This window comes from Mercurialis annua, linkage group LG6 (assembly GCF_937616625.2).
Source record: "Mercurialis annua linkage group LG6, ddMerAnnu1.2, whole genome shotgun sequence".
Classification (NCBI taxonomy): Eukaryota; Viridiplantae; Streptophyta; class Magnoliopsida; order Malpighiales; family Euphorbiaceae; genus Mercurialis; species Mercurialis annua.
In genome coordinates, this window is record NC_065575.1 from 34903037 (window position 1) to 34975125 (window position 72089).

Genomic DNA, 72089 nt, shown 5'->3' on the forward strand with positions numbered 1-72089 from the left:
AGCAACAAATAAGTTTGGGAATTTGGATCCTCCTCGCTTTCAACACGTTCTTCCATCTTTCGGTACCGGATGTGTCTCATCTGCTTCATGTCGACCAGTCCCATTGATTGCTACTATTTCTTTAACGTTTCTTTGGCGTTTATATTAGATGAATTTATAACCCCAAGACGCAGGTGAGTTGGTAGGAGCTTCCCGACTTAAATGAGATCACGGATTCGAACCGTATTCATGTATGTGGTCGTTTAAAATTTGATAAGTGCTTTACCTTCTATGGACCTATGCGATTCGAATGAGGGTTAGTCTGAATATAAAAGACTTAAAAGTGTTGTTTTATAATAAGAACCCGTTAAGCAAACCTCATATTCAAATAAAAAAATAGAAGAATTTATAAAGATCACATGACTAAAAAAAGACTAAACTTTATTCAAAAAAAAGGCTAAACTTTTAAAGAAAATTTCACAACAATTTTATTCGCATCGTCCTGAAATGCAGATTTTCGTTTTAATAATGTCCATTACACAATTTTTCTGATGTGGCGCCTACGTGGCAACATAAGCAAAATCACGTAATTGGACATAATTGAAACGAAACCCTGCGTTTCATGATAAATTAATAAAATTGACAAATTTAAATTTTTATTAAATTTTCATAAAAAATTTGGGTTTTTAGTCATTTGACCATTTATAAAAGACTTTAAAAGAAAAGACAACCCACCTTTTCAACTTTTCTATTTAGAGTTTATTATTGGTATTTAATTTAAATTTTAACAATTTTTTTTTAAATTGTAGTGAAATAAAATTTAAATATGTATTTTACATTTAGAATTTTAAATAATAAAAAACAAAATAATAAGATGAAAAAGTATAAAAATATATATTTCAATTTTTTTACAATTGAAATTAAAATTTTAAAAAATAAACTAAATTTAACTATTTTAAAATGCTATACATAAAAAGGCTATTTACGACGATTTTAAAAAAACTAAAATAATATTCCCTCTTTTTTTTTTATCTTATATGGATTTTTTTATTATCTGAAATATATTATATAGATTAAAAATCATAATAAAAAACATTTCCATCTTTTATTTAGAAAAAAATACATAAAATATCTCACTTTTAAAAGCATTTGCATTTGGTGTTCTTTTTTTTGTTTTATTCTTTCCTTCTTTATAACAAGACAAATGTACCGACCTTAAAATGAGGCATTATACAAAGAGATAGACATAACCGAATCAGGCATAACATCTGAACATACAAACTAGAATAAAACATACTCAGATAACCGAGCAAGACCTGGTAAACCAAACCCACAAACATACTCGGACTAACCGAGCATAATGACAAAGCACAATACAAACCGATAAAGGACATGCTCAGTCTGCCGAGCAGAACCTCCCCTGATTACAAAGCTACAAACTGACAGAAGGTACACTGACAAACACATGTTATCCCTGCACAGACAAAGAGAACAAACAGATTAATGCCGGGGATACACAAACATGTCACCATCAAAACATAAGAAGACTAAGAGATAGTATAAAAGGCTTAAGAAAAGTAGGTAAGAAGGTTAATATTCTTTTTCTCTCAGCTCTAAACTCTTTTTCACTTCTTATTTCTTCCCCGCTTAAACAGTTATTGACTTAACCGTTAGAGAGACTTGTCGGAATCACCTTCTGGCGCCCTTCTAACGGTCACGTCGTGGTTTTCAGTACCATCCTGAAGATATTCCGGATTCAAAAAGCCTCCGTGATCCACAAGTTATCATTTGGCGCCGTCTGTGGAAAAAGTAGTAAGAAAGTTTCTCCCTTTTTATATCACCGGTGATCAATAAAAAGTAATTAGAATGAAAGACGATGATCCCATTATACGAGAAACAAGCACCCAAGGTAATACGACAAGAGATGGGCTAGGATTCTCACTTAACACTCTTTGACTATTTTTGTATATCTAAAACTCTAATTAAGAGAATTTAAAATCAACTTAACCTTTAGTTAATCGTAGGTCACCCCTAAAGACTATAAATAGAACCCCTAATCAGCTTAACCGGAGGTGGCACAAAAACTCTAGAAAATATTAAGAAAATTTGATCCCCTCCCCTAATGAAACCCTAGCACAACACACACAAATCACTCAATTATAGTCCTAAAAACACCTAAGTAACGTTTTGATTCTCTAAGAACACAGCCCTGCACAGACTCGAAGCTGAATTCTGCATCCACTTCGCCAGCAAACGAGTCAAGGACTCAAAACGGTAATTCTGAGGACCCTCTATTCGTCTCTTTGATTTTATATGTCATTGGATTGCATGTTTAGCTTGTTTTGTTGTTTTGCCATCAAAATTGCCATATTAGCTAAATTCGATGTTTTCAATAAATTGCTATGAATTTGATGTAGTGACTGTTAATTAGCTGTTTTTATGTTCAAACCCAGAAAATCATCGATTAGATGCCTCAGAATGCATGTTTCTAAGTGTTTTTTGTGTTTTTTTGCCATGAAAATTGCCTTAAAATAGATGTTGTAAATCCATGTTTTTGATGCCCAACTCACGTTTAAATGCTTTATAAATGCTGTATTTGGATGTCTTGTTTGATTTTATGCATTTTTGACTACTTTTGCATGAAAAACGGAGCTGGAACGAGTGAGAACGGACCAAAAAACAAAACCTCAGACCTACTACCCGCATCGCTACCACCGCCTATGCAACCGGCGGCGCCGCCAGAACAAGGTGGCGGTGTTGCCACTCTAACCTACCAGAGCCGGCAGCCACACCGGCGCCGTGTTCATCGCACCCAGATCCCCATAATTGCTTCTCAAATCTTCCAGACTTTGATCCAGACTTCCAGATGCGTTTTCGGGCTTGTTCGGGATCAGAATCAGGCTCGGTTTGAACTTAGATGTAGATAATTCAATGTAGTTTTATATTCTATAATGTAATGGATCAAACCCAATGAAAAACGGATCTCTAAATCCACTGATGTACCATGAAGTATAAATCGGGCCCACGAGCTGTTGGGTTTTATAGGTTCATAACGCAGCGGAATTTCAAAAATTTATCTTAAAACCCAAACCAAGATCCATATAATTCGAGTTAAACAGAACAATTACTTACTTGTATGTCGAATTCAACAGCAAGGAAGGAGGTGGTTCACTTTGGTGATACCTGGTCTCGGATCAGAAACGCCTCCAAAAGAATGCGTCCTCTACGAGTATCCACACGAACAGACCTTAGCCAAAACTAGTGCTTGTGTGCTAGCACTATTGCTTCACAAGCAATTTCGAATTTTAGTGATTTAGTGAATAATGAATTTCGTGATTCTCAAACCAACTGCTTAATGAGTATTTATAGTGATAAATAACACTAGGGTTTGAGACAAATTCGAATTTCAATCTCATTGCAATTCTACAAGTTTATGTTTATCAAAAACTCCTTTTTGATAATTATCCATATATATTAATTACTATATTTATTATCTTTCAAAAATAATAAATTAAGGAAAACACTTATCCTTAAATTTCGAATTAATATATATATTAATATATATATATATATATATTACGAATTATATATATATATATATATATATATATATATATATATATATATAATTAATCACTTAATCACATTGGGCTTGTACAACCCATAACTGTTTTGGGTCTGTTCTTAGTGTGCGACCCTGTAGGTTCATATAACGTTGGCAGTAGGCTTGAAATCCCTATTTCAGCCCACAAGTCATAAGTGGCCTCTAGCAAGACATTATGACTACCCAAGTTATATGAATATCGATAATCCGATTTAACCATTTACAATAATATTTTAATCCCTTTGTCTCTCGATATCCAGATTGAATATAAGGCATAGTTATGTCATCCTTATAACATTCAATCATTAGTTTCTTGACTCTAAGTAGACTGAAAATGATAACTTCTTATCAATTAGCATGGCCATGCATTTACTTCAGTCTATCTTCTTCAAGGGGCCCATAGATATCTTACTCAAATAAATGAGGGACAAATTCCTTCTCAGTCACTCACATTTCTCACATAGTTACTTTCATATCCAATGACAATTTATTCCATTATCCTGTTAAAGATAATGTAAGACTGTATCAAAATATGAAATAGCTATGTAGAAATCCATGATGATTTCAAGGTCAAAGGATTATACTAATAGAACTGTAATGAGAATTACTTATGACAGTGATCTATGTAGTATTCTCACAGTGGGTCATCCAGTGCCTTATTTCTCAAATAGCACCTATGATTTGACTTAATATCTCATATACATGATTAGTAAAACATAATCATCAGTCAACATCATACTAGTCTCAATGTTCTATTAAGACTAGGGATAGATGGTATATAATTCTTTTATTAAACTTAAGGGTTCTACTATCAAGTCACATACTCGATGATCTTAGAAAGAATTAACCATTCAAGTATTTTAATCATTAATATAAAATGATAAAAACTGCCAATCAATAAATAATAAAATGATAAAGTCAAAACATGGTCAAACATGATTGACCTAGTGCATATCACTAACAAGAGCTTGAGACCCGCAAACCCAGCAACTTCCAGAGCAGATTCCAGGTTCACCAGAACTCATAATCAATCGCGGTTCAAACCAACGGAACCGTATCGACGAGACGGACAAATTCCGTGTTTTGGCCGAGAGCCAATTCTGACTACACCGACGATCAAACCCGTGGGAGTGCCAAATACTTAAAAAATCAACGAGGTTAAAAAGTATCTCTAAATTTGTTTGTATACCAAACTGCACCTGAGCATGCCTATACTGTTTACCTCTTTCCAAAAGTATGTCAATTAACTTGTTAAAGGACCAATCACATAAAATTAGCCAAATAATGCAATTTTATCCAGTCACTTAGACATCTTAGGACTACCATGAAAACGTAGTAATGGTTGTATAGGTTTTTCAAGACTCACTAATAAAATCAACCAATCAAACGTTTACATCCAGTTTAGGTTTTGTGCATGTAAAATATCCAGACCAGTCAGACTTATGCTATTTGCTAGAAACCTCTAAGGTAAGATGTATGTTTAGGAGTACGTGCAGCTTGCCTCAAATGTCAGTCCAAATCGAGTCATATGCGTGTCTAACGTGTTTACCGCTTTCATACTTATTTATTTACAGTTTTCATATCCTATGAACTGCTTATACTGTTGAGATGAGATTAAAACAAATATGTCCAGTAAATAAAGCCGGTAACAGATAAGCCAAGCACAAGAGTCTCGGGAAGGTCCACGAACCCTAGTCTTTTGTCCAATGCATGGTAATCTTACCCATAAGCGAGTAAGGTTAGCTAGTTGGTTAAATCCTAGTTGAACTATGTGGCGATTCCGTTTTTCAAACTATTTTCAGATCGAAAAGTCAGCCATAAGCATTGGTTGAACGGCCCCCGAAACCCGCTACGCTCACAATAGCAATGATTTTTTTAATATTATAATATTGAAATAAAATTTATTATTATTTGAATTTATGGGGAAGATGATTTTTTGGTTTTTTATAATATTAAGTACTTTTAAAAAATTATAATAAAAATAAAGGATCAAATTGACATTTTTTTAAGTGAAAAAGAGTCAATTTAGTGTTTTAGGATGGAATTGAAAACCAAAGGTGCAAATTTGGGTGAACTTAACAAAATTGCAACATCAGGGTAAAATTGAAAATGAGCTAAAAGGTGGAGGATTTTTTTGGTGATTAAACTTAACCTAATTTTACTTTTATTTTATTTTCTATTCTTTATCTACACTAATTTTTTTATCAAAGATATATTCATTGATGAAGATTAAAGTAGAAAGAGTGAAAGTCATATAATAAAAAGCAACAATATGATTTTTTAAGTTTTAAATTAGCAAATAAAAGACAACAACTCAAAATGCAAGCAAAAAACTAAATCGAAAGTATGAGAAATCTAGATATGAATCCTGTAAATTTGATACATCAATTAACAAAATTTGGTGGGCGGGGTACTTCAATACCGGTATGATTTTCAGAAATAAAATGTTAAAGGGAGGAAGAAACCTGCTGTTTCATTTATGTTCTAATTTTTAGTGACGGATCTATTTCCGTCGCTAATTCCGTCGCTAAAAATTAGAACATAAATGAAACGGTTCGTATCAGTTCCTTGATTAGCGATGGATGATATAGTGTGTCGCTAAATTAGCGACGGATGATATAGTGTGTCGCTAAATTAGCGACGGATGATATAGTGTGTCGCTAAATTAGCGACGGACTATGACTTTCCGTCGCTAATCAAGGAACTGAAGCGAACCGTTTCAATTCTTTATGACTTGGCAACGGACTTTTGAATTCCGTTGCTAACTTTTCATCAAAAAAAAGGGCGTTCATTTTTCCTCCAAAATCCCGCCATTTTAGCGACGGATTGGCGACGGAAAATCCGTCGCTAAAATGGCGGGCACTCTCCCGCCAAACTTTTTGACGATTTAGCGACGGGCAGGTTATCTGTCGCTAAATCTGTCGCTAATATGTGGATGTAGCGACGGATTTTCTGTCCGTCGCTAAATTACGTCGCGAATCGCCTGTATTCTAGTAGTGACCCTTCTTCCGATTTGGCGGACAATCTGCTCGATCAGTTGAAATCTAGTATTTTCCAATCATTATCTTTAATGAGATCTAAAAAGTTGCAACTGAAGACCTTCCAATTTGTTTTAGATCTACTAGGACTTAAATCTTAAGTTCGAACAAATATTAAAGAGGTTTCATATAGAAAAGAAAAAGAAATCAGGATAAAAAGAATATTTTTTATTCTTTTTTCTGACTCAAAGTTCTCACTTAGATTCTTATCACTTTTAGCGTCCATCTCTATTCGTGGTTCAGAATCTGCAAATAGGTGTTAAAAAAAGCTAAAAATTACAAGGCTGAAATATTAAAGATAGTTATTTAACTCGCACAATGTCTAAAGATGAAGGATGTCCAATTACGCACACCACTATGTTAGAATTGTTTATAGCGGAAGTCCTCTCGACATTAGACCTCGGTCGGCTAAATTTTTGTAGAGTGACCGAAGGAGCAGTAAAAAGAGCATTACGTTTCTTTGGCCGATTTTGTTCTTTTGAACTAGAGGCTTTCTTTATCAGAGCCTGTATAAACTGAGTCAAAATCGGAGATAGAGTTTTAAGGGCCGTAGTTAATTTTTTAGATTTCTCCTAATTCGGTGTTAGAGAAGAACATTCGGCCAAATAAAAATGTTATAAAATTCCATATAAGATAACTTCAAATCTCAAATGATGGAAATAGAAAAATATACCTACTATAAAGCTCAACATCGGTACAAGAGCGAGTTAACTTGTCGTAACTACTATACCGCCATGAATTGTACTCAAACTCATGTGTTAGAGAAACAAATGTCAATCTTACACCTCAAATGCCGATAGTATACACTATATTTTTTCACATCAGGCACGATAAGTTTACCAGAGTGCATATCTACTCCCTTTGTAATGCCTATTTAAGCCTGCATGGAAAGAATGACCTATTACAACCCCAACGCTTACCCTACAAATAAGGAAGATAGGTCTCAAAATACAATGAAGAAGTGATGTGCACCAGAAAAAAGGCCTTATCACCGCCTATTACCAACATCCGTAGAGTTGTATAAGCCATACATAGTCTATATTGGATATCCATCTCGAAGTCAACCACAAAAGGTAAAATAACAGAGAGTTTGTTTCATATCTTGAAAGATATTCAAGTCCCTATAAAACATGGAATTAAATCGTTATAGAGTTTAAATATTAGAATTGTTTTGTCAATATTTCTTTAAATTAAAGTAAATGTTTTTTATATATTATTAAAGTAAATATCGCTTTATTCCATTATCACCGCTTTATTCCCATTATCACCGTTAGATTATTATTATGACTCTAATTTAATGCGAAATTGATCAAATAAATAAAATAATAAAATCTAATCTAATTTCTTTTATTATTACTACAAACTCGTGTAGTTACTTTATCATTTAATACTTCTATTTTGCATTTATCATTTCCTACTTTACTTTCTAAATTGAAATTTCAAAAAATAGAGAAAAGAATCCAAATGCCCAAAAAATGGCCTCTAACTCAAACATTAAACCAATATGTCCATCTCTAAACACAAAAATCCAGAATCCACAATTCTCGTAACCAAACACATCTCTATCTCTCTCCCTCAGTTTTGTATCCTAAAAAAAACCTAATAAAACCATTGATCATCACCATCCCTATTCTTCTCTGCACCATTTCAATGTTATTCTTATTTCCTATTATTTCTTGATGCGCCGACACCTCACCAACGCAATATTCAATTAGGGTTTCATTTCCCCATGTTCTGATTTCTAGGTTTTCCTTTTCATTCATTCACAAATCTATTCGACCGGATACTTTGATAGTTTTTGCAAATTGAAGTGCCTGAAGATAATTTCATTTCTTTTACTTGCTATATTTGTTTGACCAAACCCCAATTTCTTTTTTTAATTTGAAAAAAATTGCTTCTTTAGAAATAGATTTGTTAAGCTAGAAGTTAATCTTCGTACGATGCTGTTGTATTGTAGTGTGCATATATTGTTGTAAGTGAAGTTCATTGTTGTTCTGCTTTTTGTAATTTTCTGTAAACGGGTAAATAGCGAAAAGGGGGCTTATAGAGATTGTATGGGCGAGCATGAGAAAGTATTGCCGAATGGCTTATTGCCCCATGAAGCTGCCTCTGTGATCAGAGGGCTTGATTTGGAGCGATGGGCGAAGGCTGAAGAGAGAACTGCTGAGCTTATTGCTTGCATTCAGCCTAATGAGCTCTCCGAGGAGCGCAGAAATGCTGTTGCCGATTATGTGCAACGGCTTATCACTAAGTGCTTTCCATGCCAGGTACATTTTTTTTTATGTTTGTTTAGTTTATTTAGTGTTCTTGAGCATGATTCTTTAGCTGCTACCTGCCATTAGTTAAACTTTTTAGGGGTAGTATGATCTTATATAGTGGTTGTGAGTCTCATTTGAATCTAGAAAAGAAATGCACTTTATTCTAAAGCATGGTTTTGGAAGTAGGTTATTGTGCGGTCATGTGCAAGTTAAGTTGGTAAATGTGCCTTATGGAAGCGACATTGTAAATGATGATTGATCGTAATGTACTGAGTAATAACATTATGCATTTGCACCATTCAATTGGCTATAAGGAATGTGTATGTGCAAATTAAAGGTGCTGATGAGTTAGCAGTATTACCTTTGTCTTGAAAGGATTATGCAATGTTTTAATCAGGTAAAAAGAGGAAATCAACTTTAGATTGGGAAAAAAAAAAGAGTAAAACTTGGAGTTGTGCTTATTTCATAGTACTAATGTTCTTTCATTTTTTTCATTGTTGTAGATATGTTTGTGTAAACCTATTATAGATTCCTAGTTGTTATTCTTCTGCAGGTGTTTACTTTTGGGTCTGTACCGCTCAAAACTTATTTGCCTGATGGAGACATTGACTTAACTGCTTTTAGTAAGAATCAAACTTTGAAAGACACATGGGCTCATCAGGTTCGTGACATGCTGGAGAAAGAGGAGAAGAATGAAAATGCTGAATTCCGTGTGAAAGAGGTTCAGTACATTCAGGCAGAAGTAGGTCCCTTTTTTTTACACATTGTAGTTTGTCTTCTTTACAACTGTCTAATCATTTTTGCCTCACCTCCACTTTTTTTCCCTTCAAAAAACTTCCAATTTTACTCAATTTGTTAAAGGCAAGCTAACCATTTAGTTTAGCAAGGTAGATATCCATTAAAGCACCTCATCTACAACCATTTTTCTCAAGATTGTCAAGGGGCTGGCTGAGTATAGGTTTGGGATGCATGTTCCATTCTTTTGATTCTTGTTTTTTGACATCTTCTGTCTTTCAATTAAGTCACATCTATCATGAGATTGGGAGGCAAATATGGTGGAGCATGATGTATTTATGAAATGCAAATGGCAGGAGCTATCCCTTTCTAGGGTCTTCAGTTGGGTAGCATCTAGCTTTTTCAAATAAATAACATGTAGGAAGATACTGGCTGTGGATTGGAACGAAGGCTATGCCTTCAGCATTTTTGTTTTGCTATAAAAAGTACAATTCTTTTGAACTAGTGCATCTTTATTAGGGGAGCTCTTGTGCTATTTAAGAGTAATTTCCACATTTCATAATTCTGGTTAATTTTGAAACATGCCAGCCATTAGAGAACTTCATAAGCATTCTGGGATGACTTCTGATGCCATACAGTCCAATTACAGATTTACCATTTTACTAATTTGGTACAAAATTATCCTATTTTGTTTTCAATGGGATATTTGTTTGAATTCCAAGCAGTGACTTGGTCATTCAATGTGTTCACAAAAATTTATTTGAAATTACTCCTTGTGGTACTTGTTTATTGACCGATGCTTCCACTGAAATTTTGTCTATAATAGCTGATTATTTGTTGACCGCTGGTGAAATCATTTTAAGTATTTAGTGTAATTTTTATGATGGGTTTAAATTTTGTTCTGATCTGCAGGTGAAGTTAATAAAGTGTCTTGTGGAAAATATTGTGGTAGACATATCTTTTAATCAACTTGGTGGACTATGCACACTTTGCTTCCTTGAGGAGGTTTGTTGTCTTGTGGAAATGTTAAATGATATCTTTGTCTAGGAAATTGCAAGGCGTGTTAGAATTTAGGTTTGTGTATGATTATGGTTTTTCCTTTTGTAGGTTGATCATTTGATAAATCAAAATCATTTATTCAAGAAGAGTATTATATTGATAAAAGCGTGGTGTTATTACGAGAGCCGAATCTTGGGTGCTCACCATGGACTGATTTCCACTTATGCCCTCGAAACCTTGGTTCTTTATATATTTCATGTTTTCAACAATTCTTTTGCTGGACCTCTTGAGGTGATTTTCCATTAAGTACTATCTTTATATCACTTGATTTCTTTTTTTATTTATCTTGCCTTATTGTTTATATTCTATTGCTATCTAGGTCCTATATCGTTTTCTTGAGTTCTTCAGCAAGTTTGATTGGGACAACTTTTGTGTTAGCCTTTGGGGTCCTGTACTTATTAGTTCACTCCCAGATGTAACAGGTTTATTTAATTTCTTTGGGATCATTTTATGTTTAAACTAGTTGTTCAAGTGTTTCCTGTTTATAAGTGTCAGCTTTCTGATGAAATGCCTTGCAGCTGAACCTCCTCGGAAGGATGGTGGAGAGTTACTGCTTAGCAAATTATTTCTTGAAGCATGTGGTGCAGTATATGCTGTTTTCCCTGTCGGTCCAGAAAATCAAGGGCAACCTTTCATGTCTAAACACTTCAATGTCATCGATCCTCTGCGTGTAAACAACAACCTTGGTCGTAGTGTGAGTAAAGGTATTTGATATCATTAGGCGGTGTTATTATTATGCATCTTGGATGGTGGATTGTTGTTGGTCTTTTAGTTTTGTCATCATTAAGCGAATGGCTTGAAGTTGTTGGTTCTGTTATTACCTTGTTAATTGTTCTTTTGTTTTTACCATTTTTCATACTGTGCCTTTTAGTAATTTATTTGATCTTCTAATAATAAGTCTAGGAGAAGGGATGTTGGCTGAATGATAAATTTCACATTAATAACAATTTTATTTCTTGCGCCAGGTTTTGTTTATATACATAAATTCTCCATTTTTTGGCAGAGTATCTGAAAATCTGTTTTACATTGTGTAACTATACATGTAAATGATTCTCCAAAAAAAAACAAAACAAAACTATTCATGTGAATAGGCCAAGTGGTTGTAGTTCGTGAATATTGCTCATGTGAAGACCTAATAGTACATGTATGGTGGACACACATTGAAGTTACTATATAAATTTGAATGCAATGAGGATTTTTGTAGTAGTTGCATCCTTTAAAATAATGCTGGAAGGTATAGGATTAAAAAGGCTTGTTGAACTGAAGAAAATAGACGAGTCAGCGTGTTTTATTTTTATTTTTGAACAATTGCACTTGATTAGTCAAGTCTTAAGGCTTAGGTGTATATTGATGTAATTGAAATTTTAAAGTGAATTAAATTCTCTCATGAACATTGAATGCTTTTAGAATGCTTGTACCCTCTTCTTTTTTAGATGGAACTCATACTTATCATTTTTCTGTATTAGTTTCTTTTTAATTTGGTATGTAATGCATACTTTTGCAGGTAATTTCTTTAGGATACGTAATGCATTTGCATTTGGGGCTAAAAGGTTGGCAAGGTTACTTGATTGCCCAAAAGAAGACATACATTTTGAAGTAAATCAATTCTTTATGAACACCTGGGATAGACATGGTAGCGGTCAGCGTCCAGATGCACCAAAGAATGATTTATGGCGTTTGAGAGTGTCACCTCCTGAACTCTCGCATGGTTTTAATAATCTTCAGATCAGTTCAAACAGCAATAATTCTGCTCATGAATCTATAAATGATGCAGCATCTAGTGCACTAACTGTTCCCACTCAATCTGGTAATTCTCTCTTGGAAAGCTCGTCTAGAGGTAGTGAAGTTGCTGTAGTTTCTCGTAGTCAAAGCCAAAAGACTTATGTTAACCATCAGTTTAAAAAAGAAAGTTGCTCTAATCAGGGTTCACATGCTGAGAAAAATGTAAAAAGTTTTAAAGTTAAACCCGATAACCTGGCCAGTGACCTTCAGGGAAGGTATCTCTTTGCAAGGACACGCTCTAGTCCTGAGCTGACAGAGACATATGGTGAAATTTCTTTTCAAGGCAGGCGCAACAGGGGCCAAGAAGTTGGAAAGGGCCAGACCTCATCGGCCAGGTTAGATAACAACAGGAGGAAGAATGTGGAGTCTGATACTTTGGGAAGCCAAGGTATTAGACCGTCAACTGAAGATCCATCATCCATTAGGCATGCCTCATCTCGTCAAAACCTTTATTATATAACTGCTGCTGATTCAAACAGTGTAAAAAACAGTTACCATGATGCTTCTGGAGTGAGTGCTACTGGTGAGGAATTTGCTTCTGTCCATGGGGCACAGGGCATGTATCAGGAAGAGCAAGATTTTGTGAACATAATGGCATCTTCTGCAGGCCTTGGTTTTAATGGACAGGTACACCTTCCACTGAATTTAGGTTCAAGTCACATGCCTCTTCCGATATCACCTACTGTTCTAGCTTCAATGGGCTATGCTCATAGAAATTTGGGTGCAATTCTACCTGGAAATATTCCCTTGATGGATAACCCTTGGGGCTCAAACATGCAATTTCCTCAAGGTTTGGTTTCGTCGCCGTCGCCCCATTATTATCGTGGCATAGGGTTGACCTCAAGTGCTGAAGATTCTGCTGAAGGTGGAAATGAAAATTTTGTTTCGATGGACTTGAATGCCACCGAAGCTGATAGAGATTTCTGGCATGAGCAAGAGAGGGGTTCTACTACTAGTGGGATTGATCTCGAAAATGGAAGCTTTGAAATGCATCAATCAGATGATAAGCAGCAATCCACTTCAGTTAGTTATAATGTCATTCCTTCAACGCGAATTAGCGCCTCTGCTAGTTCTTCGAGAGGTCACCAGAAATTTTCCAAAGAAGCCCGAGGGTCAATGAGGGAAGATCATGTAGATGCTTTCCCGTTTCAAGAAAATAGAGGCGGTGAAGTCTGCTTTGATGACCGAGTTGCAGGAACGATGTCCTCTACATCTGTGAATACTAGCTCTCAGAGAAGTAAAACCTCTTCAGAGAGTTCGTGGGAGGGTTCACCTGCAAAGACATCAAAGTCAACAAGGGAGAAGAGAAACAGAAAAACAGCTTCTTCTGCTTTCTATGGAAAAGGTAAGAATGTCTCGGAGCATTCGTCCAATCAGGGAGACGATGACAACAAAGATTGGAATCCACCATCCACGGTTGGCCCTGACATGATTGAAAGAAGCATAGGACCTCAATCTGCTGCCGCTGTGCATGTGCCTAGGCATGAGATATCTGGATTTGAGACAGCACATACTAGTGGATCAGAGTCATTGATATCCATGGCTCCAATGCTCTTGGGACACGGTTCAAGACAAAGAACTGCAGATGGTTCAGGTGTTGTTCCATTTGCATTTTATCCCACAGGGCCACCAGTGCCATTTGTTACAATGCTTCCATTTTACAATTTTCCTTCTGAGACAGGAACACCTGATGCATCAACAAGTCAATATAGTGCTGAGGAGGCTGTGGATAATGGAGATTCAGGTCAGAGTTTTGATTTATTGGAGGGAATTGATCAATCTGAGGTCTTAAGTACGTCTACTTCTATGACAAGGGATGCTTCTGTTGAGCCATTGGAGCATAAATCTGACATTCTCAATAGTGATTTTGCTAGCCATTGGCAAAATTTGCAATATGGACGTTTTTGTCAAAACTCGAGATTCAACTCTCCGCTGGCTGGTCATTCACCTCTTATGGTCCCACCTGTATATCTTCAAGGTCGTGTCCCATGGGATGGTCCTGGAAGACCTCTTTCAACCAACATGAATGTTTTCACTCAGCTTGTGAATTATGGACCTCGCATTGTTCCTGTTGCTCCTCTACAGTCTATGTCTAATCGTTCTACTGGTGTTTACCAGCATTATGTTGATGAAATACCAAGATACCGTAGTGGGACAGGGACCTACCTGCCAAATCCTGTAAGATCTCTTCTCTATACCGACATTTGTGTTGTTTTCTTGGTTTTGATTTTTAAAGTTGGCACTTGGCTGCTTGAAATAATATTTTTTTCAACTTTTTATCTTGTTCATATAATGGAAAAGCTTTCTAATATGAGGGCCAATGTTTTATTAAACTGTTTTGATTGATTTTATAATATATTTGTTATACACATATCTTATCAGTTATCACACTTTTGACCTCTGCACTTCACGGTTCATAAAGTCTTCTCCCTGCACATATTTTAACAGTCTCACATGCTGTGGTATTATATTTAATGTTATGTTTAAGAGATGAATAATATAAGGGCAGAAGGTGCAAAAAAAATCCTTCAAGTTTTTTAGAAAGAACACGAGCTCTTTTTTGTTATTTCCTTGCCATTTAGACCCTCGATGTGTTAAATATTGCCAATTAACCTCACGCTTGAAAATACCCACAGAAATAATGAAAAACATTGAGGGGCTAAGCGTTAAAGATATAATCTAAAAAGCTTTTGTGCTCTTTTTGAAAAATAAAATATTGAGGGCCCAAGTGGCAAAGAAATAACTAAGGGCTTATGTGCTTTTTTTTGAAAAACTTGACTGTTTTTTTGTATTTTTGGCTAACATAACTCTATTCTCCCCTTCTTTTAAAAAAATGTAAACTATTCCCATTAGATTTCAAACAGAGTAAAAAAAGATGCCTACTGTTGACATCACATGATCGAGACTAACATAAAGAGGGTTTTGGCTGATAAGCTTTTTGCTTCTGTCCTTAATGCCCGCATGCCCTTAGGGTAAAAAGACATTGGGCTTTTAGCAACAGGAGACTGGAGATATTAATCTCTTCAGCAATTTTATAGGAACTCGTTTCTTTTGTTTATGCAGCTAAAAATATTTACAGTTATCATCTGTAAATGTGCATTGCATCTTTTCTTATTGAACATTTAGTCATTGACATTGCTATAATATTAATCTGTCTTCACATTGTAATTTCTTCATGAAATTTTATTTTATAAGGTATCTGTTCGGGACCGACATTCTACAAATACAAGGAAGGGAAACTACAGCTATGAGAGAAATGACCACCATGGTGACAGGGAAGGCAACTGGAATGTGAATCCAAAGCCTCGAGCAACTGGGCGCAACACTCGCAGTCAAGGCGAGAAGACAAATTCAAGGCTGGACCGCTTGGCAGCAAACGATAGCCGAAGTGATAGGACATGGGGCTCTCATAGACACGAGTCATTCTCTTCATTTCAGTCTCAGAATGGTCCAATCCGTCCAAACTCCTCACAGGGTGGTTCTACCAACATGGCATATGGCATGTATCCACTACCATCTATGAATCCTGGTGGAGTTTCTTCAAATGGGCCCAACTTTCCTCCTGTTGTCATGCTGTATCCTTATGATCATAGTGGTGGTTTTGGCAGTCCTACCGAACAGCTCGAGTTTGGATCTCTTGGTGCTGTGGGATTTGCAGGTGTAAATGAGGCATCACACATAAACGAGGGAAGTCGACCAAGTGGGGGATTTGATGACCAAAGATTCCATGGCAACTCTACCCAACGGTCTTCACCAGATCAACCTTCTTCCCCTCATTTTCAGAGGTAGTTATCATTCTGTTGATAAGGTGCAAGGTTTCAGTGGGCTCGACAGCCAGGTTGTGGATAAGTGGCAGTGTTTAGACTATAGTACTTAAAGAGATATAACTACATCTTTCTTATTATTCAATTTTATTTCTACCTTGTCAATAGTAATTTCATTTGATTTGATATTTGGAGATGCAGTCACATTGGATTTGACTGCAACTTTCTGTTCTTTTTATTAATTTTGGTCACTGGAATTTGATTAACTATTTTTGTTATGTTTTCTTTACAGGGGCATTTGATTAATACTGCCATAATGGTGGCTCAAAAGGAATTAAAAATTGAAGGTTGAGGATTTTCCACTTCGTTGTGTATCCGAATGAAGCAGAAAATGACGGTGAGAATAATCTGAAACAAAGATACAAGGGCTTGGTTGTTGATTGTTGCTGGCTGGGGCTGGGGCTGGGGCATGTGTCTGTACACTAAAATCTTCTGCAGACCTTCCTGTTTCCATGGATTATTAAGCACCAAATGGATGGGGGGGATCTAGGACTCGGAGATTAGTTTTAAATATACACATTGTAACTCCACTGATTTAGAAGCTCTCTAGGATTTACAGTGTTATACTTGTTTTTTCTCAGAATTTTGTTCCACACTAAAGTGTATTAGGGATTTTCATTCAGAAGCTCAATATAAGAGCTCATTTTACAGACTCTTGCTTGAACCATTATTTTTTGTAGCAGTGTTTTAAGATCCACACTCCACCAGTTTGATCCTAGAGAGCACTCTGGTCAGGTTCCTCTTAGAAATCAAAAATATGGTTTGGCCATTTTGATTCAGAAAAATTGTACATACTAGCAAACTATTGAACCGGTTGGGATATAAAATTGGCTTATTTTTACAAATTTAATAATAATTGATATGTATATATATATAAAAATTAGATGAGGTCAATTGTAACTTAACTTTTTTAAAACACAAATTTTAGCTAGTTCTTAATAATTTTATTTCAGTTGTTTCTTTTTTAAAAGTACCAAATAATAGGATATTTCCAATTCTAACTAAATATCACATTTTTCCTTTTAAAAAATACTCATAAAAATTATTTGAAATAGTTATAACTGAAGAAAATTGAAAAATAGTGACATTTTTTAAACGAAACAAATAATTAGCTAAAATTGAAGTGTACTTATTAAAAATTGGCCAAAATTAATATTTTAAAAAAATTGACTAGAATTGACATAGCAAGTTTCCTTAAACTTTTGACATCACAAAGGTCATATGAAATGAATTTTTAGCAATAAATATCCAATTTTATGAGAAAAATAGTTGAATGACTTTTTTTTTTTAGAATAATAGTTGAATGACTTAGTTGATATGAACATACTCGATCAAATTTATTTTTAGTCCAAACCAATCCAAATTTAAATATAAATTTATGAATAAATTATAATATATTTAATCATTTAATAAATAAAAATAATTTTAAATTAATTACTCTCTTCGTTCATAAAATATAGACTTATTTTGACTTAGACATTGTATTAAGAAATTCTGTTTATTTAGTTAAAATTATGTTGGACCTTTGTCCTTTCATACTTGTTTATTTTGATTTTAACAATCAACTATTAGTGATCTAATCTTATTTATAAATGTATATAAACTCATAGGAACCATTGAGAGTCAATTCGGAGCCTCCTATCAAAAATTGAGTTGTCGGATTTTCAAACTGTCCAGTAGGTTTTCGTACCCGCAAAATCTGGAGGTCATGGGCGCTTGTGCTGGTCACGAACGCGACCCTAGCACTGAGGAAAACCATATTTTCTGAAGGCTTGTCACGGGCATGAAGAAGCTTGTCACGGGTGCGACATTGATGATCGTTGGATGCCTAACAAATATATTTGAATACCTTAGTGAGAAGTTAACATGTGGCACTAGCCGTTGAGAATTTGTTGACATGGCTTAAGTTGCGGGCGCGACTCCTCTTGATAGCAGGCGCGACATTCATGCAGACAACAAAAGTTGTTTTGTTTGTTTATGCTTTTGTTGTAGATTGTTTTACGTATAAATATAAATCCATTTTTAATGTTTTAAGGTTAATGATTTAGTGGCTTAAAACAACAAACCTCTCAATTTTAAATTACTGAAGTAAACTTGTAAACTCCAAATTATTGTAAGTTAGATTTTAGTTTTGAGACAATTCAACCATTGTAAGCAACAGATTAATTTTGAAAAATCTCATAGTTGGTGTTTAGTTATAAAACACTAAGTTTTCTTGTGAATCTCATTTATTGGATTCTAATTCTCACACTTTTTTTGAGTAGTGGAGTAGGATCGATGTGTGATCCGAACCACTCTAAATTTCTTGTGTGGTCTTCTTTCCCTTAAACTCTTCTCTAATCTTTTATTCCGCAATCCAAAGAGTTTAAACTTTTGATTTACAATCCAAAGACCCGATTTTCCATACCCTGTAGGGTCTACTTACCTACCTATAATACACTTATTCAATAATAAAAGCATTTATCTTTTTAATATAACCAAGAATTTAAAATTAAATTATTAAAAATATATAAATTATTTTTAATATTAATAGTATTAAAATTATTGATTATTGTTGTTACCAAAGTCAAATAAAGTTAGTTTATTTGACTAAAACGAATTTATTTAATGATATTTTAGATATTTTTTCTAGTTAACTAATTTTTAAAAATGGAAACAAATAAGAATAAATATATCTTCTATGGACAGTTGGAGTATAATTTTATTCATCATCTTTTTTATATTTATATTCAAACTTATTGAACTAGAATTAATCGATTAAAATAAACTTTATTTATATCAATTAAGTTGATTTTATAATAGGATGTATCATTTATTGTAGATTTTGAATTTTTTATTAGAATTTGTTTATGATGAGTGTGTCTTCTCAACGAGTTTAACCTGCAAAACAGCGGTTTGACGCTGATCAGATGTAAAGTCAGTCTAAACTTTACAAATAGCTTAAGAGATTGTTAATTGTAATGTAGTTGTGTATTTAGGAATATCTCAAACTCTTTATATAGTAGTGAAGAAATGCCTTGTAAAATACAAATAGGAAAGGATTCCTACTTAACTTATGAATCCAAATAGGAAAATGATTCCTATTTAGCATGTAGTCTATTTAGAAATGAGTCTGCTAAATAGGATTATACTTCTTGATTTGGAATATGATCCTGAATAGAAATATATTCCTTGTTTTTCTAGAAGGTCTGGATCTTCTAAAATCTCCTTTATTATCGATTATTGTAGTTTGACTTATATTCGGATTGTATCTTTGGATATTCATATTCGGATATGATTACCGAATCTCATGAGATCCGGTCTTTTGCTTGTTTGGGAGAATTTTCATGGATGAGCATCGTAAAACGCGTTCTTCCTTAACTTGAACATTGTTCTTTGACTTATCATTTTTTGGCGAGTTCCAAAGTCCGCCTTGGTTGGCGAATCCCACAAGACTCGATTCGTAATGTTTATGTGGAATTGAGTTTCAATTATTAGCTCCCTCGCAAGTAAGCTAATATATGGGTATTATGTCTTATTTAATTTTTAGTTTTATTTCAGCGAGTTCTTTAGGATTTTCAATGAGTCTCTTTGAATTCTTTCTTATTTTATCGTTCGACTCATGGTCATGAAGAATCACGAATCTTTTTATGGTTGAATTTTTTCTTCTTTTTCTTTTTTATTCTTCTTTATTACTGCATTGCTCCTTAGTTTTCATTTCATCTGCTACGTTTTATCTTCGAGTACTTGATCTTTGTTAATTGTGATTTTAACTTTCTTGTTTATTTATCATTCCCTTTTGTCCGTAATGTTCTTCATTTTTCTTTTCGTATTCCTTGATTTTAAAATTTCTTGTTTCGTGTTCTTTGTGTTGTTTTTATCTCATTTAGCAAAACCTTTTATTCCAGCTCCTTTTTATTTAGGCGATGTCATTATATTTGGCGAAACTATCATCTTTGATGTTTTATTTTGAACGAACTCCACATTTTCGGGTGAAACTCTTATTTTGGGAGAATTCTCATTGTGGGGTCGAACCCTAATATTAGGCGAACCTTCATCTTTGGATGAGTCCACTTCAGCGGGCGAATTCTATTAGTGAGTTCTCATGTTTGGGCAACATTATTTGTTTTGAAGCATTGTGAGCTTTCTTCGCATACTGAGCTTCTTCTTTTTTTCACGTGTCATAATTTTAACATGTTTCTCTTCAATGTTGGGCGTGTCGTTTTGCCACTTCTTTTATGTTGCTTTTATTTTATTTTCAGGTTTGTAACTCATTATTTTGATGGTATCTTTAAATTCTAATCATGTTTATTTTTTGGCTTAATTCCTTAAAAAACCCTCACCTTGCACTTTTTTTTCGTTTATACTCTGACCTTGTAAAAACACCATTTGTACCCAATTTTGGGTTTTTATGTTTCATCCCTACCCAAAAGCATTAAATTGTACTCTTTTCATTTGGAAAAGAGTTTAAAATATACTTTTTTCTATTTTAAAATATACAAATAAATCCTTAAACTTAAAAAAATAATCAAATACATCCAAATAATTAATTAATTTTTTTAATTTCATAAAATAATAAAAAATTAAAAAAAATTATTATTATTTTAAATCTTTTTATCGGAAATATTTTTAAAAAAAATTTAAAAAAAATAAAAAAAAGTAAAAAAAAAAATCGGAAATATTTTTTAAAAAATAAAAAAAAATTATTACTCCCTCCGTCCCATTCTAATTGACAAAATATGAAGTTTTTGGTGTCCCATTCTAATTGACAAAACTAACATAACTATAATTTTATTGTTTAATTTTCCATCTTTACCCTCATTTAAAACCATGTCTTTTATAGAAAATGGTGAGTATTTAATGAAAATTTGACTAATATATACTAATAGCATTAATTAGCTCTATTATCAATAGAAGGGTATATAAATAATTTTCTATGTCATTTATTAACTTGTCTTGGTTATTGAAATATAGTTATTTTGTCAATTAGAGTGGGACGGAGGGAGTATTATTTTTAATTTTTTTGAAGAAGATGGTATTTTTGTACTATTAATAATATTAATATCTAATTAGTATATAAGTTAAAAATGAAGGATTGTTTTAAACTCTTTTTCAAATGAAAAAAGTACAATTTAATGCTTTTGGGTAGAGATGAAACATAAAAACTCAAAATTGGGTACAAATAGTGTTTTTACAAGGTCAGGGTATAAACGAAAATAAAATGCAAGGTGGGGGTTTTTTAAGGAATTAAACCTTATTTTTTTCATGAATAATTGTTTTGTCAAGGTGAGTCTTTTTATTTTCCTTTGTACATAATTCTTTCTTCATTTTGAGAGTCTTATTTTTTTGAAATTTCTTTGGATATATATGAGTCATTCGAGCTCCCTGATCTTATAGGGTATTTGTGCCTGTTTTTATTAGATCTGGTCGTTTGTGGTTTATTATTTATTTTTTGCTATTTTGTCGTGATTCTTCTTTTTGAGGTGAACCTCGTATTTTCTTTTTAGTCCTTTTTTGTGAAAATTTGTTTTTCATTTTATCATAATTGGACATAATTGCAACGAAATTCAGCGTTTAAGGACAAATTGGATAGAATTGAAAGGTTTGAAGTTTTGTAAAACTTTCAAGAAAGGTTTGACCTTTTTTAGTCATCTGACCAATAATTTATATCTACTTGGATACATATATATTGTATCTTTTCAACAATCAGTTAAACTATTTATGTCATACTCTTTCTTCTAACATATGATTTAAGCAATTCAACTTCTCTGGAAACTTAATTTAAAAACCTAAACTTTTTAAAAAGACGACGAGTTCAGATTCATCCTTTGCTTAAGTCATGAAATCGCTCTTGAAGTAACTGTTTAAGTATAGTCGAAGTAACTCTTCCTTACACCACACATTTTGTGATGAAAGAGAAGAACATCATAATGTTTTTAGATTTATTTTAAAGTCATGTAGTTTGATCCTATGTTTTATATCTCTCATGTGTCGTATTCATATAGTTGTATATCTACCGAGTTCATTATGTTCTTTGTTGTATATTTATATTTATTTACATTCACCTTGACCAATTTTATTATCCACTGTATCTCTTTCATATCCATTTAATATATACCCATATCAGTAAACATCTATCTCTTTTCAACATTCAGTTAGACTATTAATGTCATAAATTTTTTTGATGACATTTGATTCGAGCAATTTATAAGGCATCAAAGAGCTAATTAAGAGAAAAACAGCTTTTACGGAGACGACAAGTTTGGATTTGTCCTCCAAAAATGACAAATTCACCCTTGAAGTAGCTGCTTAAATAGAGGCATTGTAATTTTTTCCCGAGTTACACATTAAACGTTTACAACTCTTTGTCTGTTTTTAATAAAAAAAATACAGTAAGCGTGATATTTTTTTTAAAATAAAAGAGGAACATCGCTATGTTTTTAAATTTATTTACATTCACCTTGTCCAACCCTATTATCCATTGTATCTCTTTCATATCCACTTAATATATGCATGTATTAGTAAATATTCATCTTTTACGACATTCAGTTTGACTGTTTATGGCATAATATCTTCCTATAACATTTGATTCGAGCGATTTAAAAAGCATTAGAGAACTAAGTTAGAGAACTATAGAAAACGAGTTTGGATTTGTCCTCCAAAAAATGACAAATTATCCCTTAAAGTAGCTACTTAAGTAGAGGCACTGTGACTTCGCCAAATCACACATTTTGTGATCGATTATGAACTTCACCGTTTATATTGCTTGAGCAGATTCCATGCACTTGTGGATTTTAGCCAACGGTATATACATTTTAAGCGAGATAATGCTAAGTGGATATGGAGTGGGTATGAGTTTATACCACTGGTAATCTCCAAATACCTCTCGTATTCATTCAAAAGAAACTAGATGATGAGTACCTTGCAGTCTAAACTGTAAAATTATTAATCAGCTCCTTGAATGGTTGATTATAATTATGAATTATTTCCTTGAATGGTTGATTAAAATTATTAATTAGTTTTTAGATTCTTTTGTTGTTAACTTTTTCAGAGCATAAAAATATAGCTCAAAAGCGAAAATGTATCAGTCTTAAGTTTGTGAAAGAGCACGATTACGTTAGTTCTTGGATCGGGTTCGAAATAAAGAAAATAAAAGTTGAAGAAGAAGAAGAAGAAGGAGAAGGAGAAGGAGAAGGAGAAGAAGAAGGAAGGAGAAGAAGAAGAGATATATTTCAGTTTATGAAATCTTTTTCTAGTTATTTGTTGTATACATATTTTAGCATTATATAGTTTCTCAGTGTACCTGAATTCAAGTATAGTATTGTGAGCAGAGCATGGTTCAGGGGCCGCTCGCTTAGACTTATGGCTAACTTCGGAACTAGTTAGGTTCTAAAATTAATGGAGTCGCTACCTAGCTAAGCAAGGAAAAGTCGTTTCTACCGACTGGGTAGATCTCTCATGCTTATGGGTGACACCACCTTGGGTCGAACCAAAAGATTGGATTCATGGACATTACCAAAACTCTTGTACATGACTTATCGAACGCTTCTAATATTTACTTGACATATCCGGTTTTCTTATCTTAACACTCATGCAGGCGATAAGATATAATAATGGAAATGTACACATGTCTAAAAGCGATAAACAAATAAGACAAGCATATGACTCGATCCGGACTCGCATGTAAGACATGTAGCATGTACTCCTAAACAATCATCTAATCCTGGTGGTTTCTATCATGTAACAGATAGTGGTGTGTCTTTACCGTTTTGCATGCATAATGCCTAAACTAGATGTCTAGTGAGGTTGATTTTATTAAGTCGGCTTTAAAGCCTCTACAACTGCTAATTATATTTTCATGGTTATCCTATGATTTCTAAATGATTTACTGGATTTACTAAGTTAACGTGATTAAGGTCATTAGCCTATTAATATTGGATTTGGATATACTTTAGAAAGCGTATAAACAATGTCAACGTACCCCCACATAGCTGATATACATATAAGGTTAGAGACACGTTTAAACCTTGTAGACCCGTAGTGCCTAGCACTCGTCTGTCATCTGGCAGTTGATGTGGTCAGAACTTAGCATCGGTTAGAACACAAATTTTTTTCATCTTGTCGATACAGTTCTAATGGTTTGAACCCGGATTTCCAAGTTCAAGCAAACTCATAATCGCGTTTGGAAGTTGCTGGTTTTTTCGAGCTTGAGATTCGAGGTCCGGTTGGTTTTGAAGATTACAAGTTTGGGATTATAGACTCAATACAAATTGGGATTGACCCATTACATATTACAAATATCTCCTACAGCTAATTATAAGTATGTTGCTCAAACGAGGCCCAATTTTGAGTTCAAACGAATCCGGAAACATTAAAACGAGGTTTATAAGCATTTTGAAAGATCTGGATGCGTCTGTGAATGAAAAACAAGGAGGCACCATGGCAGGGCGACAGCGTGACATGCAGAGGAACAGTTTGTTGTTTGGTTCGATGTTCATGCAAATTCACTCGTAAAATGATTATAAAGCATAAAAACACCCTGGAATTGAATAATAAACGTTCTAGACATCCTAAAAACGTTTCAGAATATGTTTCTAGTCAGATTTAAAGGCAGTTATTTCAAGAACATCAAAGAACATAAAAGCATGAAAATAATGGAAGTTTAACTATAAACATAAGTTTTAGGCGTCTGATTTAAACAGTATCAACATAAGGTTGTTAAAACACATACAAACACCTTTTACATGTTTCTAATGAGAATTTCATGGAAACCGTGTTAAGAATTTAAAGATATGGAAATCATGGCAAAGATAGTTTATCAATAACATAGTTTTAGGCATTTCACAACAAAACAACCTAACATGCATTATAACATATCAAATTAACAATTATAAGTTATATGTGATAAAAATATGATTTGGATCCTCAGAAGTGTCGTTCTGATTTCTTGGCTCATTTTCTGGCAATCCGGACGTGAAATCCAGCTTCAGATCGATGTGCATCAGTGCGTTTTTGAGTGATTGAAGTGTCTTAGCTTTGTTTGATCAAATGGTGTGTGTGTGTGTATGTGTGTGCTAGGGGGTTTGGCCAACGCTAGGAATTTTCTTAGGGTTTGTATGCTTTTCTGGTTGTGAATTTTTCGACCTTTAGCTAGGGTGACTAAGCGTTTTATTTATAGAGATTAGGGATGACCGAGGGCTTACTAGGAGTCTGTGTTGTATCAGGAATGTGAAATTATGTGGAATGATAACTTTAGAAGTCTGATTAGGACTAGCACTAAGTCTAGCTTATTACCTTTAGGATTTTTAATTAAAAATTCATAATAATACTTGCTAGCTAAGTAAAAAGGGTGCTAAAAGTTAATTTTAGTGCTCAGAAGTATAAAAAATGACTTCTAGGACTCCAAGGGTTTGAGTATTGTCTATTTCAGCCCGTCAAACTTGTAAATTGACCCATAAACTTTTAAGATGTTGCAATTAGCCCATATTCTTCTAAAATGTTGCAATTAGCCCAATTTTTTAGATTTAGATCACAATTTTTTTAAATTTTTATAGGCTATTTGCAACTAATTTTTCAATCATTCAAGTTTATAATCACGCACGAATCTAGCTAGTTTGAATCCAAATGAGCGGACCACAAACTTGTCACCCAGATAAATTTCTCTAAAAATAATCATTTGACGCTTCAGTTCCTTTATCACTTTTTACCTGTCTGGAACAAATGTGTTTACAAATATTTTTTTACGGCATTTTTCCGCTTCCCTCCTTTTCAATCTACTATTTACATATCCATTTAATATATACGTATGTAGGTACATTATACATCCACTGAATATACTGAATATCTAATAACAACCTACAAACACATGTTTCTAGAAATAATTTTTTTTTCTATTCTGAACCGATAGCTGGACTATAGAGTAAGCCGCATTTGATTTGTTTAACTGTACTTTGATTTATCTTAAAAATAATCTTACTTGTGACAAACAAAAAAATTGCTGGCTGGATGTGTTTATGCAAGAAGCTTGTGAACATAAATTTTAAGGATACTTGAAAAGTCCTCCATTACGATGCGATGGCATTTTACAAATAACACTTCTGAGCTTCAAACATATTAAATCAAATTATAAAAGAATTGCAAATGACAAAATTGATATTCATTGCCATAATTACAAAATCAATAATTATCCAAATCAGCATGTAATGTTTCCGTACAAAGACCCGACTGCATCTTTTGTGTGATCTGAAAATAGGTTCTTACTGTTTAGGCTCCAAAACTGTTTTTCTTTTCTTGGGAATGACGGAAATTAGTTTACTTAGAGCGCAAGCCTGGGATATTCTTGAGCCCCATCTTGCCAAGAACCATCTTAGGAATGGCAGGAGGGTTATCGAGTCCCATGCTTCGGCTGAACTCGTTAGCCAGTTCCACAAGCCTGTATTTGTCCTTACCAACCTTACTGGAATTGTAATAACCGAGCCAGGCTTGATATGCTGCCTCTTTATTCTTCATCTCAACACGGGACAGGGCACGCTCCACCTGTTCAGTAACGTTTTAACTGTCAATACATCAACATTGGTCGTAGGGAAAACCAATCCAGCAACTTTTATTGCCATACCTGTTTCTTTGTGTCTGGTTCCACCAAAGTCTCTGAAGCTTTTGTTATTGGCAAGTCCTTTATTGAAGATAAGAAGAGTTCCTCCCAAGGTGCTAGAATTAATATGCCTAGCCCTTCTTTACCTTTACGGCCAGTTCTACCAAGTCGATGTATGTATTGCTGTCTATCAGCCGGCAAACCAATCTGCACTTGGAACAGATGTAGTTTTAACGTAAACAAATGAGCCAGAGATCCCAAACATTTGTGGAATGAATGACATGAAATGCTTAAATCCAGTTCAAATACTTTGAGTTGTCAAGATTTGTGCATAAAATATAAAATGTTTGCCTTTTGTAAAAGTTTATTGTATGAATAGTAGTTTTAAAAAATGCAACCAATACCTGTATGACAAGTGTTACATCAGGATAGTCAACTCCTCGTGCCGATACATCAGAAGTCACAAGTATAAGGCCCTTCGACTTTCGGAACTCATCAGAAACCCTAGTCCTATAACTCTGTGGCTTTCTTGAATGGATCTCTCTAACATTCATTTTCAGTTCAGCAAATAGGTTAGCCATCATTCTTGTGACCATAGCAGTTGTGCAAAATACAAGAACCTGTGCAAGCAAAAGGCAAGATTACATCAATTCAAGATTGGTGTAAGATGGCTTAAAGAAGTATTATAATCTCAATCAAACTCTAAAAAACAATACACCATAAGAACTTCTACAAGCATAGAAGTCATATGGCACAAGTAAATGCAATGGAAAGATTTAAATCTAAATAGGCATTCATTACTGGCTTCAAAGCATACCTTATAGTCAGGGTTATCTGCAATATGATCCTTAAGAAGAACATATAATAGAGAAAAATGCCTGTCTAATGGAGCAATCATATGCGTCTGTCTCACCTAAAATACTCATAAAGTTAGACTCAGATATAATAAAGAGAATAAGATAATTAAACCACAAAGAAGCCTACCTTTGCATGTGTCTCATCTGATCCCTCTTCAACTGTATTGATGAATTCATGATCTCTTCGCAAAGCAATGTGACAAATTTGACGAACCTTCAGATCAAACAGGCACATCAGAAATATTATTCAGCATGCAGACATGTTAAAATACAACATAAGCAAAATAATACCTCTTCAGGAACTGTTGCAGAAAAAAGAAGAGTCTGTCGTTGCTTGGGAACAGCACTAATTATTCTCTCGATGTCTTTACGAAATCCCATGTCTAGCAAATGATCAGCTTCATCAAGTACAAGGACCTTGACACCCATCAGCCTTGTTGCAAATCCAGCAGTATTCTCAATATGGTCTTTGAGCCGTCCAGGTGTAGCAACAAGAATCTGTAAATTTCATGTGTGAGTGGTGTAACAATGTCTAGCAACAAATAATGCCTGGTATTTGTTCCAGCCCATATTCAGGGTCATAAGTAACAATCAAATTGGATTATGTCTTGGACTGGAAGTACCATATTGAACAAACGAATTGGAGTTCAAATTATAGCCTCAAATCTAAAGAGACCAGCCTACGCAATTTGACAATATATCAAACAGTTCACGGCATCGTACTTTTTTCATATATAATCTGGGAAAGCGTTGGTAAAGTCTGTACATGATAGTTTATGCTTAATTAACTTTATTTTATCAATGAAAATCTCACCTGGCATGGGTTAGCTTGCATTTGTTTCTGTTCAAGAGCAAGTCTGGTACCTCCAATCACAACTTGAGCACCGATAGAAGGATGATACTTCAGTAGAGTCTTTGCTTCTGTTGCAGCCTGACTTGCAAGTTCCCGAGTTGGGCAAATAACAAGCACCAAAATTGGAGGTCGCTTTTGGTCGCGACCAGGAGGAGGAGATTTTACAATAATTTCGATTGATGGAAGCTGATGAGAGAGAGATAGAGAGAGCATCAAATAAAGCTCAAATAATTTTTTGTATCTTACAATATCTCAAATGACTCTATGATCCCCAAGTCCAGTTTGAATGATGGCTGATATTTACAATTTACAAAGCTCCCTAATAGATTACCAAGGAAGAAATTAATGGCCATAGTTACAAGGTCCCCATTATTGTAGACACATAAACAGTGGTAAAAAATTCATAATTCTCACTTTTAACTTATCAAAAGAGCCACGCCTTCATAAAGAAAATGAAAAAAAAAAATAGTACCCATACGCGTGCGTTTCAGTTATCTTGTGCTGCTATCTTTACTATCTAAATCTTAACAATTTTTACTGGCTTACTGGCTGTCTATCAGAAGATAAGATCTAATGATATTAACTAATAAGTTCTTGGATCAGAAGTCTCCCAGAAGGTAGTGTGCCATCGTGTTATAATGCATACTCAAAAGAATGTATCTTACCAAAAATGCTACAGTTTTTCCAGTGCCTGTTCTAGCCTTAGCAAGAACATCCTTACCTGGAAAAAGAAACCAACATGTAAGTATATTGTTCAGGACAAGTAAGCAACACAATGGAAAAGAGTAGAAACAGAAATGAGGACAAGTATAAGATGAGAGTCAGCTGCAAAGAAAGATGGCAAGTTCATCATCACTGCACTGATAGAAAAGATATTGCATTTTTACCCTAAAGAGTATCCAAACAAAATGAAGAAGATTTAAATGCTGCTTATCCCAATTAGTCTTTATTGAGATGGGCACACTACTCTAAAAATGCGATGTGATATACAGGGGGAAAGCAAGATCAAACAATTATCCAACTGAAGTTCTCATATACTTTCATGAAGAATAATCCAATTTACAAGTGATAAAAAACAATACATAAACTAAGATCTTCTCGCACTACACAGTTCAGCAACAGTCAACAGAACACAAGCATGCAGATTATATCAGTTGCAGCCTAACTAGAAAAAAAAAATTCCTGTAGCATTTGTTATCTTAAGAAACAAAATACACAAACAAATAAAAACCAGACAAAATAGGAAAGGTGTGAACCTTTTAGTATAAGGGGAAGAGTGGCCTCCTGAACAACAGTCAATTTCTCATATCCTGCATCCTTAATTCCTTTCAATGACAAAGGAGAAACCGAGCACTGATCAAATCTGCAGGCAAATTAATAGAAAACAAAATGTTAATAAGGCAAAATTCAACTAATCAAGCATAAGCAAATACACAGAGACAAACAAAAGAATGGTACCTAGATTCGCTTAAATAAGTTTCCGAATTCCCAGTCGAAGTGGGCCTATCTTTCGTTAACCCTACTGCAGAAGATGCATTTAAAGTAACCTCACCATCCGAATCATCAGTCTGCTCGTCGTCATCCACCAAACCCCTAATTAACTCCTTCCTATCATCCTCATCCTTGTGAAGAAACACCCTTTTCTCCCTCAATGGTTCATTCTTCGCATCTCTTCTTCTAATTCCACTCCTAAAATTACCATTCCCGTCCTCCTTCCGCCGCGAATTAAACTTCTCCTCCCTATCAAAACCACTACCATTCCTCGAATTCTTCGGAAACGAATCACCTTTACTACCCCTAACTTTCCTAACCCTATCATTACCATTACTACCAAACTCATCAGATGTATTTTCCCTTCTTCTCTTCATATCACCTCTACTAGATTCCGACTCGTCTTCACTGCTACTAACTTTACTAAGAAACGAACTCTTATTCAACTCGCTAACCCAGTTACTCAGTTCCTCCTCGTCTTCAATTAAACTCTTTGACGGCCTATTCTCCGAGCTTGCCCGACTAGGCCGAAGCGGCCGAGTTGAGAATCGGCGGGCGGTTTGTTGGGAGTCGAAATGAGAGGCGAACCGGATATGTTTGAGTCTGAAATGAAAGAACCGAGAGAAAATGGAAACGGGTCGACCGGAGTTGTTACTGATGGGTGGGCATGATTTGAGGAGAGGGAAACGGGTTACCGGAAGAGACGAGTTTATGCAGCGGAGCTGGGAAAGAAGCATAGCGAAGGGAAAAAATGGAGACGAAGATATGAGGGTTTATAAAGGGTTTCTTGTTGGTTTTGGTTTTGAGATAGGGTTTAAGCGGACATACAAGGGTACGTTTGTAAATAGATGGGAAATCTGTGAGTGTTCTAAAACGCGCCGTTTTTGTGGGCTTTTGGACTATGTGTGCATGGTTGTTTCCTCACGTATGAAATGTTCATGAGTCGGGCTTGGACATGGTTAGCTTTTCTAAATACAAATCTAAGCTGGGCTCGAGCCCCATTTAAATTCTAAATTGGATCTTTTATAAAAATATTTATTTTCAACTAACTGTTTGTAAAAAGGGCTTATTACCCAATATACCTAAATTTGGCCCAAGTTTACTTTTATACCGGTCCAATCTAAAGTTTACTTTTCATACCGTTCAAAATCAGAATTCTAACCTAATTGCTTTAAATTATTACTTTGTTACCGTTTTTTGCTTTTCCTCTTTGATTTTGGTGGTTTCTTCTTCTTCTCCGCGAATCCAGCTCTGTTCCTCCACGATCTTCGCGATTCGAAGCACTGGTGCTCCACGTTCTTACTCATTTGCTTCCATTATTTCATCTGTGTAAGTTTTCTTTTCCATTATCTTCATGATTTTGTTTTTTCACTTATAACAAGTTTTCTTCTTCAGTTTCTCCACGATCTTATTCCTTCGCTTCCGCCGTTCCGCTTCCGTCGTTCCATCTCTGTCGTTTCGCCTCCGTCGTTCCACCTTTGTCTCGCCGCGCCGTCTTTCTTTTATCTTTTTGATTTTAGATCTGAATTTTTTTTTTCATTTTCAGATCTGTAATTTGTTTATCTTTTAATGTTTATTCACCATTAAACGTGTATAAAAAGTATCTTTAAAGAATCTAATACTTATTTCATATTATGTAAAATAAGTTTGTGATTTTATGTAATAAAATTCTGTTATTTCTGTATTTTTTGGTGTTTTGTTGTATTTCTGTGTTTTTTTTAATTCTGCAGAACGATTTGTTGATGATGATTGATTGCTGAATTATTGTAATGTTACAGTGTTGTTGATTTTATGTTGACTTTATGTTGATATTATATTGATATCAACTGATTTTTTTTATTTTAACATTGACAAATAAGATAATGTTGTCTGTGAAATAAATACCTCTTGTAAGTTTGCGGAATAGATGTTTATTTGAAAAGCAGCAGGATGGAATGTGTAGTGCACATGTTTGTTTGAATGATTGCGGAATAGATGTTTATTTAAATTTATTATTTATCATATATTTAATTTTTTATATATATATCAATATAAAATCAACATTTAATCCACATTAAATCAACAGTAAATTAACCACTATTGCATCATTTTTCTATCTAAAATACCAACACAAAATCAACATAATATCAACATAAATTCAAATTTATAATATTATAATAAATCAAAATCATTATTTATATTTTTCACCAATACCAAAATCAACACCATGTCAACACTATATCAACGTAAGATCAACAATGTAACATTATAATAATTTAACATCATTATTGTCTTCTTCACCGATGTTAAAATCAACAATATATCAACCGAAAATCAACACCATATCAACACTGTAACATTACAATAATTCAACATCATTATATGTCTTCTTCTCCGATGCTAGCATATCATTATCTAGTCTCAATTTAATTTATTTTAATTTTTTAGTTTATTTCACAGACAATATTATCTTATTTGTCAATGTAAAAATAAAAAATATCAGTTGATATCAACATAAAGTCAACATAAAATCAACAATACTGTAACATTATAATAATTCAGCAATCAATCATCATCAATAAATCGTTCTGCAGAATAAAAAAAACGCAGAAACACAAGAAAAATGCAGACATAACAGAATTTTATTCCATAAAATCAAAAAATTATTCTACATTACATGAAATGAGTATTAGATTCTTTAAAGATAATCTTTATACATGTTTAATGGTGAAAACAACAGTAAAAAATAAATAAATTACAGATTTGAAAATAAAAAAAGAACTAGAAATTTCAGATCTGAAATCAAAACGATAAAAGAAAGATGGCAGCAAGACGAAGGCGGAACGGCGGAGGCAGAACAACGGAGGCGGAACGACGAAGGCGGAAGGACGAAGGCGGAATGGCGGAGGCAGATTGGTGCGAAGAACAAATCTGAGATTTGTGTGAAAGATGAATTGAAAGAAAAAGGAGAGAGAAATCTAAGGAGAGAGAAAATGATTGTAATTATGAGGATTTGTGTTATTAGAATTCTATTTATATGCATGGTATAAAAGTAATAATTTCTCCCTTGTATGGTAGTTTTAAAATGTCAAACATGTGTTGGTATAAAAGTAAATCAAATATGAATGTTGGTTATCTGAGTAAAAAGCCCTTGTAAAAATGAGCTTTAATTTTTTCTGTAGTAAAAATACGCTCTTTTTTAAAAGGTAAGTTTTTAATAGATTATTGTTAGATCATTGGTAGAATAAAAAAATAGTGTATTTTTGTAAAAATAATAATTACAAAAAGCGTACTTTTGCAACAGCATAGAACATATTTTTTTGAAAATTTCAAAAAAAAAACTTATATGGCGTAATTTCATCTTTAAAGTTTACTATTCAAATGTGGATTGGATATACTATTTATACACATTCTGATCAAATATGAACAGGCCTACATTAAATTTTAAATAATATTATAAGTGAAAATGTTTCTATAAAATAGCATATACTTTTTGGGTGGGCCGAATTTAGGCGGGTCTACATTAATTTTTTTAAGAGAAAAATTGACAAATGCCCTACATGAATTAAAATATTATAAATTTTACTAGAGGAAAAAAGAAAGTTGACAAATACAGTTTCTAATTTTGATTTTGCGCAAATAACATTTCAATTATAAGAAATACGGTAAACATAAAATAAAGAAAGGAGTTGTTACTAATAATCTCCTACAAAATCTCAAACTACCATAATCCGAAAATATTTGGAAGAATCTTTAAGAATCATTGATTATAATATAACAGTGTATTTAATATTTGATTTCCATGTATAACGGCAATTACCTCATTCTTTAAAACATAACATCGATTTGAAAAAAAATCAACAAATTGAGAAAAAAATATAAACTCAGCAAAGAAGATAACCATCAACGCATCATTTGAAAAAGGTTAGTCTTTTATGGAAAATTTAAAAAGCTTTTTGTCTACGATCAGCTTATATTATGTGTTGTAATTGGTGAATTTCATGTGAACAAATGATTTGAAACATGGGTTATTCGAAAAATTTGTTGAAACATGGATTATTCAAAAAATTTGTGATTCGAAACAACATAAATAACCACTGATAGATTGGAAATTTATTTTGTAATTGGTGAGTTGCATGCTTATATGATCAACATTAAAAAAAACATTGTTCAAGCAATTTCGTGCATAATTTTTTTTAAATGATGCAATAGAAATCAGGAAGAGGGTATTAGTTGTGGATTTTTTCATATCCGATATATTTGTGGAAGACCTAGTTTTCGCCATTTCAATTTTGTCAACCTAAAATCAAAGTGAAATGAGAAAGATTTGGTAAGAGGGATTGAGGAGTTATTTCCGGCCAGATTCTTTGAAGAATCTATTTAAAATGGCAACATGCAAATTGAAAGAGGGAGCTTTCTATTTCTGTTGACAGTGTTTTTCTAATTTGAAAAGTATCCCTAAATCATGATGTTGGATAGAGAAACCCTAGCCGTCTCTCTCTTTTGAAAAACCTCTCAAACCCTAGTAAGTTTTTTCTTCTTGTTCATTTGGGGGGTGGTTTTTGGCCATTTTTGGCCAAAAATCACCTCACCAATCTCTCAAATTTAGTTTTTTCATAGTTTTTATCTTTAGTTTTTGATTAAAGTTTCTTTCTTGGCCAATTTTGGTCTAGATCTAGAAATTATTTTCTATCATTGTACTTTAATTGAGATTAGATCTAATCTAATCGAAATTAAGAGTAGTTTTTTTTCATCTTTGGAGATGAAATTGTTTTTTGCGGTGCAAACGACTTAAATCTCTGAAACAATTATAGGCAGCATCTTACGACGGATTTCATCAAGTACAGGTATGTTTTGCGTCAATATCGATGTTGTTTTTAATCTTCAAGAGAACAAATGTATCACAGAAGATGTGATCAGTCGTGCATTCGAAGTTAGACTTCCTTAAAACGTTCAATAAATCTAGATTTTATTATTAGATCTAGTTTTAGTCTACAAATTTGGATGACCCTTGGTGGTTAGTTTAGCCCTAGTCGATGACTGTATTTTTACAGCTCTCATCATCTTTTCTAGAATAGTTGACTCAGTATGTTGAAAAATCGTTCATGTAATTTTCGTTATTATTAATGAAAATTTTAGTCTTTGTTAAAAAAAGCATCCTTTTACAAATCAAAAATACAAAATTCAAATTATAAAGATGGAAACTGTAAGTCAATTTGGACTATTACTCCCGTAATATTCACATTAAAATGGCCAAAGCCCGTACCTGGGCTAATTTTCTCTTTTTTAAAATAATATTAAAAGTTTAAATATGCCCATAAAAAGGCTTTTTTTATGAATTCGAGCTCAGGTCGGGTTTGAGACAAAAATTATTATTCAAGCCTGACCCGAAATTGACGGGCATGGGTGGTCCGAACAAATATCCAAGCTCATGAGCTAGTAACTATGATGCACAGAATTCTTAATTAGAGTGCATTTTCCCGTTTTGAAAATATTTTTGTTTCGAAAACTCTCAAAAATTCTTCAGTAGCACTTTGGGCCGATTTTCGTAAATACTAAAAGTTGGAAACTTGATTCCTAAAGAAAAGCAGTTTCCAATATAAAAAAATTACTATTAAATAGTTAACAAATCCTAAAATAAAGTTACCTCTGAATAAAAAGACCTAATGAATTATCCATATTTATTATTTATCAAAAATAAATTATCCATACTTATTTACATTGTGAGAAACAAATACAACTTTTCGTCTTCCTTGACCAACGGCTCGACATACAAGATTTTTTTCAGGCTAATTTTTTTTTTACTTTATTTTCTTATACATCTCTTGTGACCTTGCATGTCTAATGAGTTTCGTTTTTATTTTTTAAAATACAGCTGGTTATAATTTTCTCTGAGTTTTTGTTTTGTAATAGGCACCATTTGTTAAAGAAAATTAAACTGATTCTTTTGATTAATTGAATAAATAAATTACAGCAACTTAAGACTCTTTATAAATGCAAGTCCAACCGCTATTAATGGTATAAAAATTAAAATAGAAATAATGATTCATAAGCTGAAAGTACCAACAACTTTTTTTATGTTTGAATTTTGCAAATTGAAATTCGAACAGTTTCGAATTTTATAAATTGAGTTTCTAATATATAGCTATATGAATATAGTTTTATATTTTAAAATGTAATTATTTTATTTTAAATTTCAGTTTGACCATGATCCTAATAGAAGTTCTAAATTGAGTCAAAGCATTAGTAGCAAGTCAGAAAGTACGAGGGATGAAGAGAGTAGTCATTTATAAAAATATGTTAAATGACTTTAAAAAAAAGATACCTGGAAGAAAATTGTAAGTGGAACTGTAATTTTTGTGGTGAAAAAAATCAAGAAACTTACACTAGAATAAGGACTCATTTATTAAAAATAAGTGCAAAATGAATTAGTGCTAATAAGAAAGTCAGAGTCGATGATATCTTATAAATAAAATGGTTAGAAGAAAAAGCTGCAAATAGGATTTTAACAAAAACGAGTCTAATGTTTCTAGTTTTGATTCAATAATTTTTCATTGTCTTGTGATCAAAATGTTTCACATGCTTTAAAAAGAAATAGAATTATGATTCTCCTCTTGCGAGAGCTTTTGACATATAAATTAGAAGTCAATTAGATGCTGAAATTACTAGGATGTTTTATCCTTGGGGTCTACCATTTAATTTTCTAAATATCCTTATTATGTGAATTCTTATGCATTTGCTGTTAATCATACATTGGATGGAATATGTATCTGCAGGGTATTAATAAATTAAGAACCATACTACTTCAACAAGAAAAGAAAAATATAAAAATATTATTAGAATCTATTGGAAGTATTTGGCGTTAGAAAGTGTTAGCATTATGAGTGATGGATGGAGTGATTTGCAAAGAATGCCTTTGATTAATGTAATAGTTGTTACTAAATCTAGTATTATGTTTGTGAAATGTGTTGATTGGTCAGGTCAAGTGAAGGGATTTTATTGCTAATATATTGAGAGAAGTGAATGATGAGGTTGGTCATGAAAAAAAATAGTCTAAGTCATTACTGATAATGCTAAAAATTGCAAAAGTGCAGGGAAAATAATTGAAGGTATGTTTTCATATATTTATTGGACACGTTGTATCATACATACACTTAATCTTTTTTTGAAAAATATATGTGCTGCTAACAATGTGGAAAATAATTTAGAAAACTATTAAGAATGTCGTTGAATTACTGAATTCATAAAGATGCTTTATAAATTAAAGATTTTATTATGAATCATTCAATGAGATTGGGTATATTCAATCGGTTTAGTTCTTTGCAATTGCTTTATATTGTCGATACTCGCTTTACTTCTATAATTATCATGCTTAAAAGCTTTAAGCTTATTAAGAATGTTTTAGAAGCAATGGTTTTAATTGAGCAATGAATATAAGGATGATGATAGAGGAAAAATCACTTTTATTAATGATATGTTGTTGGATGAATATTGAATAAAGTAACTTATATATTTGCTTTTACCGAACTCATTTATATTATGACACAAGCAAGTCATGCTTTCATTTGATGTATGAGATGTGGGATTCCATGATTGAAAATGTAAAGATGGTTATTTTTGAACATGAAAAAAAGCAACTACATGAGTTATCCTCTATTTATTTTTTTGTCCATTGCATTTGTTGGGCAAAAAACAATACTCCACTTTATTGTCTAGCTAACTCATTGATTCCAAGTGAATATATTAAATTGACACTCAAATTTACTTTCATTATATTTTTTATTTTAAATTTATTTTTTTATATTATTTTTTTTAATATTGAAAGTTTTACAGTGACAAGTGGCTTGAAAGAGGAAAAGATAGAATGCCTCCTCATATGGATGAAAAGGTTTTTTAGAAGAATTGTTTTTGGTGAAGAAGAGAGAGTTCGAGCTAATGATGAGTATGATACTTTCTCTCTTAAAATTGGACCTTTCAAATAGCTTCTATCAGCGGTAGGCATGACTCAGAACCTCAAAAGTGGTGGGCATATTTTGGTTCAAGTACACCATTACTTTAAAAGTTGGCTTTTAAAATTTTTGGACACCCAAGTTTCTCCTTATGTTGTGAAAAAAATTGAAGTATGTATTCTTTTATTCATTTGATTAGAAGGAATAGACTAACTCCAAAGCGTGCAGAAGATTTGTTTTTTAATCATAACAATCTTCGTCTTTTATCAAGAAGTGAGTGTCAACTCCTAATATTTATGATGAGAGGACCAAAATGTGGAGGCATGCTTATATAAACCTAATTTGTCACGTAGAATTGTGAAACATCCACTTAGCATATGACACATGGCAATAATAAGTATATTAAGTAATAAATAAATATCACATTAATTAGCAAAAGTGGTAATTAATTATCCAGCCCAAATGTCCAACCTAACCCGAGTGAAAAAATTCAACCCATTTCTGTCCAATCAAATTTTTGGTAACTTTTTGCCCAGTCCATTTTTACCCAAATAATTTTGTGTGATAAAAAATTTAGAAAGTGACCCATCGGGCAAACTTAATAGAGAAGAAAATATTATGCGATCGTCTCTCAAATGCAACGACCGTTTTCCATTGTCATTCTCCTTCGTCTTAATCTCTAGCAATAATTTCATTGCCGCTTTAGCTGCGTTGCTCCTCTCTTCTCCTCTGCAATAATTTCTGTAAGAGCTTAATTTATTGTCAATTTACTGATTTTTTTTAATTTGTATTTTGAATTTCATATGATGTCCGGTTTAATTCATTGATTTCTTCAATTTTTATACTTTTCATAATTGAAATTTATTTGAATTTGATTGTACAATAAGTTTGATGGAAATGAAATTGTTGGATATTTTAATCTTCTGTATAAATTATCTATCTTTATTTTTATATCAATTTGGTTAATCTCGCTTATGGTCTTTTAGTTGGTTAATTTTTGGCTAAAATTGTCTTATCTAAAGCATAAAGATTTGAACTTATTTCTGCTGTCAGGTTGTTTTAATTTAAAAATTTAAGTATTTTATTGCTGGTGTGATTGGTTCTTAACTGTGAAGTAGCTAATGTTAGTTTTTGAGCTAAATTTGGTAAATGGTGAGGCTTGTTGATGGAATTTTTTATTGTTTTACTAGTTTAATCTTTTGTTAACCAAAAATTTAGTTTAATATTTGACTAGTACATTATAATGTACACCACTTGTAATAGTGCATGATAAAATTTAAGTTATTACTTGTTATTTGTCTTCAATTTCTTACTTTTGTTAGAATACATTTGGCAGTGTAGTACAAGTCAATATGTATCCAGCATTTCACAATTCTAATATTTGCATATGTATTACCATTTATCCGTTAAAAGCTGTTCTTTTGATATTTTAGGCTCTAATCCGATGGATTCAAGTTCAATTCTTACGAGGAACATTGAACGTGATGATGAGGATACTGACTCTTCTATTGACTCGAAGAAGCAGAAAATGAATTCGAATGCTGGGAAAGAATTTAAACTTATCGAATGGAAGAATTTTCCGGATAATAAGGATAGAGCAACGTGTGTGCATTATGAGGGGAATTATATGCGAAGTCAACTCATGACACTACAAATATCAATCGGTATTTGAAGGTTTGTAAGATTTGTATGTTAAGTGTCGCTAATACTGAACAAAGAGTTGTCAGAATATTTAATCAAGAAAGTTATGAAGAACATTTAGCTCTAGCTGTCATTAGACATGGATATACATTTTTTCGCCGAACATGAGAAAAATAGGAAACTTCACATCTACTTGAATGAAGATTTAAAACCTATTTGTAGAAACGCGGTGAAAAAGGATTGTCTTACAATATACAAAAAAGAGATGGCTAGAGTTAAGGAAAGTTCGAAAGAAATGGGTGGAATTTGCCTAACTTCTGACATGTGGACTTCATGTGTGACTCAAGGCCATTTATGTCTTACCATTCATTATGTTGATCAAGATTGGAAATTATGTAGTAAGATAGTCATTTTTTGTCACCTCCCTCCTTCATATAGTGCTGTTGTTTTGTTTGAAAAAGTTAATGAATTAATTCAATTTGGGGGGAATTGAAAAGAAAATTTGTACAATCACATTAGACAATGCTAGGGCAAATGACAATATGCAAGCTTTATTGTGTGATCAACGTAGTTCGAGTGGTAATTTAATTTATGATGAAAAGTTGTTTCATGTTCGATGTGGTGCTCACATTTTAAACCTTATTATGCAAGAAGGGTTAAAAGTGATTGATAGTTCAGTTTATAAGCTTAGAGAAGGGGTTAAATATGCGAATGGGTTAGAGGAAAAAGAATTGAAATTCTATGATTGTGCTAAAAGGAAAGCTTGTGATTGCTCTAGGAGTCTATGGTTAGATTGTCCTACTAGGTGGAACTCTACTTTTCTTTTACTTGAGAGGGCTCTCGGATATAGACGTGCTTTTGATACATTGAGTGTAACTGATTACAATTTTGTTTGGGGGTTGACAAATAATGAATGCGCTAGAGTTACAAAAATTTATAATTTGTTGAAACCATTTAATAATATCTTAACTTTTTTTTTGGGATTAGTTATCCAACATCAAATTTGTACTTTATTAATGTTTGGAAAGTTCAATTGTTCCTTGGAAGAGCAAAAAAAATGGAGATTCATGTATTAGTGAGATGTCTGAAAGGATATTGACGAAGTTCAAAAAATACGGATTGTTATTGTGTGGTTCTTTCCTTTGCTATTGTCCTAGATCCACGGTATAAATTGACGTTTATGATGTTCTGTTTTACAAAGTTAGACACAGCCACTGCATTGGAGAAGTGGACTGCCATCAAAACCAAGCTTTTATGATCTTTTTGCTGTGTATGCAAGCAAATATTCCTCAATTGTGAGAGAATCGGAAGAAGATGCAATGCATGATCAAATTGGGATGGATATAGACATCGACAAGGTAAGTTTTCTTTTAACATTTTGAAATTATTCTGCTAATTTACTTTGGCTTTATTGAATAGACTAGCACCATAGTATCATATACTATGAAACTTTTGTCTAGAAGTTAAGCTAAGTGTCCATTCTTATTATCCCTATGATCCTGTCCATGTTGTGAATGGTTGATTAAATAAAGAAAATAATTAAAGTTGAAAAGTTTTGAAAAAAGAGGGTATTGAAGCTGTAATAATCGAATATAGTTAATGATGTGGATGGAATGTTGCATAAGATTATCTTAACCGAGTCTACTATTATGCTGAGGTCATTTTAATCTTTTTCTTTTTAATATCGTCAAGCAAATTGTGCTCCTATTTTTAAGTTATTCATTTCAGTTTTCTTGATCTTGGATGAAACAAAGTTTTTATGGATTTTGCTTTTCATGTTTATATAATTGTATACAGTTTTATTTAGTGGATAATGATGATGATGTTGAAATTAGAAGAAAACCTTGTGCATTATAGGTTAGATAGTGCAGATGATGCTTATAGCGAGGAAAAGATTTAATAATTGTGTATTTTGTTCTAATTCTATAGGAATTTGATGATTATGCGGATGCCTATTTATAAGACAAATCAGAGTTAGATTTGTATTTAGATGAGAAAAAACTAAGTGCTAGCATATCATTGGATATCCTTTCTTGGTGGAAAGAAAATACATTTAGGTTTCCGGTGTTATCTATTATGGCCAAAGATATTTTAAATATACGGATAACTATGGTTTCTTCAAAATCTACCTTTAGCATGGGAGGAAGAATTCTAAACAAATGGAGAGTTTCTCTTTTACCGGACAATGCAAAAGCATTGATTACTACTCGCAATTGGCTATATGGATTTGAAGGTATTTAAATGAACTTTATATATGTATGTACATTTTTTTAGGGTTAATATCATAAAAATTTCACCAACTTTACACGTTTTCTCATTTTAATCACGTAGTTTAAATTTTCTCATTTTCATGCACGAACTGCCACTTTTTCTCAAATTCATGCACTGTGCCGAGGTGTCACAGCTCCATTGGTGTAATTCACTGAGGTGGAGGTCATTTTACACCAATAAATGAGTGTCACCTCAGCACCGTGCATAAATTTGAGAAAAAGTAGTAGTTTGTGCATGAAAATGAGAAAATTTAAACTGCGTGATTAAAATGAGAAAACGTTTAAAATTCGTGATTTTTTTGACATAACTCTTTTTTTATATGTCTAATGTGAATTATATTTATGCAGATCATGGTAACAATTAAGAGAATATGGAAATAGAGTTGCCACTCAATTCACATCTAAATTTGGATTAAATATCGATAGGTTCTTTGAATATTTCGGAAGATCGAATAAGAGAAGAAAATTACAATGAAGTAATCGGTATCGATTTTAGCAGGTCTGATATATTTAGAGATTGAGATTTATTTGTAACTAATAGTTTTCCTTTACTTAAATATAAATATTGAGATTGAATTTTAATAATTAAAATTTTAAATATTTTTATTATTTATGTAGACCATTATTTGAATGTTAGATGTTGTTAGAATCATAGTGTGGATACAATTATTATAGCAAAATCAGAGGGATTATATTAGCTTGATTATAGAATTTAATAGTTATTTATTTTTCTTTCTTTAGCATATGCTATATAAATAATTAAATACTAGTTGTTAATCTAATACAAGTCATTGAGAATTCATCAACCTTAGTGTTTTCTCAATATAGATGTATTTTTTATTTTTTTTTAAATGTGATTTAGATTTTTTTTATAATCCAGGTTCAAAATTTTAAATATAAATGTGTGGTACAATTTTCATAAAATAACTGGTATTAATAAATTATTTTAATTTCTTTTATCAAAATTTTTTATTTCTATTTTTTATTTTTTTTATTTTAAAAATTTAAAGAGAGAAAAACTATCAAAAAGAACAAATAAGTAAATTCAAATTAAAAATATGACCTATTAAATGTATATTAATATAATCCCATCCAAGTAAAATCATCCAAAATATTTATGACTCAAAATTACCCAACCCAAAACTACCCAAGTCCAAATAGTTACACCCAAACCCGCCCTATACTACCCATTTGCCACCTCTATTAATTGGTAGTAATTTAATTAAAATTAATGTGATATTCATTAATTGGTTGATACATTTATTATTGAAATGTGTCATACGATAAGTGGGTGGTTGACAATCTTACGTGGCTAACTAGGTTCACACAAGAATTTCTCCAAAATGTGGGATATTGGTGGAGATGAATTGGAATGCATGGAACAAATGGGCGTTCTTGAATTTACCAACCTTACTTTAAATTAACCAGAATTGGAATATGTATTTGTTGTTGACAATGAAAATTAATAAATTAGAGATAATAATGCTGGTTTAAGAAAAGGTTTAAATGCATCAAAATTTACCAACTTTTGCGTTTTTTTGGTATTTAATATGAATTTAATTTTGGCATAATATTTAACATGAACTTTTCAATTTTGCAATTATGTATCACGTTTGCGTTTTTTAATTCAAAATGGTGCCGTTTTATATCTAAAATGGTGTCGATGTCATTACTGCAAAATTTTGAAAGTTCATATATTTGTATGCCAAAATTAAAAGTTCATTTTAAATACCAAAAACACGCGAAAGTTGGTCATTTTTGTGTGAATTTAGGCCTTTAAAAAATGCAATAAATTTATCTGTCTAGTTTTGTTGAATTTTATTGAATTTTTATTATAATTCTGAAACTTTTAAATTATTAATTCAATTATATATGAACTTTATAGTTGTGGAATTTATAAATATGTTATTATTTATTATATATTCATATAATTTATGTTTACTATTTATATATTTTTCCCACGTTTCTATTTTCTATATTTTGAAAAAAATATGTTATGCCGCTTCCATTTCTGTTTTTGTTTCCATGCAACATAGACTAGTAACATCTGATAAAACCCGTTTATACTTCATGATACAAGATCAAGCAAATTCAAATTCAATTTATATGAGTTTAGATTATAAGTAAGTAACTCGTTTATAAATGAAAAAACAATAAGTTAAATTAACTTTTTAATAACAACTCTTACAAAGAAAAACCTTTTCTTTTTTCTTAAAACAAACCCTAGCCGTTTAGAGTTTTTTCTCTTATTTCTTCTCCGGTAGCTGTCAATGATTTGATTTTTCTGTTGACGGTAGCCATCCTTTTGTACATGTTGTTTTAATTTCATAGAATGTAATAAATAGCCAATTCATTTTTATTTTTTCTTGATGGATTAAAATTTATCAACGAAGCGCAATTCAACTACAAGAAAGCGAAGATAAATTGAAGATCATCATCAACAAAATGGAATCGTTTAGGAGCTTTATTAGATTTATTTGTTTTTCATTGTTTGTCATTTTAAAAAAAATGTTTTATTTTGTACTTTATTTGTGAAATGTTTGTTGTCCTTTGTTTATGAAAGGCTTGTTGTCTCTTTTTATGAAGGAGTTATCAAGTGGTGATTGAATCAGATGATGTGAGTTTGTGGGTGATGGGTGAAGTTTGATCGAAGATTGATTGAAGACTGCACTTAATTAGTCAAACAGCTAATAATTTATTTTTGTTTTCGTAAGTAAGATCTGCGAATCAGACAACATGTTGTTTGTTACATGTCAGGTCGCCGGGTTTAGTTTTTGAATTATCTTGAATTTCTTACAAATGTAACTGTTTCATATTCGATTTATTGAGATTTGATGAATAAAAAAATAACTTTTAAATCTATTTTAACTTTTACATCTCACTTTCAGTCATTCATTAATAAATTTATGATTGTTTGTTAGGCTTTTTTGTATGTTACTAATATATACGTAATGTTTTTTATTTTATTTTATGTTTTTGTATATATGATATTTATTTTATTAAAATATGAGTTAAAAAGTTATTAATAAAAATATTAAATAGACTTTAAATATATATATATATATATATATATATATATATATATATATATATATATATATATAAAGTAAATAGATTAAATTGGTTTTCTATATGTGCCACGATCTATTACAACATACTTCTAATAATCTGATTAAAAAAATTGACATGTGTTAATTTTATTAAATAAACGTGCCGTGTTTAAATTTGACATTTTAATACGATTAGTTAAACATGTAGGATTCAGACTAGCTAAGTATATATAAATTTAAGAGAATACATGACATGTTTAACACAATTTGATACGGGTTTACACTTGGAGGAGGTGCAATTTCTTAGAGATCATCTAAGCGAACAATAATTGCCAAGTTTACTATGAAGTCAAAGTTTATAACTCTGAAATCAACCGGAAATGAGGCTGGATGGTTGAAAAATTTCTTAGTTAGTAATCCTTTGAAAATAAAACCAACTTCTTCAATGTTTATGCATTGTGATTGTCAAGCAGTAATAGCCATTCTAAAGAATAATACTTATAATATCAAAAATAGACATATTCGTATAAAACATGATGTGGTAAAGAAACTGCAAAAGGATGGAGTTATGTACATAGACTATGTAAAGTCAGAAGTGAATTTGGCCGATCCTCTTACTAATCCTTTGAGAAGAAAAATAATTCTTGAAACATCTAGGGAAATGGAACTTGTGTCAGTTTGAGTATTAACCATGATGGTAAGCCGACAACAGTGATTGAAGATCCCATGAATTTGGTTCAAACGGGTAATAACAAGTCATGTGTTAATCCTGCTAGTACTAAATATCAATTTAGTTCATTCTTATAATGTGAGTTGTGCTGAAAGCAACTAATGTGAGGGTGAGTTTATTTTTCTATATAAACTTGATGAAATCACCTATATGAGTGTGGAGTGGGGGCCGCTCTTATATGATTTGTGGCTAAGTCATTAGAGTAATCATGAATATTCAAGCACGCACACGACCTATTTGCGTACAACCGCGTTGAGCAACAAATGAAGGTATAATATGATTGTTGAGGAATATAACTTATAAATGGAATTCTAGGTTCTTAGCAGTTTAGTACTTCATCAGGCTTACCGTGAGTTATGACTCTTCTTTTTAGGTTTTGGTTCATAGTCTATAAGACACCAAAACTAATGCATTTTATCGAATTAGAGAAATTAATCCAGCTAGCTTCTTTTAAAATAAGTGGGGGATTGCTGTGTTTTAACTTGTTTCCAAAGGTTTTCTCGAAAGACAAAAATTCACATGGAAAGTTTACATTACGACTTTTGTGTTTATTAATAAAATTCAATTATGGGCTTATAAAATGTTGAAAGGGAATTAATGGGCTTTCCCCCTCCTCTCTGAAGTGGGTTTGCGTGTAGGGCTAGAGGATGAATTTGAGTGAGCTTGGCCCGAGACTCGATTAATTTTTTTACAACCAGTAATTATTTTTTATGATATTATTATTATTATAAAGCTTATCCGAGAACCCCATGTTTTACCTAGTATAATTAAATCTCTTAAATTTAGCAAAGGGTTTTGACTCAGTTTAATTAACATGTTTATTTCAAGGGTTAATGTCATAAAAATTTACCAACTTCATACGTTTTTCATTATAATCACGTCGTCTAAAAATCGTCATTTTCATACACCAATTATCAACTAAAACTGGAACTTCCACAGAATAATGAAGAAAGTCACATCCACCATGTTTGGACACTTGATATTGTAATGGCTACGACAAATTCATATATAAAAGTTTTTTAACTTGGGATAAGAAATTGACGAGCGAAGGTGATAGAAAGTGGTCCTTTCCAATAATTTCCATAATAAGTTTAAGTAGTAATTGGCCCATCCAATATTGACACTTAAAATTGGCTCTACAAATAAGTGTGTTAAGTTGTTGCATACTAAGGAGAAAGACATAGACATGAATTATTATTAATAGATAGCAAAGTTTCCATGCATGAAGGCAAACAAAGATCATTAGATTCTAATATTCATTTCTTTTACGAGGAAAAGCTATTTTCAAAATGCAAATGAATTGATAAAACACTTTTTTATTTCTAGTGAGGTCAGTTCAAACCCGACTCATGTATATATGCAGTCGTTTAAAATTTGAGGTTAGAATTTTATCTTCCGTAAGCGATCTATCCGACTAGTGGGGATTGATTTAAATGTGGCAGATCAAAATATGTTGTCTCACAATTGAAACTTATTCAGAATATTTCATGTATTATTTACCCAAAAGAATAAATAAAAAAGCTAAAAGAGTATAAAAAAGTAAATGTATATTTTTAATAATTTTTTGTTAAAGACGTGAAGAGATTATAAGTCTATAGCTTATTTGTTGAGCGACTTTAGAGTGAAAAAATATGAAGGAAGTTTATGAATAAAAGTTAGGTAGCTTTTTTTTGAAGTGAGAGTTGATTTGTTTGAGCTAGAAAATTGGTCGTCCAATTTTAAAAGGCTTAATTATTTAAAAACCACCCACCTTATAATTTTTTTTCATTTATACCACAACCTAGGAAAATTTTCAATTGTACCCTATTTTTGATTTTTATGTTTCATCTCTACCCTAATGAGTTGAATTGATCTATTTTCTTTTGAAAAAAAGTTTAAATTAGTCCTTCATTTTTAACCTATATTCTAATAAAATGTTGACGATAATCATTAATGTATCTTGTTTTTAATATTTTCATCTTTAAATTAATTAAATTATCAAAAAAATTACTCTTGGGGTACAAACGAAACATAAAAATCAAAAATAGGGTACAAATGAAAATTTTCCTAGGTCGTGGTATAAATGAGAAAAAGTTACAAGGTGGGTGGTTTTTAAGTAATTAAGCCATTTTAAAATGGTTTAAACTTTCCGAGAGCATGATTAGTATTTCGAGAAAGACAAGGGAAAAGGTGGCAATTAAAAGAAGAACTTTTTGAGAGCATGAACCCGCACCAATACATGACTTTTTAATTATTAAAAGTGGTATGGTTATTTGGAAATGATTTTAATATATGGTTCATTGGCATTTGGCTTTTTTTCAATTGGAAAGATGATTGTAATTATGTCAGAAAAAAAGTGATTGTCCAAATATATTAAATGAATATCCTTTTGAAAGAAATAAATAATATTTAATATAATATTAGATTCAAAAATAGGAATAGAAAATGAGAATTGGTTCATTTTTTTAGTTTTAATATATAATATTAAATAAATCATTTTAAAATAAAAAAATATTACATAATTATATAAATTTTTAAAATATTACTGGAAAAAAATTAATTCCAATAACATGACAATAAAAGATAACTTGTATAATTAGAGATTTAAATTATTAGTCAAATTCAAACATATGCTTTTTTTATCGATTATGACTAAATTTTTGAATTTTTACAATTATGTCTAAGTTGAAAAGTTTCTTTATTATTATATTTAAAATTTTATTTTTTTAATTAAAACTTTACATATGTATAAACTACAACCAAATTTTTATAGTAATTTTTTGTAGAAGATAGACAGTATTTTTATTGGTCGTAATTGCTAAAAATATAAAGATTTAAATTTAAATTTTAGACATAATTTAAAAGAATTCTAAACTAAATATAATTATAAATATTAAAAAATTTGTTTGTAATCTATACTATATATAAAAGCACGGATGGGGGGGGGACAGGCAAATTTACTGAATAATCCTTTTCAGTTTACTATTAAATAAAGGTTTTATAGTCATTAACTAATTAGTTATTTAATTAATCACTATTGTAATTAAAGTCCTAATTAGAATAGGTAGCTAAATTATCTCCAATTTAGTTTTTAGTACGTAAAAAATAAATAAATTGTCTCCAAATTAGTAGGAATACTTATCTTTTAGTTTGATTGAACTACAAAATTAAAATATTGTATTTGATCAATATATTATTATTTAAATTTCTATCTTATTATTTTTAAAGATAGAAATTAATAAAATTAAATTAATTAAATTAATTATTTAATTATGGTTAAACCAAAACAAGAATAAATTCAGTATGGAAAATAAATTTATAACCGAATATATTATATTTACTTTTACAAAAATTCTTAAATAATTTAATATTAATTATAAATAAAAAATTGATACAATAATGATAAATTTACTAATATGTTCATTGACGAGTTACGTTACGAGCCACGTGCATAGCACGTAATGCGAAACTAGTAGATAAAAAATTATGAAAAAATTTAGAGAGCTAATTGTGCTCTCTTCTCTCTTTTTTCTCTAAAAAAACCCTAACCGTCTATAGCTCTTTTCTCAATTCTCTTCGGCTGCCGTTAATGGTTTAGTTATGTCGTTGACGATAGTCATCTTTTTTCTTATGCTATTTTAATTTCATATAGTATAATAAATAGCCAAATTTTTTTCATTTTTTTCTTGATGGATTAACATTTATCGACGAAGCGTAAATCCAATTCAAATTTTCATAAATCAAGAATCAAAGATAGATTGAAGATTTTTCAACAATAAAGATGAAATCGTTCATGGGCTATAGTAGTTTTTTTTTTGTTTTTTTAATTTTTTTTATTTGTTTGTTTTGAGAATTTTATTTTGTCATTTCTATATGAAAGGTTTTTTGTCTTTTCTATGTGAAAGGTTATTGTCATTTTTTATGAAAGGTTTTCATGTGTTGGTTGTATCTAATGTCACGACTGTAGTTTTTGATTTCATAAATTAGTTTGCAGGTGATGGTGAAAATTGAGCGAAGACGACACTTTATTGGCGAAACAATTAGATAATTTATTTTTTATTTTCGTAAGTGGATCAGCGAATCAGGCAGCATGTTGCCTATTCCATGTCAGATCATCGGATTTATTTTTCAATTTTCTCTAAATTTTTACAAGTATAACTGTTATATATTCAATTTATGAAGTTTGATGAATTCTAAAAAAAAAAATTACATTTATAAAATAATTATGTCTAATTATAATAGTTTAATTAAGGTTAGGTTTGCAAGAATGAGTTTAGTCGAACGTTTAAGTTAGCTTTTCCAAAACTGAGTTGGACCCTTCAATAAAAGATGTGCACTAGTAATTAATCAATACTGTAATGATTGTTCTTTATTCTTAACCCTTTTTCCACGAGACTGTGACTTGTAATACGACTTTTGCATTTCATTCAATCACAATTCACAAGTATAAATAATTTCGGTAGTTTCATTTTCATATGAAAAAATAAATATCAAATTATCTCAATTGTTATTTAGAATATTCAATTATTAGATAATTTCACTCACTATATATGATTATCCATATCCACCAAAATATGTAGATTACTACAGTTAACTAGCTAATTTAGTGATGCTTTTGTCTCATTTTATTCGTCACTTTTCATTCAAATTTATTAAATAAAATTGGCTAATATTTATACTCCTTCATTTTATATTACAAATACTATATTATCAAATGCATACATTAATCTGATTAACAAATTCATTAACATTAAAAATAAAAATAAAAATAAATGTTAATAATACAATAGTAACACTGTTTTTAGATATCAATAAATAAAAGGCGACAAGTAAAATGGGATAGATAAAGTATTAAGTAAGAATAATTTTTTAAATTTAATTTAATAAATAATAAACTATTTTGGTGAAACAACTTATAGTAATAATAAACAACTTAAGATATTGTTCATATACGATTTTAATTAATTATGTGTTGAATCTTTATTAATCCACTTTCAATTGTTCATGCAATGTTTGGCCCATAAGTTTTGAAAGGCACTAAGATTAGACCATTACTCTTATTTTTTTTAGATTTCATCCATAATTCCTTTAGACTTTTATAAATTATCTGCGATAAATATGTTTCGATTTTTCAAATACACCACGTCAATCTGCTTCTCTTAAATTTTATTAAGTGGATAACCAACTCGTAATCTGAATAAGTGTTTCTGAAAATTATTATTTAACACTCCAATTTATTATTGTTTTTCTACTGTCCAAAAACAGGTGTCCACTGTGATCAATTGAAAAGGACTACTTAATATATTTATGAATAAATTCTCACTCCCCACATATATTATAATTCACATTTCATACTTCTTGTTTGAAAATCAAATAAAACAGTGCACCACTTTTATTTCGTTAACATTTTTCTCATTTCGTTCAGTTTGATGACAGTCAACTAAGCCAAAGATTTTAATTTAGTCCTTAAATTTATATGTTTAATATGGAGGAATAAAAAGTATATTACTATGAAATTTAAGGTTTCATAGTTTCAATTTAATTTTTAAATAATTCAATTTTTTTTTAAAAAATAATTTATTATTTAGTTTTTAGATTTTAGATTTTAGTTTTAGAATGTAAATAAAGTAAGAAAATTAAAAAAACATAAAATTAAAAAAATTATATAAAAAAGGTAAAACAAATTAAATCGAATTAGTAAGCCACTGAATTTTTTAAAAAACAATTTTTATTTATATTTGTGATAAAATAAATAAATTTACAGATTAAATTGAAATTAAAATTTTTTCAGTTAAGTTTTTTTATATAATCGACCAACACCAAAAACTAAAAGGATTAAAATATTGATATAAATAATAAATGAATGAAGATTTCGTTTGATTCAAATAAATGGAACGAAATAGTGTATCATGATATGTGTAGTTCCGAGAATAATTTGATATAAACTTATATACCCATCTATTCAATATTTTTGTATGTAATGTATATAGAGGTGGCCATGGGCCGGGTCAGCCCGGAACCGGCCCGGTCAAATCCGGTCCGGAACCGGTCAAACCCGGAATCGGACTAAAACCGGCCCGGAACCGTATGAAGGGCGGTTCCGGGACGGTTCCATATTTGTTGAACCGTAAACCGGCGGTTTCGGGTCAGAACCGGCGGTTTAAGGGTCGAACCCGTTAATAAAAAATATATATATTATATATTTAAAATATATATTATATCTTTATCATATAATATATTACAATAGTATATATATGTTATATTTGTTTTAGTTAAAGTTTTTGTTAATATTTTAATTTTTTTTTAATTCTTTATTTTCTTATAATATTATCTCTGTGAGTTATTTTATTGTTAAATTATATTTTTTAGTAATTAAATTTTAAATTTATTTTTTATTTTTTTCTAAACTGTCTTAAACCGAAACCGGAACTGGAACCGTCCGGTTCTGAACTGTCATAGAACCGTCTCTTAGGCGGTTTCGGGCCGGTTCCACTTTTTCTTGAACCGTGACCCGGCAGTTCTGAACCGGAACCGCCGGGTTATGAACCGTGGCCACCTCTAAATGTACAGATTATACACATAGATAAATTTATTCATGCTATGATAGCAAGTAAGATAGTAGAAATTGGGTCATAAATGGGTCGACCCAAATGTTATTCTAGTTTATAGACAAGAGCTGGCAATCCATCGCGGACAATGGCATTTGTCTTAGGACATTATTTCCGTAATCGACAGCCATGGTTCTTCAGCAACTCTACAGTGACAAGGATCGGTTGGTGATGCCAAGTACATAAGTAAATGGTCTAAACTTTAGAGTTTGTGGCTCCAACATGGTAGTTGAACGGTGTACTAGTTAGTGAGCTGGAATAGCCAAGGCTGTTGCCTTTTTTTGTTGCCCATGTGATATCTAATTATCCATCATCATTATGTTTAGTTTATTTAACAATTTTGTTTTTAGGTTCTATAAAAATATACTCAATCCCGTTTGTAAATTGGCTTATCCCCTTAAAATCCCCCCACCTTTTACCCCCAATTCGTTTGCACCCTCACGTTGTAAAACCACCAAATATACCCAAATTACGACCTTTTACTTTCAATTGCACCCTCAAGCATTAAATTGACCTCTTTTCACTTGAAAAATATTCAAATTAATACTTTAAATTTTAGCATATACTTTAAAATAGAACTTAATATTTTATTTAAAACAAAAATAAACCTATTTTTTTAAGTGAAAAGAGATCAATTTAATGCTTGAAGGTGCAATTGAAAGTGAAAGGTCGTAATTTGGGTATATTTGATGGTTTTGCAATGTGAGGGTGCAAACGAATTGGGGGTAAAAGGTGAGGGGTTTTTAAGGGGATAAGCTTTGTAAATTAGACTATTTATAAGCTATGTTTGTTTCATGCAATGGAATAATATGTAATGCAATAGCTATTCTATTTTTGAGAGGAGTACTATTCTATAAAATCATAAAATAACAATTTCATATAACAAAATAAAAATAGGTATTCCATGAATCAAATATTTAAAAATAGAAAACGAAACAATTGCGATTGAGATAGCATCCAACTATTTTACTGGTAGCCAAGGGTCAAGCCAAAAATTATATAAAAGGTGGATAAATTTTATAATTTAATATAAAATAAATAAATAAGGTGGTCAATTTGTATAAAGGCTTAATTATTTAAAAAAACTCTCACCTTTAATTTTTATTTCGTTTATATCCTGACCTAGAAAAAAATATTACATACACCCTTGACGGTGTCTTTATGTTTCACATCTACTCCAAATTTCAAAAAAAAAGGTGATTTATTGAAAACAACTAAATTTAAAGGTTATTTTATACTTTTTTCTATTAAAAAATGTACAAATAAATACTTCATCTTTAAAACGTTCAAATAAGTCCTAAAACTAAATAAATTTAAATTTAAATTTTTTTTTATTAAATCATATTTATAACCGTACTCCTATTTAAAAAACTGCTAATATTATTTTTTAAATTTTTTTTATTTTTACGGAAGTAAGCTCCTTCCTCCATGGACTCATCCATCCATGGAGGAAGGAGCTGCTCCTTCCTCCATGTGAGGAAGGAGCTCGCACTGCTCCTTCCTCCATGGAGGGAAGGAGCTCGCTGCTCCTCCTTCCATGGAAGGAAGAAAAGCTCCTCCTTCATATTTTTTTAAATTTAAAAAAAAAATTAAAAACGGATTTTAAAATTAAAGTACGGTATTATGTTAAAATTAATTAGTCTGAATATTTTATTTTTTTATATAAATTTTTTAACGGTTTTTTATTTTTAAAAAATTATTGATAATTAATATAAATTAAATTATTATTATTAGTTGAATTTTTTTAAAAAAGAAGGTGTTTTTGTACAATTAAACATTGACGTGTAATTAGAATATATGCTAAAAATGAAGTATTATTTTGAACTCTTTTTCAAATAAAAAGAGGTCAATTTAATATCTCGAGGGTAGAGGCGAAACATAATGACAACGTCAAGGGTATATGTGACAGTTTTCCTAGATCAGGGTGTAAACGAAATAAAGATTAAAGGTGAGATTTTTTTAAGTAATTCAGCCTCGTATAAAAACAAATATTTTATATATGATTTAAGTTAATTAATGCTACTAATTAATATAATTTTTTTTGGAGAAGGTGGTCAATTCATCAAGGTGGCTTCGCCACTACTGGTAGCTGTTAGCTGTTGCGGATAGCTGTTAGCTGTTGGCTGATAGCTGATAGACCATACGTGTCTGATGAGATTTAATTAGCTGTTGCTGTTTATATATAAAATGACCGTAAAATGCATAATTTTTTTTATTAAACTATAAATATATTATATTATATATTTAATAAAAATATTAATAATTATTTTTTTACAAGAGGCAATATTTAGTTTAAATTTATTTAGAGACTTTTTTTGATAAATTTATAATTTATTTTTAAAAAATTATTAAATTATAGTTGTTTTAATATAAATAAAATAATTTATATAATTTATAAACAATTAGAGTATTTAAAAATAATTCAAATATTTTTATATATTAAAAAAGGATACATTATAGTAGGGGTAATTTTGTCTAAATAGTTAAAGAAAACTAAAACAGCTATCAGCTGTTGGCAAAAAGTTCAAAAATGGAGTTTTTCAAACAGCAGCTTGGAAGTTAAAAAAGCTCCAAAAAGCTCCTAAAATAGTCTCACCAAACGCTTTGATGGAGCTTTTTGAAAAGTAAAAGCCAAAAGTTCCACCAAAAAGCTGAACCAAACAAACACCCCCTATATTTGAAAGGAAAAAACACCACATCTTAAAAATATATTAATGTATCTTTATTTGTATATTGAATTCTAATGTCTTTTATTTGTAGTGATTTAAATATAACGTTTAAAACGTTATGTCGCACAACTTATCCTTTCAATTGTTGGATTTATGTAGTCTATAATCGTAGTTTACTAAATACTCCCTCCGTCCCACAAAGATAGGCCATTTAGACAAACACACAATTTAAGAAAAATATAGTTAAGTTTGTTAAAATTAGGTTTTTTTATTGAACTTTCCAATTTTATCCTTTTACAATATTTAGATATATAAATATTAATTAAAGACTAATTTGTTTATTAGTAAGTTTTGTATTGGAACATGAAGTCATTAATTCATTTGAGGATAACTAGGCATATTTATTAGGGGTACTAAATTTAGAAGGTGGACTATAATTTGGGATGCCAAAAATAGAAAGGTAATTTATCTTTGTGGGACGGAGGGAGTAATAAAGCTACAAAATGTCTACCAAAACAATGTTAGAAAATGAAAATGTGCTACACGCGCTAAAAAAATTGTGTGATGCTATGTTTTAAATGTATATTCTTTTTATAAATTAAAATGTTATATTTAAATCGCTATAAATAATAAAAAAAGATTTAATACACCAATAACCTATCTTTAATAATTGCTAATTGGTTGAGTACACATTATGACATATGAATTTAGTAAGATAAACGTAAGAGATATAGAAGCATTAGTATGGCATGACATCCAAGAAAAATGAATAGTGATGGGACCAAAATGGTTAGGCTTAATTTCTTAAAAAACCCCCACCTTATACTTTTTTTTCGTTTATACCCTGATCTTGTAAAAACACGATTTGTACCCAATTTTGGGTTTTTATGTTTCATCTCTACCCAAAAGCATTAAATTGTACTTTTTTCATTTGGAAAAGAGTTTAAAACATACTTTTTTCTATTTTAAAATATACAAATAAATCCTTAAACTTAAAAAATAATCAAATACATCCAAATAATTAATTAATTTTTTTTAATTTGATAAAATAATAAAAAATTAAAAAAAAATATTATTATTTTTAATTTTTTGTAAGAAATATTTTTAAAAATAATTCGAAATATTTTTTAAAAAAATTAAAAAAAATTATTATTTTTTATTTTTTTGAAAAAGATGGTATTTTTGTATTATTAATAATATTAATATCTAATTAGTATATAAGTTAAAAATGAAGGATTGTTTTAAACTTTTTTTCAAATGAAAAGAGTACAATTTAATGTTTTTGGGTAGAGATGAAACATAAAAACTCAAAATTGGGTACAAATGGTGTTTTTACAAGGTCAGGGTATAAACGAAAAAAAATACAAGGTGGGAGTTTTTTAAGGAATTAAGCCAAATGGTTACTATTTTGATGGAGAAATTTACAAGAAGAAGAAGATGGCGCCAAATTTCAAGAAAGGAACATGTCGCGGGAATTTTGAAACTCCAATTGTTTTTCCCTATATTGACCTCAAATCCCAATGCCATTAACGGCCACGCGTTTGCCACGATCCGCCGATATCTTGCCGACACGTGTTAGCCCCACACCCAGCTCGAATGTGGCTTAATGTCCATATTTGTGCAATTTATTCCTCATTGGTTCGTGTGTGTCTTATGTGGCTCTTGCTTATTGGTTTCTTTTTGATTAATCATTTCTCTTTGGTTGTTAATCATTTGATTAGTTTCTTTAATGGGGATTCTATGGCTGTGGTTAATGCTAATTAATTAAGCACACGGTCTTAAATTGATCACGTGTCTGTCCATGCGTGGCTCGTGATGGCTCCCCAGCTTTGAAAAATATAACGGTCAGATTCCAATTTTTTTTACCGTATACGGGTTCGGTATTTTTATCATAACTCATTGAAATTTAATTAAATCGAAAATGATATAGTTATATTAAAAAAATTTAAAAATGATTTGTATCTACTTAAAGATAAATTTGTCAATGGTTTTTCTAAAGTGTATTTCTCGATTAATTTTTTTTAATACCCGCAAACTGATTTATAATATTGAAAACTATAGTTATGACATTTAAATCAAGGCTAAACCTATTTTGAGGTATCTAAACTATATATTTTTCGTTCATTAGATCTCTTAATTTCTATTTGACTTCTTCGGATTTTTAAATTTTTATTTTTTGGTTTATCAGGTCCTTCAACTTTTATTTGCCTTTCTCAAAATTCCTAATTGTTTATTTTTGGATTTATTGGGTCCTTAAATGGATCTCCGTTCAAGAACCTAATGAATTAAAAAACAAAAGTTTAAGGACCTGAGAAGGTGAAATAGAAGTTGAGGGACCTGATGAATCAAAAAATGAAAGTTTAAGGATTTGAGAAAGTCAAATAGAAGTTGAAGGACTTGATGAATCAAAAAATGAAAGTTTAAAAACTTTAAAATGGGTTTACCCTTAAATCATCTACCAACTGATAAACCATTTATAAAAAAGAGACAATCGAGAACAAAACAAAACCTTTAAAAAACAACAATAAGATAAAATGAAATATTCAAAGAAAGCTACTACAACCAATGAATAATTATGTTGAAAGATTTTCAGATTATCTCTAATTATTGATTAGCTATAAATTGAATCTGATGTACTCTTCATCTGATGATTTTAGTATGCCCAATTTTAAAAATTTAATTTCTATTTTAAAGAATTTTTATATTGAACTTATTTTTTTAATTTTCTTTAAATCACCATGAGAGAAATTACATATGAAAATTTTCATTATTGTTAATACAGGCAAAATAAGAAAAAAACCATAGTATTAAATACTTTATTAATCTTTGTGTAAAATGAAATGAATTTTTTTAAATAAGACTGAAGGAGTTTATTTTATGAAATTACAATACCATAAAAGATGATGTCCGTCAACAACAAAAATATATCAATGTCGATTAAAAAAATTATAAATAGCTAGGACTTTTTTAGTGAGAAAAGAGCAAAAAAAGAAATATTTATTTTCTAGGCTTTAATGGTAAAAAAACCCAAACCTTTACGACTTGTTGCAATTATATCCAAACCTTTTAATTTTTACAATAATATCCAAATTGCATTATTTTGTTGCAATAATATCCAAATTGCACTTTTTTATTTGATTTTTTTGATTTTTTTGCCATTTTTTTGGGACTTTTACTATATTAATATACATCAAAACATAATAATAGCCTAATATCTTAATTGAAAATAACAAGTTTAGCCATCAATTTGACTATTATTGCTACAAAAAATGCAATTTGAATATTATTACAACAAAAAAATGCAATTCGGATATTATTGCAAAAATTAAAAGGTTTGGATATAATTGCAACAAGTCGTAAAGGTTTGGATTTTTTTTACCATTATGCTTTTTTTTTATCAGTGATGCTAAGGAAATATTTATTTCTTTTATCAGTGATGTTAAGTATATTGGCATATTATGCCCTATAATTATTTGTTTATACATTTTTCTTAAAAAATGAGAGTCTCAATACCTTCACAGTCGTATTTTAATCTTAGAAAATCAAAAACACTGGTACATTACTGTTTGACATTAAGGTATAAGCAACTCTTGAAATTTTTATAAAGAATCAATTGGACCCTTTTATTATCTATTTTGTCATGAAACCCCTTGATCTCTTAAAATGATGCAAATAACTCCTAACACGTTACAAATTAGTCGTCAACATGCTTACGTGGAAATGACAGACCATTTGAAAAAGATCTTCAAATAAATGAAATGCTAACATGAACTTATTAATCACTTAAATATAAAATTATGTCAAAGAATTACATCAGATGATGAACTCAAAAATATTGATGTGTTGTTGTAGGTCGACGATGATAAAGTTACTACTGGTGAGGTAAAAGGTGGCGCGGTTGGTGCGGTGAAAGATGACAGCAACGAAATAGTGTTATGGGTTGCCTTTGGCCCTTTGCTAATGTGGACAACAAATAAATTGTTGACGCTGTTACTATTTGTTGGTCCAAGTTGAGCGCAATGTATGAAAGAATACATTCATGAGGCCCAGAATGTGAAGCATATAACCGTGGGCCGGACACCATATTAAACCCAAAACCCTAAGGTAATGGGTTAGGTAGTCCATCCCACTTATATATTCCACATTCTACTCATATCTTTCCAATGTGGGATTTCCATCACACTTAATATTCAACAATCTCCCCCTTAAGTGTGATACCCTTCCACATTAGATCGCTCAACTTACCTCGGAACTAGACTCCAACCCTTTCGGGATGGCTACCTGGAGTCACCAAGTTCCACCCAGCCGAACCGGGCTCTGATACCAATTGTTGGTCCAAGTTGAGCGCAATGTATGGGAGAATACATTCATGAGGCCCAGAATGTGAAGCATATAACCGTGGGCCGGACACCACATTAAACCCAAAACCCTAAGGTAATGGGTTAGGTAGTCCATCCCACTTATATATTCCACATTCTACTCATATCTTTCCAATGTGGGATTTCCATCACACTTAATATTCAACACTATTTTTTTTTTGAATAATTGGAGAGGGAGAGCGTTTGTGAAAGAAATCGAACCCATGACCTAACAGTTTGCTGCCAGCATTTATACCATTTAAACTATAGCTCGTTGGTTGATGTTGTTACTGTTAGTTTAACAGGTTGAACTAGAAACTAATTTAATTGGATTGGTAAAATCAGATTGAATATGTGAACTGAAAAGTTTCTAAAAACCGGCTCAAGGGTTTGGTTGTCAATATTTAAATACTTTTCTAAAAAAATTTAAAAATTAAGATAATATTAGTATAATTTAAACTTATGAAGTTTATAGTAATTATCTCAAAAACAATTACTAGTATCTTTGTTAGCATGTTGAGACAATGACGGAGCAACTTGAGCGACGAGAAGGCTAATTTCTCTTTTATTCTTTTAAAATATAATTATCAGTTATAATAATTTTTTGTTTCAGTTGTTATATAGAATAATATCATACTTTGTCCTTTTTAATTACTAGTTTCGCATTACGTGCTACGCACGTGGCTCGTAATATAACTCGTCAATTTTTTTTATTAATTAAATTCATCATGATTATACCAATATATTTTATTTAAAATTAATTATTATTTTTATATTAAATAAATTTAATATTTTATTTTAATTATTGTTTAATTTACTTAAAGTCAATAACATTTATTTACAATTTATTATTTTTATTAAATTTAGTATACTTTTTAAATGTATTTCTATATAATTAATATTAAATTAATTAGGTTTTTATTCGATTATGAAGCACGTACTATAAAATATAATATTACACTAATATATAATAATAATTTATTAGTAGAGTTATTTTTAATATGTATATAAATTAAATAATTATTTTGTTAGAGCTATGTGCATGCAAGTTGGGCAAAGAATATTCTTAATTTTTATTTATGGATAGATTAACTAATAATTATAATAATTCATAAAAGAAAAAAATCATTAATGCTTTCAGCCAATATTATGATTATGAATAGCCATTCTCCTTTTTAGTTGAAATCATTATAGAAAAAATAGTTAAGCACCTTCATATTATTAGGTTAGCAAATTTTTAGTTTGATCAAATAGCATAGCCGAATTAATTTATCTAAATTAGGATAATAATGTGATAGTAGTTTACTTTAATTCTATTAAATATTAATTTATCTAAATTAGGATAATAATGTGATAGTAGTCTACTTTAATTCTATTAGTGGTAGTTTTTTTTTTGAAAATTTATTAATAGTAGTTTAATTTTATTAGGAGTAGTTTAATTCAATTAGTATTAGTATTCTATATTAACTATAGTTAATTAAATAATAAAAAAATAATATCAAGAATATTAGCGTAAAAGTGCCTATCCCTCCTCCCCCGTCCGTCCTTTTATATATAGTATAGATAATAATTTTTAGTTACAAGTTTTATAAAAATATTACATTTTGCATCACTAATTTTAGTTTATGGCTATGTTTGGATATTCCATGTACACAATAAATAAATAAATAAATATAAGTTAACTCTAACAAAATTGAGTTGAATGAAAACAAATTTCAGAGAAACTACATGAAGCATAAGTAACAATAATAGAATCACGACAACTGCAATATTTTCCTTTTTTGTGGCATCATAAAGGGCAAAAATTTAATATATTTTTCATGTTTGGTTTTTATAATTGAACCAAAACAATATAAATAAAACAATAAACAGAAAAGAGAAGTACTAGAAACTCCAGATAAGTACAATTCTGTGGGCAGTAGTAGTGGTCCGGGAGAGGGGGCAATATGGGAATTAAGCAAACAAATCAAGAAGATCTAATTCTATATCAAAGGATCAGAATGATGGGCAATAAGATTTTCAAGATTGGAAAAATTGGACCACACCGACTGACTGTGGGACCTTCTTCCACGTTTTTATTTTTTCAAAAAATAAATGTAAGTGATAAATCACCAAACAGGATCCGAGCTGTAACGACCTGCACACCACAAACAGACAGAGGTCAGAAAGAACTCCGGTGGGGGTCACCGGACGTTCACTCCGACGCTCCAGTAAGATTTGAGGTAAAGGAAGAAGAAGAAGAGAAAAGAGAGTGCTTAGAGTAGAGAAAAAGAAATTACCTAGGGTTTGTCCTTAAACCCTCTATTTATAGTTAGGGTTTAAGGACAAACCTGCCTTGCTGGCAGGCTGTGAGCCCAGTGGTCCCAGGAATCAGTTATGCTGACGTGGTAGAATATCCTTGCGGGTGGCACGGGTTGTTAGGTGTGTCAGAGGGAACATTCCTCACGTACCTGTCAGAAGATCTTCTGTGGTCCCAGGATCTGGTATACGAGTGAGCGCTCTCGGGCAGGACCTCGGAGCCCGGATAACTCGGGAGTCGAGTTATCATGGTTCCCGTATCTGAGAGCAGCTCAGAGCTCGAACCAGATGGTCCAATCTTTCGGGCTCAGGAGCTCGGAGCTCGGCTTAGGTCTAAGTCGAACATACTTCAGAGCTCGGGTAAGATTCCTGGTCCGACCTTATCAGGCATGATTGTCTCGGATGATGTTTGAATCCCCATCGATCCGGTGACCCCCCAAGTCATGCGTTCTATGGTTTCAAGAGTATCTCGGAAATTGTTACCAGGTCGGCGAAATGCTTGACTTAGCGATGTTCGTTCCTGGCGAGGTTGCTTCGCCCCTACTAGATGTGCTACGTTATCACTAGTCCCCCCCTAGTTTATCGGATATTTATGTCCGAGGTGGTGGGGTTCTCCGAAGTAATCTATCGCGTGAGCCTTGGTGTGTTTGTCTTTGTTTTTGGGTGGTCTCTGACACCGAGCCGTTTGTCAGGAGGGATGGTGGGCTGATATGGTATGTGAAAGGACGTGACTGTCGAGATGTCCTGTCTGACAGCTATTGTAGCCGTTGTCTTATGTGGCGGTTGCTTGTTGTCCACTCTAGTTCCACGTGTCTAGCAGTTAAAGCGTGAGCGCTTTCCCAGGGGACGTTTTGAGTGGGATGAGAGAGAAAATTAAAAGCGTGGCTTTTCATTTTCCCTCTCTTTTCAGTTGTAAGTTTCATTTTTCAAACCTTACAAAACTCTTCGTTTTCTTTCTCTCTTCTCATTTCTTCCTGAATTGTAAGAAAAGAAAAGAAAAAACTCTCTGTTCTTCGTCTTCTCCAGATTTCTTCGTTTCCCTGAGGTTCCTGTGTCTCAGAGTTTGGTTGCTGTGTTTGCTGCGTTTGTCAAGTCTTCTTCTACATCTTTCCAGGAATCTTTCTGCATTTCTCTACAAGTAAGTGTCTTCTGTTTTTGATGATTTTGTTTTATTTTTCAAGCTTTTCATGTGTGTTTGATATGCTTGACTTCTGTTTTTGTGCAACGTTGCTTCGGAGAGTTTTATTTCAGAAATGTTTGATCGTTGTTCATTTTCAATGTATATGTTATGAACTGCTTAATTGAATTCCGTGATTTTGTTTTTTTTTTTGTTTGTGTTCTTCGTCTGGGAAGAGAATTTCCAGGAATCTGGAAATTCTTTACGGTGTTCTTCGTGTTCTGATGGTTTCACCCCTTAGGAAATCTGTTTTGATTTGTAATTTCAAGTTTTAGTAAATTTGTCTTGTTTGTCTGGTGGAACTCGTCTCATCCGAGCTTGTTTCCTTGTCCTTAGGTATGTCGGGTGACCCATCAGATCGCGAGGAAGGGGTGGGTTATGATGATGGTAATGTGGATATGGACGAGCCATCTGTTGATTTTTATGTGGTTCGTCCCCGGCCTGATGAGACTGCCGAGGTGGGAGAGGTGGGAACCTCGGTACCTGCTGGCCCGTCCCGAAAAGGGAAAGAAAAGAGGACAACTGTCGGTGATAAGCCTGATGATCGGGACATCAAGGCGTCGCGGTGCACCCTGGGTTTTTTGAGGGCCGTGCGGAAAACGTTCGACATCCCGCAGGAGTACGAGCTGTCTATGGTTCCCGAGGGGAAGAGATTAAATGACGCTCCTCCCGAGAATACGATTATGCTCACCCTGGAGCATCTCCAGTCTGGCATCCGGTTTCCTATATCCGAGCAGTTCAAGAGGCTGAGCAACTACTTCGAAGTGCCGTTATCCCAGGTTCATCCTAATGGAGTTCGGCACTACTCTTGTTTCTTGGAGCTGTGCCGACAGACTGGGGTGACCGACAGTATGCGACTCTTCTGCTGCGTGTACCTGATGTCGCTGAAGGATCAGAGTCATTTCGCCTATCTGCGATTCCGGGGTGAGAGGAAAGATTTGGCCGGAGGGCTGGTGTCGGGGATAACTGACTCCTTGAGGGACTTCAAGGAGGATTATTTTCAAGTGTCTCACCCTACTGCCTTCCAGGGAATGGTGACCACCTGGGTCGCTAAGTGTTATAAGCCGGACAAGTGGTTTCATACCCCTGGCCCTTTGGAGCGAGATGCTATGTACAAGCTCCGGGATGCTGCTCCTGCTGGGGAGAAAGCACAGGCCGACGACCTGTGCCCTAAACTCCTGTTTGATTACTGGAAGGGCACAGCTGCGGCTAGCGCTGGTCTGTTTGTTGTTTTCTTTTCTCTTTTTGTTTTTATCTATTGTGTGAAGTGGTTGCTACTGTTTGTGTTATATTTTAACTTTGTTTATGTTTTGATGTGGTTGCAGTGAATAGTCTGGACCCCGCCAAACTGATCGGGAAGAAAAGAAAAAGGCCCGCTGTCCGGGCTGCGGCCCCTACAGTTCGACAGACTGGACCTGCTGTGGGTTCGGCTGTTCCCCGGCCTTCCCCTGCGAATGAGGCTGCTGCTGATCCTAAGTCTCCGGAGGTTCCGGAAGGCGTTCAAGTGACGGGGCTGGATGCCGTTCCACTCCGAGTTCAAAGGCCTGGCGAGGCGGAGTTTCCCCCTGCTGCCGAGCCGAGAAGGGACATTCCCTTTGTGGATCTGGGCTCGGCGGAGACCGTGGTGGGACCTCGACAACCCGAGGATGTTCCTCGACGGGCTGCTCCAGAAGCTGGGGGTCCTAGCGCCCGGGCTGGGGGATCTCGGATGCCGGATCTGCCGGACGTGTCCTCGGATTCTAGCACGACCGCTTCCTGCCCTCAGGGGATAACTCGGGCAAGGTTTGCCGAGTGGGTTGGGCAGCACAACCCGGGCGTCCGAGTGTCGATTCACGAGCTGCCCATCGCTGGGGATATTGCTCGGGTAACCACGCTACCCGAGGACGAGGCCTACTATAAGACCTACAAGCCCGAGAACTTGCTGGCAACGGTCTCCGCTCTCTGTATCCAGGTAATCTCTTCGACTTTTTATTTTGTTTTACTTGCTTTATTTCCCTTGTTGTTTTAAATAACTTGCTGTTTGTTCTTTAGGCGGCTCAAATGTCTTACCGGGCTGACCGGCGTGCTAGCCAGAACGAGGACGACCTGCTCCTGGCCAAGAAGCTAATGTTATCGGAGGCGGCCAAAGCCCGGGATGCAGAGAAGAGGGCTAGCGAAGCCGAGCAAAGGGCCTTGGAGGCCGGACAAAAGGCTTCGGATGGGGCTTCGCTGGTAGCTCAGTTGGAGGGCAAGCTGAAGAACTCCGAGGATCGACGGTCGGAAGACCTGGAGATGCTGGAGAAGCTGAGGGGTGACATCAGTCGTCTAGAGACTGAGAAGGCTGCTGAGAAAGAAGATTTCTCCAAGCAGCTCGCTGATGTCACTCGTCGAAATGAGCTGGCCTCCAAGGGACTCCGGGATTCGGTGGAGAACCTGAAGCAGAAACTGGCTGAGGCCGAGAAGCGAGCCGAGAAAGCTGAGGCCCAAGCCGCGGAAGGCACGGTCCGAGAAGAGAACTTATATGAGGACTTCCGGAAGATGCTGTATGTTGGCGAGGTCCAGGTGGGCGAGTTCGTGAGAGGTCGGTTCGGGGCTAATGTCGACGTCTCAGATTTCAAGCTGGACGTGCTTGAGTTGCACCGCCGTGCCAAGGAGCTGCCTGAAGATTACGACATGCCAGCAGATATCGAAGATTATCTTGCTGATGATCAAGACCAGGGGCCGAACTGATGCAGCAGTTAATTACTTGTAATAGTTTGAACAATTTTTCTTTTGTAAATTCTTGGGATATTGAGCCTCGAGCTCTCTTTTTGTAAGTTTGAATATTTTCTTTTTCCTTGAATGAATTTTCCTTTGTATATATATATCTTGATCTTTACTTGCCTATGTTCTCTCTGTTATACTAGTGTTATTTCTTTGAATGATGTTTTTGTTTTCTATCTTTGAAAATTTTGGTTAAGTATGTGACAACACTTTTGCATACTTAACTCAGACTAGTTTCCGAGCTGGCTCCCGTAGTGTGGACTCTTTTCTAGCCTCTTGTTTTCATATGTTGGTTCTTGACTTAGGCGTGGGATTAAAATACTAGGATAGGTTCTTAGTTGTTCATAGACCAAGTTTAAGCAAGTTGCTCGGCGTGGATAGCCTATTGTCTTGGGACAACCCGGAGTTGTTGTTGCTCGGGATCGAGAATTGCTCGTAGTACGTGGGTGGCATCTAGCCCGCTGGTGGCATATAGCCCGTAGATGGCACATAGTCCGCTGGTGGCACATAGCCCGTAGATGGCACATAGCCCGTGGATGGCACATAGCCCGTGGATGGCACATAGCCCGTGGATGGCACATAGCCCGTGGATGGCACATAGCCCGTGGATGGCACATAGCCCGTGGATGGCACATAGCCCGTGGATGGCACATAGCCCGTGGATGGCACATAGCCCGTGGATGGCACCTAGCCCGTGGATGGCACATAGCCCGTGGTTGGCACATAGCCCGTGGATGGCACATAGCCCGTGGATTTTTTACCGAGCAGAGTGCTCGGGTTTTGTAAAAGACATGAATTCTTTTAATCTTTTTTATTCATTGAGGGGAAAAACTTATGTTTGAGTTTTACAAAAGCCTAACTCAAACATAAGTGAAAAAACCCCTAGGTACCTCGAAAACGAAAACAAGTAACTACTGATAGTATTTCCGAAGAACCTGGGAGTTCCAAGTTCTCGGGAGCACTCTGCCCGACATGTGTGCTATTTTATAAGCTCCTGCTCGTCCGACCTCAGTGACTCGATAGGGGCCTTCCCAGTTAGGTTCGAGCTTTCCCACTCCAGCATTTCCCTTAGCAATGTCTGCCCGTCGTAGGACCAGATCGCCGACTTGGAAACTCAAGGGTTTAACTCTCTTGTTATGATACTTAGCCATTCGTTGCTTGTATGCTTCGATTCTTAGCGCTGCCTGTTCTCTTCGCTCTTCCAGCAGGTCTAAGCATAATTTCTGTTCTTCCGCGTTCTTAGCCTCATCGAAGAACTGGACCCTTAGAGTTGGCATCCCGATTTCCACCGGTATCATTGCCTCGCACCCATATGTTAGAGAAAACGGGGTGTCTCCTGTGCCTGCCCTTGGCGTGGTTCTGTAAGCCCAAATGACCTTCGGTAGCTCTTCCCGCCACTGTCTATCGAACTCCCCTAGCCTGGCCTTGAGCCCTTTTAGGATCGTCCGGTTGGTTACTTCAGTCATCCCATTGCTCTGCGGGTGAACTACTGACGTGAAGCGCAGGTCAATGTGCAAGTCGTTGCAAAATTCCTTGAAGGCTCGGCAGTTGAATTGCTTTCCGTTATCAGTTACCAACGCTCTGGGTATACCGAAACGACACACAATTTGCCTCCAGAAGAAATCCCGGATCCGAGCTTCGGTAACGGTGCTCACTGCCTCTACCTCGAGCCACTTAGTAAAGTGATCTACTGCCACTATCAAGAACTTTTTCTGCCCCGTGGTTGGCGTGAAAGGCCCCAGGATGTCAATTCCCCATGTTGCAAATGGCCAAGGACTTGTAATAGGACACTGCTCTGTAGTAGGAGCATGTCGGATATTCTGGTGTCTCTGGCAGTTTTCACACTTCTTTACTATCTCCTCTGCTTGCCTAACCATCAGGGGCCAGTAGTAGCCCTGCAACACTGCTTTCTTGGCCAACATGCGAGGAGCTATGTGTGCCCCGCAAATACCCTCATGTATCTCTCTCAACACATACTCTCCTTCCTCAGCTGTCAAGCATCTCGACCACGGGTGGGTGAATGACTTTCTGTACAAGACTCCGTCGAGGAACGCGTAGTACGGAGCTTGTCGCAAGATTTTGTAGGCTTTATCTCTGTTTTCTGGCAGAGTTCCATCCATCAGGTAGTGGGCTATACCTTGCATCCAATTTTCCAAAGGCTGAGTTAGAAAAATGGTTTCATAGTTGTCAATACTGGAATGCTTTTGAACAGAGAAATGGACTCCTGGTATCTTTTCGTTCACTGTTGCTGCTTTGGCCAATACATCGGCCTCTTGATTTTCCAAACGAGGAACTTGCTCTATTACCCATTTTCCTCCGAGCTCTTGAATTTTGTTCAAGAAGAACTTGACTCTGTCAACGTATCTCCTCATTTCCGAATCCCGAGCTTCAAAAGTACCCAGAGTTTGACAAACGACTAACTGAGAATCACTTCTTATTGTTACGTGCTCGGCCTTGACCACGTTTACCATTCTCAATCCGATCAACAGAGCCTCATACTCCGCGGCATTGTTGGATGCCGGGAAATCGAATTTTACCGAGCTTCGGAGTGTGACTCCGTGAGGGCCTTTCAAGACTACGCCTGCCCCCGATCCATCCAGATTTGATGCCCCGTCGACTTCTAAGACCCACCGTAGAAGTTGTTCATCAGGTTCTTCAGGTTGGTCGCTTGCAGTGGTCTCAGCTATGAAATCTGCCAGTACTTGTGCTTTCAGAGCCGGTCTTGGTTCATACCGGATGTCATATCCTCCCAGCTGGACCGACCAGCTGACCAGCCGTCCCGACATCTCTGGCCTCTGCAGCGCTTTTCTCAGAGGTTGGTTCGTACGTACTACAATGATGTGAGCTTCAAAATATCTCCTTAGCTTTTCTGCCGCCACCTTCAATGCCAAAGCAAATTTCTCGATTTTTGGGTATCTGACCTCCGGGCCTTTCAGGACCCTGCTGAGATAGTAAACTGGGGTTTGCAGACCCTTATCCTCCTTCACCAGGACTGCCGCTGCTGTCTCGTCATTCACCGAGAGATACAAGTACAAGATTTCCCCAGGCTCAGGTCTGCCTAGCACCGGGGGTGTGCTGAGGTAAACTTTCAGCTCTTCAAAAGCTGTGTTACACTCCTCTGTCCACTTGAAATTCTTTGTATTCTTCAGGATTTTGAAAAATGGCAAACATCGTTTGGCCGAACAACTCATGAATCTTCCCAACGCCGTTATTCTTCCATTCAACTTTTGTACATCTTTCACCGAGCTGGGTGCTTTCATGCTCATTACCGCCTCGATTTTCTCCGGGTTCGCCTCGATGCCTTTTTCCGAGATGAGATGCCCTAGAAATTTCCCCGAGCGTACTGCGAAGACGCACTTTTCCGGGTTCAGCTTAAGGTTAAAACCTTTCAGCTTTTCAAAAGTTTCTGCCAGATCTTCTGCGTGTTCCTCGATTCCTTTAGATTTCACGACTATGTCATCCACATAAACCTCGACATTTTTGCCCAGTTGATCTTTAAAAACATGATTCATGAGTCTTTGATAAGTTGCCCCAGCATTTTTCAAACCAAAAGGCATCTTCTTGTAGCAATAGGTCCCTAGATCTGTTGTGAAAGCTGTTTTTTCTTCGTCATCTTTACTCATCGGGATCTGGTGATATCCCTGCGAAGCATCTAAGAAGGCATAGACCGCAAATCCGCACGTCGCGTCCACCAGTTGGTCAATGTTTGGCAGAGGAAAACTGTCCTTTGGGCAGGCATTGTTTAGATCAGTGAAATCTATACAAAGCCTCCATCTACCGTTGGACTTTTTGATCAAGACTACATTGGCCAGCCATTCAGGGTAGTCTACTTTCCTGATGAACCCGGCTTTCAAGAGCTTCTCCACTTCGTCTCGGATAGCAATCTGTTTCTCTAGAGAGAAAGTTCTTTTCTTTTGCTTGACAGGCTTGCATTTTGTATCCACGTTTAACTTGTGCGAGATGATCTTAGGGTCTACCCCCCCAATATCCTCTGGCTTGTTGGTAAACTCTTCCACATACTGTTTTATCCGAGCTATGATAGCTTCCCGGTGCTCGTCTGGCCAGTCTACCCCCAGCTTTACATACATCTCGGATCCCTCTGTAAGTTCAATCGTTTCTAAGTTTTCTCGGGGTTTCTGAGCTTTTTTCTCTCTGATGAGCAGCTCGGGTGTATCGATGTTCATCGTTTCCACCGTGCTGCCCATAGTGGCCATGTAACATTGCCTAGATAAGGTTTGGTTTCCCCTGATAGTTATGACCTCGTTTTCCAGTGGGATTTTCATCATCAAGTAACGAATACTAGTCACTGCACCTGTGCTATACAACATAGGTCTACCAAGAATACCATTATAAGCAAGAGGCATGTCAACTATCATGAACAGTGAACGTACCTTCCGTGTTGGTTCCGCCAGGATTCCCTCTGTTCCGTCCTCCTGAGGTATTTCGATGCCGAGCTCTAAGTCTAGCTCGACCATGCCCTCTGGGGTGACCGGAGCTCCCCCCAGCCCCAGGAGAGGAATGTTTACAGGCTTGAGGTCAGTCTTGGATCCTCCCATTGTCAAAAAGACTGATAGAGTCAACAAGTTAACCGAGCTTCCATCGTCTACCAGCAATCGTTTTACCCATTTTGATCTAATGATGGCCGATACAATCAAAGCGTCTTCATGAGGAAAATCTACTCCTTTCGCATCCTCTGGCCCGAAAACAATGTTAGGCCATGGCGACCCGGTAGATACCGACATGACCATCTTTTGCTTTTTCTTTCTGCGTTTGCGACCATACTCGGATTCTGAGGTTCCTCCTGAGATAGTGTTGATTACTCCCGTGACTTGTGTTTTCTTTGATGGGGATTGGGCTTCCCTACTCCCCCCGGGCTCCGACCTGACCGAGTTGACCCTCGTATTTCCTCGGTCTTGGCCCTCCTTGGCCACAACAAAATGTTGTAATCGCCCCTGGCAGACTAATTTGTCTATCTCGCTTCGCAAACGTCCACATTCCTCCGTTTCGTGGCCATAACCATCATGAAAATCACAGAACTTGGATCGGTCTCCATCTTTCACTAGCCTTGGTGGATAACGAATCTCTTCGTTGTTGTGCTTGATCCAGGATAGAATCTGCTCCCTTGGTGTGTTAAGTGGCACGTATTGTCTCGGTACTCCTGCTCGATCCACATATCCTTCCGTTCCTCCTCCAATACTGAAACTTGGCTTAGTACCAGGCCCTGTACTTGGCGGACTGGTCTATGCATTGAATGGCTTGTTACCTCTGTACCCCGGAGTCTCGTTCAGAGGTCGATACCGATCTTGGCTACGGTTAGATCCCTGAGTATTCTGCGTTTTACTGGGAACCGGGCTAGTCGTCCCGTAAGACTTCCTCTGCCTTTCCTCGTCGAGATTGATATAATTCCAAGCCCTGTCCATCAACTCGGTGTAAGTGTCAACCGGGTTGGTGATCAGGCTGTCTCGGAAGACTTGCATGCTGGTGTTATCTTTCATAGCATCGATGGCGGTATCATCGTTCAAATCTTCTATCATGATCGCCTCGGCATTGAACCGAGCAATGTAAGCTTTCAAACTTTCTCCCTGCTTTTGAAAGCATTTCTTCAAATCACTGGATCTTTTCTTTCGTTCAATACTCGGGGCAAAATGAGTTTTGAAAGCCATAGCGAGCTCCCTGAAACTAGTAATAGAGCCCTCCTTGAGGTTCTGGTACCACTTTTGCGCCGCATCGCTCAACGTTGAAGGGAACACTTTGCACACCGTGGCGTCCGAGACACTTTGAACTCCCATGGCAACCTGAAAGCAACTTAAATGAGTCATCGGGTCGGATTTACCGTTATATCTGTCAATGGGCGGATATTTAAACTTATCTGGAAATGGGTCATCCCATATAGCCTTTGACAAAGGGCTAGCAATGCCACAGGTAGTAAAAGGTCGAGACTCTGCCTTGTGCCCTTTGTGCCTATCTAGCTCGGCCTTGACCAGACGAGTAACCTCGTCATGCAAAGTTTTCTGATGCTGTGACGCTGCACCCGAGCTATGAACACTTTCTGCCCCGTTTCTCCTGACCGGTGGAGCTCCTGCTCTCGCGGTCCGCAGAGGATCTGCCTCCGGGTCTGGGTCTCCCCTCCCCAAGCCAGCGTCTCCGCGCTGTGTCCCCGGTGGTAGATTCTCGTCTTGCACCCCCTCCCTTCGAGGAGGAGGAGGATCATTCCGACCTTCGTCTCTCGGAAAAGGGCGATCATGCCGACCTTCGTCTCTCGGCAGAGGGCGATCATGCCGACCTTCGTCTCTCGGCAGAGGGCGATCATGCCGACCTTCGTCTCTCGGCAAATTGGTGTCACGATGATCTTCGCCTCTTGGTGCTTGATACTCTGTGGGACCCCTAGGTCTGGGCCGTGGGTGATCGCTCCGACCTTCCTCTCTCGGAGGACGACCATCCTGAAACTCAGCAGCTTGGGGTGGAGGGACCACGGGGGTGGCCGTGGGATTGTAACTTGGGTAATACTGGGACATGACTGCAAAGTGCATCTGCTGGGCCTGGTGCAGCTGGCGAGCCATGTATTCTAAATATTCTTGAGCTTGTAAGA

At 33.8% G+C, this 72089-nt stretch overlaps 2 protein-coding genes across 3 annotated transcripts; one reads left to right on the top strand and one right to left on the bottom strand.

The window, feature by feature from the left end:
* The first annotated feature begins 8090 nt into the window (after positions 1–8090).
* Positions 8091–16929, top strand: LOC126685985 (uncharacterized). 2 transcript variants are annotated; one of them, XM_050379990.2, is made up of 9 exons: positions 8091–8888; positions 9433–9621; positions 10527–10619; positions 10722–10904; positions 10993–11095; positions 11192–11377; positions 12178–14633; positions 15651–16293; positions 16512–16929. In XM_050379990.2, the coding sequence occupies exons 1-8, from the start codon at positions 8676–8678 to the stop codon at positions 16242–16244; spliced, it is 4017 nt and encodes a 1338-aa protein (XP_050235947.1). In that variant the 5' UTR covers positions 8091–8675; the 3' UTR covers positions 16245–16293; positions 16512–16929. The 2 variants fall into 2 exon arrangements, with proteins under 2 accessions (XP_050235947.1, XP_050235946.1); XM_050379989.2 differs by having other exon boundaries at positions 15651–16240.
* A 9432-nt stretch (positions 16930–26361) lies between these two features.
* LOC126687064 (DEAD-box ATP-dependent RNA helicase 31-like) lies at positions 26362–30883 on the bottom strand. The gene is made up of 10 exons (XM_050381423.2): positions 30018–30883; positions 29816–29922; positions 29225–29280; positions 28521–28745; positions 27998–28204; positions 27834–27920; positions 27667–27762; positions 27254–27469; positions 26874–27056; positions 26362–26794 (listed from the first exon to the last, which is right to left on the bottom strand). Exons 1-10 carry the CDS (start codon positions 30785–30787, stop codon positions 26570–26572), a joined length of 2172 nt encoding a protein of 723 aa, XP_050237380.1. The 5' UTR covers positions 30788–30883; the 3' UTR covers positions 26362–26569.
* Positions 30884–72089: the final 41206 nt, after the last annotated feature.

Bases quoted from the DNA above. Each gene is read 5' to 3' on its own strand.
- LOC126685985 (XM_050379989.2), top strand. From the start codon at position 8,676: ATGGGCGAGCATGAGAAAGTATTGCCGAATGGCTTATTGCCCCATGAA. The intron at 8,889-9,432 runs GTACATTTTTTT...ATTCTTCTGCAG, and splicing joins CTAAGTGCTTTCCATGCCAG to GTGTTTACTTTTGGGTCTGT. The intron at 10,905-10,992 runs GTGATTTTCCAT...ATTGCTATCTAG, and splicing joins CTTTTGCTGGACCTCTTGAG to GTCCTATATCGTTTTCTTGA.
- LOC126687064 (XM_050381423.2), bottom strand. From the start codon at position 30,787: ATGCTTCTTTCCCAGCTCCGCTGCATAAACTCGTCTCTTCCGGTAACC. The intron at 28,746-29,224 runs GTAAGATACATT...CTCTCTCATCAG, and splicing joins GAAAAACTGTAGCATTTTTG to CTTCCATCAATCGAAATTAT. The intron at 26,795-26,873 runs GTATGGCAATAA...GTTACTGAACAG, and splicing joins AACCAGACACAAAGAAACAG to GTGGAGCGTGCCCTGTCCCG.